At 47.7% G+C, this 72,089-nt stretch overlaps 3 protein-coding genes across 5 annotated transcripts in view; 2 read left to right on the top strand and 1 right to left on the bottom strand.

The window, feature by feature from the left end:
* The first annotated feature begins 36,538 nt into the window (after window positions 1-36,538).
* LOC125507776 (vacuolar fusion protein CCZ1 homolog) lies at window positions 36,539-48,540 on the top strand. Of its 3 annotated transcripts, none has more exons than XM_087525451.1 (10): window positions 36,539-36,806; window positions 36,866-37,055; window positions 37,721-37,814; window positions 38,509-38,692; window positions 38,873-38,982; window positions 43,018-43,113; window positions 43,225-43,686; window positions 43,857-44,012; window positions 46,982-47,211; window positions 48,029-48,540. In XM_087525451.1, exons 1-10 carry the CDS (start codon window positions 36,554-36,556, stop codon window positions 48,057-48,059), a joined length of 1,806 nt encoding a protein of 601 aa, XP_087381577.1. In that variant the 5' UTR covers window positions 36,539-36,553; the 3' UTR covers window positions 48,060-48,540. The 3 variants fall into 3 exon arrangements, 2 of the variants coding, with proteins under 2 accessions (XP_087381577.1, XP_048528232.2); XR_007282984.2 differs by having other exon boundaries at window positions 36,730-37,055; window positions 48,029-48,115; window positions 48,199-48,540; XM_048672275.2 differs by having other exon boundaries at window positions 36,730-37,055.
* Window positions 48,541-54,990: 6,450 nt separating this feature from the next.
* On the bottom strand, window positions 54,991-55,680 carry LOC125555589 (protein WIR1A-like). The gene is made up of 2 exons (XM_048718490.2): window positions 55,420-55,680; window positions 54,991-55,311 (listed from the first exon to the last, which is right to left on the bottom strand). The coding sequence occupies exons 1-2, from the start codon at window positions 55,586-55,588 to the stop codon at window positions 55,193-55,195; spliced, it is 288 nt and encodes a 95-aa protein (XP_048574447.1). The 5' UTR covers window positions 55,589-55,680; the 3' UTR covers window positions 54,991-55,192.
* Window positions 55,681-70,426: 14,746 nt separating this feature from the next.
* The window catches only part of LOC125507775 (uncharacterized), a 2,506-nt gene continuing 843 nt past the window's right edge, over window positions 70,427-72,089 (top strand). The window contains exon 1 of the mRNA XM_048672274.2: window positions 70,427-71,817. Coding sequence (XP_048528231.2) covers window positions 70,512-71,817 — 1,306 coding nt within the window. The 5' untranslated portion in view covers window positions 70,427-70,511. The remainder of the gene's footprint in view (window positions 71,818-72,089) is intronic.

Below are 72,089 nucleotides of genomic sequence, written 5' to 3'. Positions count from 1 at the left end.
ATTTCCCACTTATAAAACTCCCGAACCTTTCCGGTTATGCAATCAGGTGTTGAAGCATAATATCTCACCCAAAACTATCAAATCCTACATCCAGCTGTATCCATCCTTCAACACATAACCAAGAAACCTTCGGAAATCATCTACCTCAACCTTCGAAAAGCATCCGTTATACGAGTTATGGCAATACTCCCGAACTCCCGCCCCAGTACTGGGTGGCGTCAAGGTTATCTCACCAACAACTGCATAAAAGAGATTTTTTATGTCGGCGAAACTAATCTCAGGTATTCCAGAACTGCAACGATAAAATTGTGACGACAACACCTCGGAGCTCAACTCCCCGGGACACTGCCACAACCCCTAAAGACAGGAGGCACCAAGAACAATGTTCTCGTCACAAAACCATCAGAACGATTCCAAGATACCCGCGTGATCCTAAATTTTTTTTAGTGAAATTTGAGAAGAGAAGAGTCAAAACTCTACGTCAGGATGCCTTACCAGAGCGATGAAGGGACTGGGAAGTAAAAATAATTCCTAAACTCTCCGATATATAATTCCTAAATGACTCAAAACATTTTTCTAGACTCAACGACGGCTGCTAAAAATGATCAAGCAGTGGGGGCTCCTAAGGTCGGGGAAGGCTCTGATTACCAACTTGTAACACCCTCGATGCGGCTATATCTCCCACGTGTCGAAGCACGACTTAGAGGCATAACCGCATTGAAAGCAATGTCGCAAGTGAGGTAATCTTCACACAACCCATGTAATACATAAGGGAAAGAGATACATAGTTGGATTACAATCGCCACTTCACACAATACATGAATAAAGTATTACATCATCCAAATACAATCAGGGCCCGACTACGGAGCCAAAATAAAAGAAGACTACCCCAAATGCTACACAGATCCCTGATCGACCCCAACTGGGCTCCACTACTGATCAACTAGAACGAAACAACACAAAGGACAAGATCTTCATTGAGCTCCTCCTTGAGCTCGGTTGCGTCATCTGCACGGTTCAACGGCACCTGCAAGCTGGTTTTTTGGAAGTATCTGTGAGTCACGGGGACTCAACAATCTCACACCCTCGTGATCAAGACTATTTAAGCTTATAGGTAAGGTAAAGGTATGAGGTGGAGCTGCAGCAAGCGACTAGCATATATGGTGGCTAACATATTCGCAAAAGAGAGCGAGAAGAGAAGGCAAAAGCACGGTCGAACAACTATGATCAAGAAGTGATCCTAGAACAACCTACGTCAAGCATAACTCCAACACCGTGTTCACTTCCCGGACTCCGCCGAGAAGAGACCATCACGGTTACACACGCAGTTGATGTTTTTTATTTAAGGTCAACTTCAGGTTTTCTACAACCGGACATTAACAAATTCCCATCTGCCCATAACCGCGGGCACGGCTTTCGAAAGTTCATAACCCTACAGGGGTGTCCCAACTTAGCCCATCACAAGCTCTCACGGTCAATGAAGGATATTCCTTCTAGCGGGAAGACCCGATCAGACACGGAATCCCGGTTACAAGACATTTCGACAATGATAAAACAAGACCAGCAAAGCCACCCGAATGTGCCGACAAATCCCGATAGGAGCTGCACATATCTCTTTATCAGGGCACACCGGATTGTCCAAACTTCTGGTAGGCCAGCCCAGAGTTGCCCCTGGTGGCCACCGGCGGCTGACAAGGTGGACCAACACTCAGAGGAGCAGTGGCCCGGGGGTTTAAATAAAGATGACCCTTGAGCCGGCCGACTCAAGGGAAAGAAAAGGCTAGGTGGCGAATGGTAAAACCATTGTTGGGCCTTGCTGGAGGAGTTTTATTCAAGGCGAACTGTCAAGGGGTTCCCATTATACCCAACCGCGTAAGGAACGCAAAATCCGGGAACATAACACCGATATGACGGAAACTAGGGCGGCAAGAGTGGAACAAAACACCAGGCATAAGGCCGAGCCTTCCACCCTTTACCAAGTATATAGATGCATTAATTAAATAAGAGATATTGTGATATCCCAACAAGTAAACATGTTCCAACAAGGAACAACATCTCCATGTTCCAACAAGGAACAAACTTCAATCTTCACCTGCAACTAACAATGTTATAAGAGGGGCTGAGCAAAGCGTTAACATAGCCAAACAACGGTTTGCTAGGACAAGGTGGGTTAGAGGCTTGGTTCAACAATATGGGAGGCATGATAAGCAAGTGGTAGGTATCGCGGCATAGGCATAGCAAAAGAGCGAGCAACTAGCAAGCAAAGATAGAAGTGATTTCGAGGGTATGATCATCTTGCCTGAAATCCCGCAAGGAAGAAGAACGAGTCCATGAAGAAGACAAACGGACGTAGTCGAACGGTTCCTCACAACACGACGTTAACGGAACCAACCCGAAGAAACAACACCGGAAAGAAGCAAACACCATAGTAAACAACCATCAAATAAACATGGCATGATGCACAACCAAGAATGATGCATGTCCGGTTTAAATATGCATGGCATGGCGAAGTGCACAAACAACTCTACAAGTTAAGAGGAGCTCAATATGCAACGAGTTGCATATGGACGAAACACCACATCAAATATTTAGTTCTCTCTCGGTTAGATACTCAACAAAATTAAATGTTGGTTAACATGGCAAGAGGTGAAGCATAACAAAACTATACTATCTAAACAAATTAAATGAGGCCGGATATAACCAACAACAAATCCGGTAAATCTCCATATGCATTTATCAATTTGGTGCAACAACAATTTTAAACATTTAAATGTTATTATCATGATGCGAATGACATGAGCAAGTGTTATGCAATTTTTATTAAGAGTTGACATGAGCATTATGAAGCATTTGGTCGTCATGGCGGAACAAAAAGGGTGCCACGCCAACTACCACGGAAATGGTGCCACGACAACATTCTGGGTGATCCGACAACTCATTGAGATCTCGGTGCAAGAGAAAATGTGGATGAACGGATCATGCGAGGATGGAGGGGTGATCCCGGATACCGGGTTCCCCATGGGTCGACGGCATGGCAACCGAGGAGGAACGTGCAATGACAACTCGAACACGGTTCGAACATGAGCATCTCAAACATCGCAAGCATTCGTTACACGGACGTCGTCTCGGGTTATACCTTTGAAGTGTGCAAACGGGACGGTTCTCGATCGGTGCCAAGTAGAGGAAGTAGACGTTCTCGGGATGTTCGTAGTGGAAGTAGGGGTACATGACGACGGTAGAGGTACTCGTGATCTTGGCGGCGGTAGTCATTCACGTTCGTTTCGGAGAGGTACTTGATGACTCCAACGTCTTCGGGGCGACGGTAGTTGTACACGGTCCACGAGACATCGATCGTTCGGGGTCCGACTTGCGGGTCTTGCCGACATGAGGCGTTTTTGTGTAGACGAACTTGGCGCATCCGAAGAGTCACACTTGTCGTTGTGGGAACTTGGTGAATTCAAGGTTTTCGAGGGTCGTCGTGGTACTTGACGATATCCAGAACAATCTTGTGACTTGCCGGTCTCGACGAACCGTCAGGGTACTTTGTCTCGGGTTTTGGCGACGCTAGTGGAACTTGCGTCGGTCGTCGTGGTACTAGGGCCCTGATCTTGGCGTGATCCAAAAAGAAGACACGATGTTGGGGAAAGACCCGAAAGTGCTCCCGGGGTCAAACACAGGGTCATGCGCAGTGGTCGAGCTACCGCAGCTCGATGTAGGGGGCTGTCGTAGGGGAGGTCAAGGTCGCCGGAAACAGAGGCTGAGACGCGCCGGAGGTAGTGGTGCTCGCGGGTGTAGGGCGACCGGTGCTGGGGCTCCTGCTGGGCGCAGAGGACGCCGGGTGCGGGGCGCAGGTGCTCGAGGAGCTCCTCGCCTCGAGCGCTCGAGTGACAGGGACTCGGCGAGGAGGAGGCGCGATTGCGGCCTGGCGCTGCAGAGGGAGGCAGGAGGTGAGGCAAGGCACAGAGGCAAGAAGGTGCAGCAGCGACCAAGGTCTTGGCGAGGGGGTCGGGTGCGGGCTCTTGTGGCGCCATGGCTGCACATGCTCGAGGACGGAGCTGCAGGCACGAGCAGCCGAAGGAGGGCATCGGCGCGGGAGAAGAAGCAGGGCACGGCGCCATGGCGGAAGCAGCAGCGAGGGGATCGGGCGCTGCGCGGCAAGGGACGTGACGAGGCGATGGGGATCGGGCACTGGTACGAGGGGCTCCTCCCCTGTGGTGGCGCTGGATGAAGGGGATCGAGAGAATGGGGATCGAGGGGGATGGGGGAAAAGGCCTCGAGCGAAGGCCCCTGGCGGCGCTGGATGGAAAACGAAGGAAGGGAGCGATCGGGCTAGGGTTTGGAGGGGATCGGCCAGGCCTAGGGGGAGGGCGCCGGCTGGGCCTTGGGCCATCTCAAAGGAGGGAAAAAAATAGGAGGCCTAGCAGGCTGGATTAAATGAAAAGAAGGGAAAAAATGATTTTTCCTTTACTATTTACAGAAAGGAGATAGAAGCAAAATATTTATTTGGAGGGCCAAATAAATACAAGTTGAGTTGGAAACTGGCATGGAGATACTTTGACAAATTTCAAAGTGCCACAACTGGAATTGAAATATTTGGAGAAGGATCAAGGACTTAGAATATTTGGAAAAAATGAGAGAGATTTGAAATGCAAGTTTGTTTGGGTTGATCCCATACGAATGGAATATTTATTGTAGCTCCCTAATAATATTGGGAGACTTAGAATATGTTATAAAGAGAAATCACCATTGTGAATATCCCTTGATTTAAATAGATCAACGATCTATGCAATTTATTTAGTTGATTTAAGAAAAGAAATGACATGATGGCATGATGACATGATGCAATGCACATGATGCAAAGATGAAATGCAACGGACCAAACAAATCACACGACGAAACCCGGAAACCCTGGAAGGCATCTGAAGCTCCGGTCTTGGGGCATTACAATTACCAGATTGTGTTTCAGCATCAGAGATAGAAATATCATTTGGATTCTCAGGTGTTTCAGTAACAGGTTCACTAGAAGCATGCAAAGTCCTATCATTTTTCTTTTTCTTCCTTTTAGAAGGACTAGGTACATCTATATTATTTCTCTGAGAATCTTGCTCAATTCTCTTAGGGTGGCCTTCAGGATACAAAGGTTCCTGAGTCATTCTACCACCTCTAGTCATAACTCTAATAGCATTATCATCATCTTTACTATTCAATTCATTGAGCAAATCATTTTGAGCTTTAAGTACTTGTTCTACTTGAGTCGTAACCATAGAAGCATGTTTACTAATAAGGTTAAGTTCACCTTTGACATTAGCCATATAATCACCCAAGTGTTCAAGCATATTTGAATTGTATTTCAATTGTCTACCAAAATAAGCATTAAAATCCTCTTGCTTAGCCATAAATCTATCAAACTCATCTAAGCATGGGCTAGCAAACTTAGTAAATGGGATTTCAGCTTTATCATATCTATAGAGAGAATTTACCTTTACTACCTGTGTTGGGTTATCAAGACCATGAGTTTCTCCAATAGGTAAAGGATTAAGATCATATGTTTCTTCAACAGGCGGTAAATTAAGACCGTGTATTTCTTCAATAGAAGGTAAATTCTTAACATCTTCAGCTTTAATACCTTTTTCTTTCATAGATTTCTTTGCCTCTTGCATATCTTCAGGACTGAGAAATAGAATACCCCTCTTCTTCGGAGTTGGTTTAGGAATAGGCTCAGGAACTGGCTCCGGAGGTGTCCAATTATTTTCATTTGTCAACATATTATTCAATAGAATTTCAGCTTCATCTGGCGTTCTTTCCCTGAAAACAGAACCAGCACAACTATCCAGGTAATCTCTGGAAGCATCGGTTAGTCCATTATAAAAGATATCAAGTATTTCATTTTTCTTAAGAGGATGATCAGGCAAAGCATTAAGTAATTGGAGAAGCCTCCCCCAAGCTTGTGGGAGACTCTCTTCTTCAATTTGCACAAAATTATATATATCCCTCAAAGCAGCTTGTTTCTTATGAGCAGGGAAATATTTAGCAGAGAAGTAATAAATCATATTCTGGGGACTACGCACACAACCAGGATCAAGAGAATTAAACCATATCTCAGCATCACCCTTTAATGAGAACGGAAATATTTTAAGGATATAAAAGTAATGAGTTCTGATGCGGAGCATCCCAAGGTCACCCCCATGGACCTACCATCGTCTCACCAAGTGCCTACCGGGCCCATGACTCGATCACGTGCAAGAGCCCTTGAAACCGAGGTGACATCTCTCCTCTCACAATTCCACTCCGATGCGCATGAAGCATGGCTACTACCTCATATGGATACATTATGCATACTCAGGTACAATGGAGAATCTAAGGAGCAAGGAAAAGAAGAAGAGGAAGATGGACGAGAAGACGGAGAAGAAGAAGAGCTGCAGGAAAATTCCCAGCCACCGGACGACCGGCCGGGACCGGACGTCCGGCACCTGAAGCGTCAGCCGAGCTCCAGCCAGCGGACGTCCGGCCCGGACCGGACGACCGGTGCACCTGCACCCGAAGCGAACGAGCGGATGTCCGGTCCGGACCGGACGATCGGCGCACCAGCACCCGAGGAAACATCAGTGGAAGTCCGGAGCCTCCGGACGTCCGGCGCCCCCATCACAGAGCAGAACCAGCGGACGACCGGAGGACACCGGACGTCCGGCAGCTCCTAAGACACCGGACGACCGGTCCCCAGCAGACGTCCGGTACCTGGCTGCGTCCAGATTCGGGCCCGAGGCCCATGTACCCCTTCACTTCGCCACCTTTTGCACTTAGACTATAAATAGACCCCCCATTCATCCTAGCTAGGGTTAGCGTTGGTTTAGCTCATACTCAGAGATAGAGCTTCGCTCATCCTCATCGGATCTACTCCTCGTGAGAGACCGCGGCCTCTTCGGAGAAGATCCCTTTGGATTCAAGACCTCCTTGCGGAGAAGATCCTCTTATGGCTTCAAGACCTCCTCACGGAGAAGAACCGGTTACCGTGTATCGTCCCTAGTTGTCCGTGATTCGTGTATCGTTCTATGTACTCGAGGATCTAGCCCATGTGTGACTTATTCGTGTCGGTTTAGTGGTTTCCTCTTGTGTTTTCCTTCCGTTCATCCTCGTGTTCTTCGTGTTTCTCCCGGGATCCGCTCCTTTCATGAAAGATCGGGCGATTAGGGTCTCTACCCTACATCAAGTTCTCTCATCAGTAGTGAACATGGTGGCTATATCATTTAATTTAGTAAGATGTGCCACAACAGTTTCAGATTCATAGCCATGAAAAGGATCAGATTCAACCAAAGTAATTATATCAGGATCAACAGAGAATTCATAATCCTTATCAGTAACACAGATAAGTGAAGTAGCAAAAGCAGGGCCAGGTTTCATTCTAGCATTTAGAGATTGCTTGTTCCATTTAGCTAATAACCTCTTAAGTTTGTTTCTATCTTTGCAAGCAAAAATAGCTAAAGAAGCTTCTTGATCAAAAACATAACCCTCAGGAATAACAAGTTATTCTTCATCATCACTTTCATCAGTATTATCAGATTCAATATTTTCAATCTCTCTAGCCCTAGCAAGTTGTTCATCGAGAAAATCACCAAGTGGCACAGTAGTATCAAGCATAGAAGTAGTTTCATCATAAGTATCATGTATAGCAGAAGTAGCATCATCAATAACATGCGACATATCAGAACGAATAGCAGAAGCAATTTTAGGTGTCGCAAGCTTACTCAAAACAGAAGGTGAATCAAGTGCAGAGCTAGATGGCAGTTCCTTACCTCCCCTCGTAGTTGAGGGATAAATCTTTGTTTTTGGATCTCTCAAGTTCTTCATAATGATAAGCATATATATATCCCAAGTGACTCAAAGAATAGAGCTATGCTCCCCGGCAACGGCGCTAGAAAATAGTCTTGGTAACCCACAAGTATAGGGGATCGCAACAGTTTTCGAGGGTAAAGTATTCAACCCAATTTATTGATTCGACACAAGGGGGGCCAAAGAATACTCTCAAGTATTAGCAGCTGAGTTGTCAATTCAACCACACTTGGAAACTTAATATCTGCAGCAAAGTATTCAATAGCAAAGTAATATGATAGTAGTGGTGACGGTAACAAAAGGTAACAGTAGTAAAAGTAATGTTTTTGGTATTTTGTAGTGATGATAGCAATAGCAACGGAAAAGTAAATAAGCGAAGAACAATATATGGAAAGCTCGTAGGCAATGGATCGGTGATGGAGAATTATGCCGGATGCGGTTCATCATGTCACTACTAGGGAAAACCTTATACACAGAATCTTAGCAGCAGCGCGGCATAAAAACAGGCGCTGCTGCTAAGTAGTAGCAGCACGGCTACGGAAAGCTCGCTACTGGTGCAAACTTAGCAGTAGCGCGTGACGCTTAAACCGCGCTGCTACAAAAATCCACCGACAGTACACAACGACATAAGTTTACCAGTAGCGCGGCGCCAGGGAGCTCGCTGCTGCTAATGCCATAGTAGCAGCGCGCTTTTTTGTCACCTCGCTGCTGCTGATTTTGAAATTGTGCACAGGGTTGGCCCGTTTAGCAGTAGCGCGTGACAGGAAAGCGCGTTGTTGCTACGCTCTTAGCAGCGGCGCGCTTTCTCTCCCGCGCTACTGCTAAGACGCAGCACCCACCACCTTTTCCACCTCCCCCTCCCCATCTCCTCTCCTCCCTTTACCCTACCTCCCACATCCTTCCTCTCTCACTCTTCTTCTTCCTCAATACTTCTCCCCCCATTACTCTCCCTCTTCTACCTACCTTTCTCTCTCTTCATTACTCCTAGCTATAACTACACCACCTCCATTAATTCATCTCCTTTCTCTTTTTCCTCCCCCCTCCACTAGTTGAAGTTGTCTCCTCCCAAATTAGCAAGCTAGGTAGATGTAGCATTTAGTTAAGTGACCTATTTGCCCCCTAACTAGATCTTTCTTTGTCAAGAAGAGCTTTGTGCACTTTTGACCTCCCTACATCATCATCTCCACCGTGTGCTCGATCTCGAGATAGAGGTGTGATTAATATTTCATGCTTTTGCAAAATGGAAATATGTTTATGCATGTGTGTGTGATGTTTTTATGGAAATTGTGTGTGTGGCATGAGTTGACGCCAAATTGTGCATTTGAGTTGCCTATGTTGCCGAAATGTCGATTTATTTCCGTTTCGGCGAATTCCGGGCAAACTCTAGATCTATATATGTCCTATTTTTAAGGAAGGTCATGCTGAATTTTTGTATGACTTTGATGAATGCACGCATTTTTATAATCAATTTGTTTATTATTACCGTGCAGAGTTGATGATGGTCAGTGGAACGATGGTGGACAGGTGGTTGCGGTCGGCGGTGCAGGACATGAAGGAAAATAACCTGACAGAGGTTTTATGTCCGTGTCGAAAATGCAAAGGAATAGTTTGGCTTGACCCCCATGTCGATGGTTGTGTAGAAGCGCACCTGCTCATGACTGGTTTCATGGATGGCTATACTCGATGGATAACTGAAGATGAGGATGACGATGTTGAGGATGTCGACGGGGCAGGCAATGATGACACGGGGCAAGACGAACAGATGATCGATAATGGCGGCGGGGAAGAGGCCGGACATGGCGGCGGAGAAGGGGCCAGACATGGCGGCGGAGAGAACGACATGGACTCCATGCAGCAGAGTTCATCGGTACTAAGTTCAATCGTGCGGGACCCTCATGTTCAAGCATTGCTTCGCAAGGAGACGAGTACTGAGAGAGCTGCTTCTAGAGAGGAGGCTAAGCTGGAGCAACTGGTGGTAGACTCGAACACTCCATTGTATGATGGTTGCAATCCTGAGGTGACCCGCTTGAGTTTCACGCTCCAACTGCTGAAGACGAAGGCTAAAAACAAATGGACCGACACTAGCCTCAATGAGCATCTCAAGTACCTAAAGGATGTTCTTCCCGAGGGTAATCTATGTCCTAGTAGTGTTGATGAGGCCAAGAAGATCGTGTGCCCTCTTGATCTGCCACACGTTAGATGCCATGCATGCATCAACGATTGCATAATTTATCGGAAGGAGCATGCGGAAAAAACAAGTTGTCCGATGTGCAATGCTTCTCGATACAAGAAGGCCGGGAAGAAATGTCCCCAAAAAGTGGTATGGTACTTACCGATCACTCCCCGTCTCCAGAGGTATTTTGTAGATCCCAAGGAAGCAAAGCTAATGCGCTGGCACGCGGAGAGGAAGAAGCCCGACGATGGAGATGATACGAAGCTGAGACACGTCAAGGATGGAAGCCAGTGGAGAGCATTGAACAGCTTCTATCGGTATTTTGAATGTGATGCAAGGAACATCATGCTCGGCGCGTGTACCGATGGCATGAATCCGTTTGGCAACCAGAGCACCAACCATAGCACATGGCCCGTGTTTGTATGGATGTACAACCTCCCCCCTGGTTGTGCATGAAATCGAAGTACATTCACATGAGCATGCTTATTCAAGGGCCGAAACAACCAGGAAATAATATTAATTTGTATCTGGGGCTACTTCAGGAGGAGTTAGACACGTTATGGAAAACACCGGCCAAGACATGGGACGCCAGCAAAGGCGAGTATTTCAACATGAGAGCCGCGCTGATCACGACAGTGCACGGCTATCTTGGTTACGGATATGTGGCAGGCCAGGTGTGCCATGGATATTGCAGATGCACGCGGTGCATGGATGATACGACGTCTTAGCAGCTAACGTCAAGGAAAGATGGCGGGTCTGGGAAAATCGTGTACATGGGGCATCGAAGATGGCTCGAACAGGACGACCCGTGGAGAAACCGTGGAGATCTATTCAATGGTCACGCTGAGCATCAGGGACCTCCACGTAAGCGGAGCGGTGCCGAAATCGATGAGCTGTTGAAAAACTGGAAGGAGTGCCCCGCGCCGGGAAAGACGATGAGAAAGGCGTCGGAGCCGCTGCTGAAGGTATGGAAGACGAGGTCTGTGTTCTGGGACTTGGAGTACTGGCACAAACTCGATACACCTCATTGCCTTGATCAAATGCATATCTGTAAGAATGTCCTTGAGAGCTTGCTCGCAACACTGATGAACATGCCGGATAAGACCAAGGATGGGCCGAAGGCAAGAAAAGACTTGCAAGATTTGAAAATCAGGGAAGATCTGCACATGCCGCCCCGTAAAATGTCAGACGAGATAGAGACGGAGACAGAGGCACGGGAGAAGAAGGGCAAGAAAATAAAGAATGAGGATTATTGCCCCCCTTCTTGCTTCACCTTAAGTCAGGCTGAGATCAATCAATTCTTTAAGTGCCTTACCGGAGTCAAAGTTAGTTCCGGTTACTGTGGCAAGATAAGTAGATATCTAGACACGGACAAGAAAAGGTTCAGCGGGATGAAGTCTCATGACTGTCATGTGATGATGACGCAGATATTACCTGTTGCCCTTAGAGGGATAATGGACAAGCACGTCCGTGACACGCTTATTGGTCTCTGCAACTTTTTCGACGTCATCTCTCGAAATTCGATCAGTGTGAAGCAGCTCCGAAGGCTACAAGAAGAGATCGTTGTGATACTGAATGAGCTTGAGATGTACTTCCCGCCCGCATTCTTTGACGTGATGGTGCATCTGTGTGTCCATATTGTGGATGACATAATAGACCTAGGACCGTCATTCCTACACAACATGATGCCGTTTGAGAGGATGAATGGGATCATCAAAGGATTCGTTCGTAACATGTCCCGTCCGGATGGAAGCATCGTCCAGGGCTATTTGACACAAGAGTGCATCTCTTTCTGTGAGAATTTTCTATATGGCGCAGACCATCCGCCTGGTGTTAGTGTTGGTTTGCCCGTTAACAAGCACGATGGGAGGCTCGAAGGAGAAGGTTACTGCAATGGTCGCAGGGAACTGCACGTGGCATACTCAGATCGACGCAGCGACTTTGACAGAGCAAACTTGGTAGTGCTACAACACCTAGACGAGGTAGATCCTTTTGTGGCACTGCACAAAGAATATATAATGTAGGCATGTATTCCTATTTTGTATACACACTTAATTAGCCATTATTATGCATGGGTCCAATGATGTAATATATATATGTTCCTATTTTGTATACACACTTAGCCATTATTATGCAAGGGTCCAATGATGTAATATATATGTTCCTATTATGCTGAGGAAAAGAAAAAAGGGAAACTGGTTATAGCAGTAGCGCTTTAGTGAAAAAGAGCTACAGCTAGTCAAGGTAGCAGTAGCGGTTTCTGCAGAAAATCGCTATAGCTACTCGTAATAGTAGTAGTGCGTTTACTACTGCTACGTCCACTTAACCCAAAATTCTCCCTATCCCTGCTTCATCCTGCCTCGTTTCCCCCAAATCCCCACTCTCTCTTACTCGGCCCCGTCACACCGCCGCGCCCGCCCCCGACCTCGGCGCGCTCACCCCTGACCCCGGCGCGCTCGCCCCCGACCCCGCCACCCCCGACCCCGCCGCGCTCGCCCCCGACCCCGCCGCCCCTGACCCAGGCGCGCTCGCCCCCGGCGCCAGCGCTCGCCCCCGACCCGTCGGCCCTCGCCTCCCTCCTCTGCTTCCTCCCCTCCCAACCTCGGCCGTCGTCGGGCCTGCCTCCTCGCCCTGCACCCTCTGTAAACCACCCCCCCTCTCTCTCTGCTAGCTAGGGTTAATTTACTTAGGTTTTAGTTATGTTAATTAGGTTATCTATTTAGTTATGAATTTAGATAGGTTTCAAAATTTGCTGAATTTATATGCAAATTTGAACTGGACATGTGATTTGTGGATATGTCATGTTTTGGACATGTCATGTTTTGGTAAATGATCTGAGTTGCCTATGTTACGCCGGAATGTTGATTCATTTCCGTTCCGGTGAATTTCGGGCGCTCGATATGTCCATTTTTTAGCAAAGGTCATGCCGAAATTGTCCTCATGCCTTATCATCCAAAGTAAGTCAGTTTCGAACAACCCTTTCATACATTTCAATCATTCCTTCTCTCTCTATGGGGAATAATTTGAGGTGTCTTTTCCCCGCAGCAACGGGCGCGCCGTCCTTATCGTTCTTTATCCGCAAGTCTCCCACGCCGTGTATTTTGACCCTTCCAGAGACTACGAGAAAAAAGACTACACCCACATAATGAATATTCTAGATGATGCTCTCCAAGGCTTCAGCTTTAGAGGTGGCCACATGCAGATCAGGAAACAAAGGAACAAGAAGATGGGTTTCGCACATAAAACTAACTTCTCCTGCATCCAAGTCCCAAAACCAAGCAAGAAGGATGGATTCCACATCCTCCATCTCATGATTCAGTTCAACACGGATCACCAAAAGCTTCGCATGAGAAGCAGAAATGATGATCATATCCACAAGTGGCTAGAATCTCATGGAGAAGCGGATTATAAACTTAGAGATGACTTCTTTCGCATCCAAAGCGACATTGCGACGATCATCATGAAAGAAGTCGTCGATGAGAAGGGGATGTTCCACCATGGCCCTATATCGCGAGCTGACGTCCGAACTCGCATAGGCATGCAATGTCTAGACCTCACGCCATTCAAGAAGCTAGGGTCCATCCTCGATGATATGGAAGGATGGAACTTCTAGTGATTTATGATGCCGATGATGATGATATGTGTCGGTTGAACTTGTATACTATTTGTAGCGATGCAACTTTGTGATGTCCACGATCCCTGTCGAACTTGCGTAACGCTACTTTGTTAGTTTGCGTACGATGACCTGCGTACCTCTAGTTAATTAATTTGTGTACTGTATGTTGCATCTAGTTGCTAACCCTTTCTTTTTCGGTGTTCTCTAGTATATTTTGTTGCATATATATGATTGTACATCCTCTTCATGAACATGCATCTCTAACAGGTACCTAGTTTCTTGATGGCGAGATGGAACTGCTATGTCGTGTACAAAGGGAAGGTTCCGGGGGTGTACAACGAGTGGCATGAGTGTCAGGCGCAAGTGAATGGGTTCTTGGACACCAGCCATAAAGGCTTCAAAAGCAGACAAGAAGGAGAAGCTAGTTACTTGAGGTTCACGCTAGCGCGAGAGAGGACTCGTAACCGCCATCTCATGTATTGCATAGTTCCGCTCTCACTCATAGTGATAGCTCTTCTCGCGTATACCTTTGTTTAGATGGATGACGTTGTAGTTGCAAGTATTCGAGACTTGCATGTATCGCTATTTTCGAGATGATGACAAGATACCACTTTGTGTTGGATGATGATTATGACGAGACTATTTGTATGTATATGCTATGATTACATTTGTGGTCTCGCAGGCATTTGTATGTGTATCATGATGACATTTGTATGTGCTAAAGATTCTTCTATAAAGCCTGTTCAAATACAAAACAAATATGCCGAAAAAAACAAAAAACTACTAAAATTAGCAGTAGCGAGTGGAGAAAAGTTAGCAGCAGCGCGGTTGTAGCAGTAGCGCGCACAGGGGAAGCGCGCTATAGCTATTAGCAGCAGCGAGGTTCCTTTAAGAGCGCTGCTGCAACACTTGTGTAGCAGTAGCGCGGGTGGACCAGCGCTACTGCTATACGTTAGCTGTAGCGCCTTATTAGTAGCGCCGGCCCCCGCCCTACTAAAAGGCTGAAAACCCGCGCTGCTGCTAGGCTTTTCCCTAGTAGTGTGTAACAGTCATAACCTAGGGTGACACAGAACTAGCTCCAGTTCATTGATATAATGTAGGCATGTATTCCGAACATAGTCATACGTGCTTATGGAAAAGAACTTGCATGACATCTTTTGTCCTACCCTCCCGTGGCAGCGGGGTCCTTACGGAAACTAAGGGATATTAAGGCCTCCTTTTAATAGAGTACCGGAACAAAGCATTAACACATAGTGAATACATGAACTCCTCAAACTACGGTCATCACCGGTAAGTATCCCGAGTATTGTCACTTCGGGATTAACGGATCATAACACATAATAGGTGACTATAGGCTTGCAAGATAGGATCAAGAACTCTCATATATTGATGAAAACATAATAGGTTCATATCTGAAATCATGGCACTCGGGCCCTAGTGACAAGCATTAAGCATAGCAAAGTCATAGCAACATTAATATCAGAACATAGTGGATACTAGGGATCAAACCCTAACAAAACTAACTCGATTACATGATAAATCTCATCCAACCCATCACCGTCCAGCAAGCCTACGATGGAATTACTCAAGCACGATGGTGAGCATCATGAAATTGGTGATGGAGGATGGTTGATGATGACGATGGCGATGGATTCCCCTCTCCGGAGCCCCGAACGGACTCCAAATCAGCCCTCCCGAGAGGTTTTAGGGCTTGGTGGCGCCTCTGTATCGTAAAACGCGATGAATTCTTCTCTCTGATTTTTTTCTCCCCGAAACACAATATATAGAGTTGGAGTCGGAGAGGCACCAGGGGGCCCACGAGGTAGGGGGCGCGCCCCCACCCTCGTGGACAGGTGGTGGGCCCCCTGGCCTTCATCTTTTGCAGGTATTTTTTATATTTTCTAAAAATTTGCTCCGTGAAGTTTCAGGTCATTCCGAGAACGTTTGTTTCTGCACATAAATAACACCATGGTAATTCTGCTGAAAACAACGTCAGTCCGGGTTAGTTCCATTCAAATCATGCAAGTTAGAGTCCAAAACAAGGGAAAAAGTGTTTGGAAAAGTAGATACGACGGAGACGTATCAGTATCTTCCATGTTAGGCGGGTTATTCTCAAGAGGAGTGGACTTCGCTCCTCACTCACGAGAAAGTGGCTGGTCACCGGGATGCCCAGTCCCATGCTTTATGCAAATTAAATCAAAATAATTGCAAACAAAACTCCCCCTGGGACTCTTGTTAGTTGGAGGCACTCGTTGTTTCGAGCAAGCCATGGATTGATGCTTGTTGGTGGAGGGGGGGTATAAACTTTACCATTCTGTTTGGGAACCGCCTATAATGTGTGTAGCATGGAAGATATCGCCATCTCTTGGTTGTTATGTTGACAATGAAAGTATACCGCTCAAAATAGTATTCATCTCTATTTCAAAACCAAGCTCTGGCACCTCTACAAATCCCTGCTTCCCTCTGCAAAGGGCCTATCTATTACTTTTATGTTGAGTCATCATTCTCTTATTAAAAAGCACCAGTTGGAGAGCACCACTGTCATTTGCATTCATTACTGTTAGTTTACATTGAGTATGACTTGACTTGATCTCTTTTACCATGAATTACAATGTCTAGTCAATCCTTGATCTTTAAAGGTGCTCTGCATTTATGTTTTGCGGTCTCAGAAAGGGTTAGCGAGATACCATCTTGTTATATCATATTATGATTGTTTTGAGAAAGTGTTATCATTCGAGATTTATTATTATTGCTCGCTAGTTGATTATGCCATTTATATGAGTAAACATGAGACCTAAGCGTTATTGTGAATATGGTTAGTTTATAATCTTTGCTGAAAACTTGAATGCTGGCTTTACATATTTACAACAACAAGAGCAAACAGAGTTTGTAAAAGTTTTTCTTTATCACTTTTAGTTTGTCAACTGAATTGCTTGTGGACAAGCAAAGGCATAAGCTTGGGGCCGAGGAGTTGATACGTCTCTGTCGTATCTACTTTTCCAAACACTTTTGCCCTTGTTTTGGACTCTAACTTGCATGATTTGAATGGAACTAACCCGGACTGACGCTGTTTTCAGCAGAATTGCCATGGTGTTATTTATGTGCAGAAACAAAAGTTCTCGGAATGACCTGAAACTCCACGGAGCGTATTTTTGGAAATAATAAAAAATACTGGCAAAAGATCAAGGCCAGGGGGCCCACACCCTAGCCACGAGGGTGGGGGCGCACTTGCCCCCCTGGGCGTGCCCCCCTACCTCGTGGGCCCCCTGGAGCTCCTCCGACCTCAACTCCAACTCTATATATTCATGTTCGGAGAGAAAAAAAATCAAGGAGAAAGATTCATCGCGTTTTACGATACAAAGCTGCCGCCAAGCCCTAAACTCTCTCGGGAGGGCTGATCTGGAGTCCGTTCGGGGCTCCGGAGAGGGGAATCCGTCACCATCATCATCAGCAACCATCCTCCATCACCAATTTCATGATGCTCACCGCCGTGCGTGAGTAATTCCATCGTAGGCTTGCTGGACGGTGATGGGTTGGATGAGATTTATTATGTAATCGAGTTAGTTTTGTTAGGGTTTGATCCCTAGTATCCACTATGTTCTGAGATTGATGTTGCTATGACTTTGCTATGCTTAATGCTTGTCACTAGGGCCCGAGTGCCATGATTTCAGATCTGAATCTATTATGTTTTCATGAATATATGAGAGTTCTTGATCCTATCTTGCAAGTCTATAGTCACTTACTATGTGTTATAATCCGACAACCCTGAAGTGACAATAATCGGGACCACTCCCGGTGATGACCATAGTTTGAGGAGTTCATGTATTCACTATGTGTTAATACTTTGGTCCGGTACTCTATTAAAAGGAGGCCTTGATATCCCTTAGTTTCCGCTAGGACCCCGCTGCCACGGGAGGGTAGGACAAAAGATGGCATGCAAGTTCTTTTCCATAAGCACGTATGACTATATTCAGAATACATGCCTACATTACATTGATGAATTGGAGCTAGTTCTGTGTCACCCTAGGTTATGATTGTTACATGATGAACCACATCCGGCATAATTCTCCATCACCGATCCATTGCCTACGAGCTTTCCATATATTGTTCTTCGCTTATTTACTTTTCCGTTGCTATTGTTATCATCACTACAAAATACCAAAAACATTACTTTTGCTACCATTACCACTACTATCATATTACTTTTCTACTAAATAGTTTGCTGCAGATATTAAGTTTCCAGGTGTGGTTGAATTGACAACTCAGCTGCTAATACTTGAGAATATTCTTTGGCTCCCCTTGTGTCGAATCAATAAATTTGGGTTGAATACTCTACCCTCGAAAACTGTTGCGATCCCCTATACTTGTGGGTTATCATCGCCCGACTTCGCTTGTCGGGGCCATGCTCCCACCTGCCCCGCCCGCACGCCCGGCGGACGCCGCCCCGCCCGTCAGCTCACTGGTCCCCTCTGATGCCTCTACATTTTTTGCGTTCGTGCCTCCGATTGCTGCCACAATAGACTGTTGGAAATATGCCCTAGAGGCAATCATAAATTGGTTATTGTTATATTTCCTTGTTCATGATAATCGTTTATTATCCATGCTAGAATTGTATTGATAGGAAACTCAGATACATGTGTGGATACATAGACAACACCATGTCCCTAGTAAGCCTTTAGTTGACTAGCTCGTTGATCAATAGATGGTTGCGGTTTCCTGACCATGGACATTGGATGTCGTTGATAACGGGATCACATCATTAGGAGAATGATGTGATGGACAAGACCCAATCCTAAGCCTAGCACAAAGATCGTGTAGTTCGTATGCTAAAGCTTTTCTAAATGTCAAGTATCATTTCCTTAGACCATGAGATTGTGCAACTCCTGGATACCGTAGGAATACTTTGGGTGTGCCAAACGTCACAACGTAACTGGGTGGCTATAAAGGTACACTACAGGTATCTCCGAAAGTGTCTGTTGGGTTGGCACGAATCGAGACTGGGATTTGTCACTCCGTGTAAACGGAGAGGTATCTCTGGGCCCACTCGGTAGGACATCATCATAATGTGCACAATGTGACCAAGGAGTTGATCACGGGATGATGTGTTACGGAACGAGTAAAGAGACTTGCCCGTAACGAGATTGAACAAGGTATCGGGATACCGACGATCGAATCTTGGGCAAGTATCGTACCACTAGACAAAGGGAATTGTATACGGGATTGATCGAATCCTCGACATCGTGGTTCATCTGATGAGATCATCGTGGAACATGTGGGAACCAACATGGGTATCTAGATCCCGCTGTTGGTTATTAACCGAAGAACGTCTCGGTCATGTCTGCATGGTTCCCGAACCCGTAGGGTCTACACACTTAAGGTTTGATGACGCTAGGGTTATAAAGGAAGTTTGTATGTGGTTACCGAATGTTGTTCGGAGTCCCAGATGAGATCCCGGATGTCACGAGGAGTTCCGGAATGGTCCGGAGGTAAAGATTTATATATGGAAAGTCCTGTTTTGGTCACCGGAAAAGTTTCGGGTTTTATCGGTAACGTATCGGGACCACCGGGAGGGTCCCGGGGGTCCACCAAGTGGGGCCAAAAGCCCCAGAGGGCTGCATGGGCCAAGTGTGGGAGGGAACCAGCCCCAGGTGGGCTGGTGCCCCCCCCCCCCCCGCAAGGGCCCAAGGCGCCTAAGGGGAGGAAGGGGGCAAACCCTAAGGGCAGATGGGCCTTAGGGATCATACCTGGTGCGCCTCCCTCTCCCCTCCACCTGGCCGCCACCCAGATGGGATCTGGGGGCTGCCGCCACCCCTAGGGAGGGAACCCTAGGTGGGGGCGCAGCCCCTCCCCTTCCCCTATATATACTTGAGGTTTGGGCTGCCCAAGACACACGAGTTCCTCTCCTTCTTGGCGCAGCCCTACCCCTCTCCCTCCTCGTCTCTTGCGATGCTTGGCGAAGCCCTGCTGGAGTACCACGCTCCTCCACCACCACCACGCCGTTGTGCTGCTGCTGGATGGAGTCTTCCTCAACCTCTCCCTCTCTCCTTGCTGGATCAAGGCATGGGAGACGTCACCGGGATGTACGTGTGTTGAACGCGGAGGTGCCGTCTGTTCGGCACTAGGATCTCCGGTGATTTGGATCACGACGAGTACGAATCCTTCAACCCCGTTCTCTTGAACGCTTCCGCTTAGCGATCTACAAGGGTATGTAGATGCACTCTCCTTCCCCTCGTTGCTGGTTTCTCCATAGATAGATCTTGGTAACACGTACGAAAATTTTGAATTTCTGCTATGTTTCCCAACAGTGGTATCAGAGCTAGGTCTATTGCGTAGATTCTATGCACGAGTAGAACACAAAGTAGTTGTGGGCGTTGATTTTGTTCAATATGCTTACCGTTACTAGTCCAATCTTGTTTCGACGGTATTGTGGGATGAAGCGGCCCGGACCGACCTTACACGTACTCTTACGTGAGACAGGTTCCACCGACTGACATGCACTAGTTGCATAAGGTGGCTAGCGGGTGCCAGTCTCTCCCACTTTAGTCGGAACGGATTCGATGAAAAGGGTCCTTATGAAGGGTAAATAGCAATTGGCATATCACGTTGTGGTTTTGCGTAGGTAAGAAACGTTCTTGCTAGAAACCCATAGCAACCACGTAAAATAAGCAAACAACAATTAGAGGACGTCTAACTTGTTTTTGCAGGGTATGCCATGTGATGTGATATGGCCCAAAGGATGTGATGGATGATATATGTGATGTATGAGATTGATCATGTTCTTGTAATAGGAATCACGACTTGCATGTCGATGAGTATGACAACCGGCAGGAGCCATAGGAGTTATCTTTATTTATTGTATGACCTGCGTGTCATTGAACAACGCCATGTAATTACTTTACTTTATTGCTAACCGGTAGCCATAGTAGTAGAAGTAATAAGTTGGCGTGACAACTTCAAGAAGACACGATGATGGAGATCATGATGATGGAGATCATGGTGTCATGCCGGTGACAATGATGATCATGGAGCCCCGAAGATGCAGATCAAAAGGAGCAAAATGATATTGGCCATATCATGTCACTATTTGATTGCATGTGATGTTTATCATGTTTTACATCTTTTTTGCTTAGAACGATGGTAGTAAATAAGATGATCCCTCATAATAATTTCAAGAAAGTGTTTCCCCTAATTGTGCACCGTTGCGACAGTTCGTTGTTTCGAAGCACCACGTGATGATCGGGTGTGATAGATTCTTACGTTCGAATACAATGGGTGTTGACGAGCCTAGCATGTATAGACATGGCCTCGAAACACATGCAAAACACTTAGGTTGACTTGACAAGCCTAGCATGTACAGACATGGCCTCGGAACACAAGAGACCGAAAGGTCGAGCATGAGTCGTATGGTAGATACGATCAACATGAAGATGTTCACTGATGTTGACTAGTCCGTCTCACGTGATGATCGGACACGGCCTAGTTGACTCGGATCATGTAATCACTTAGATGACTAGAGGGATGTCTATCTGAGTGGGAGTTCATAAGATGAACTTAATTATCCTGAACATAGTCAAAAGGTCTTCGCAAATTATGTCGTGGCTCGCGCTTTAGTTCTACTGTTTAGATATGTTCCTAGAGAAAATTTAGTTGAAAGTTGATAGTAGCAATTATGCGGACTAGGTCTGTAAACTGAGGATTGTCCTCATTGCTTCATAGAAGGCTTATGTCCTTAATGCACCGCTCAGTGTGCTGAACCTCGAACGTCGTCTGTGGATGTTGCGAACATCTGACATACACATTTTGATAACTACGTGATAGTTCAGTTAAACGGTTTAGAGTTGAGGCACCGAAGACGTTTTGAAACGTTGCGAAACATATGAGATGTTTCGAGGGCTGAAATTGGGATTTCAGGCTCGTGCCCACGTCAAGAGGTATAAGACATCCGACGATTTTCTTAGCCTGCAAACTAAGGGAGAAAAGCTCAATTGTTGAGCTTGTGCTCAGATTGTCTGAGTACAACAATCATTTGAATCAAGTGGGAGTTGATCTTCCAGATGAGATAGTGATATTTCTCTGAAGTCATTACCACCAAGCTGCTAGAGCTTCGTGATGAACTATAATATATCAGGGACATATATGATGATCCTTGAGATATTCACGATGTTTGACACCACAAAAGTAGAAATCAAGAAGGAGCATCAATTGTTGATGGTTGGTGAAACCACTAGTTTCAAGAAGGGCAAGGGCAAGAAGGGATACTTCATGAAACGGCAATTCAGCTACTGCTCTAGTGAAGAAACCCAAGGTTGAACCCAAACCCGAGACTAAGTGCTTATGTAATAAGGGGAACAGCCACTGGAGCAGAATTACCCTAGATACTTGGTAGATGAGAAGGCTGGCAAGGTCGATAGAAGTATATTGGATATACATTGTGTTAATGTGTACTTTACTAGTACTCCTAGTAGCACCATGGTATTAGATACCGGTTCGGTTGCTAAATGTTAGTAAACTCGAAATAAAAGGCTGCAGAGTAAACGGAGACTAGCTAAAGGTGAGCTGGCAATATGTGTTGGAAGTTTTTCCAAGCTTGATGTGATCAAGCATCGCACGCTCCCTCTACCATCGAGATTGGTGTTTGCATTGAGCATAGACATGATTGGATTATGTCTATCGCAATACGGTTATTCATTTAAGGAGAATAATGGTTACTCTGTTTATTTGAATAATACCTTCAATGGTCTTGCACCCTAAAATGAATGGTTTATTGAATCTCGATCGTAGTGATACACATGTTCATGCCAAAAGGTATAAGATAGTAATGATAGTACCACCTACTTGTGGCACTGCCACGTAAGTCATATCGGTATAAAACACATGAAGAAGCTCCATGTTGATGGATCTTTGGGCTCACTCGTTTTGAAAAGTTTGAGACATGCGAACCATGTCTATTGGTGTATATGCATGAAGAAACTCCATGCAAATGGACCGTTTGGACTCACTTGATTTTGAATCACCTGAGACATGCAAATCATACCACATGGGCAAGATGACTGAAAGCCTCGTTTTCAGTAAAATGGAACTAGAAAGCAACTTGTTGGAAGTAATACATTTTGATGTGTGCAGTCCGATGAGTGCTGAGGCGTGTAGTGGATATCGTTATGTTCTTACTTCACAAATGATTTGAGTAGATGTTGAGTACATTTACTTGATGAATCACGAGTCTGAATTATTGAAAGGTTCAAGTAATTTCAAGGTGAAGTTGAAAGATCGTCGTGACAAGAGGATAAAATATCTATGATATGATCATAGAGATGAATATCTGAATTACGAGTTTGGCACAGAATTAAGATATTGTGGAAATTGTTTCACAACTAATACAGCCTGGAACACCATAGTGTGATGGTGTGTCCGAACATCATAACTGCACCCTATTGGATATGATGCATACCATGATGTCTCTTATCGAATTACCACAATAGTTTATGGGTTAGGCATTAGAGACAACCACATTCACTTTAAATAGGGCATCACGTAATTCCGATGAGATGACACCGTATGAACTATGGTTTAGAGAAACCTAAGCTGTCATTTTTTAAAAGTTTGGGGCTGCAACGCTTATGTGAAAAAGTTTCAAGCTGATAAGCTCGAACCCAATGTGGATAAATGCATCTTCATAGGACACCCAAAAACAGTTGGGTATACCTCCTGTCTCAGATCCAAAAGCAAAAAGGGATTGTTTCTAAAATCGGGTCCTTTCTCGAGGAAAAGTTTCTCTCGAAAGAATTGAGTGGGAGGATGGTGGAGACTTGATGAGGTTATTGAACCGTCTCTTCAACTAGTGTGTGGCAGGGCACATGGAGTTGTTCCTATGGCACCTACACCAATTGAAGTAGTATCTTATGATAGTGATCATGAAACTTCAGATCAAGTCACTACTAAACCTCGTAGGATGACAAGGATGCATACTACTTCAGAGTGGTACGTAATCCTGTCTTGGAAGTCATGTTGCTAGACAACAATGAACCTACAAGCTATGGAGAAGCAATGGTGGGCCCGGATTCCGATAAATGGCTCGAGGCCATAAAATCCGAGAGAGGATCCATGTATGAAAACAAAGTGTAGACTTTGGCAGAACGGCTCGATGGTCGTAAGGCTGTTGAGTACAAATGGATTTTAAAAGGAAGACGGACAAAGATGGTAAGTATCACCATTAAGAAAAGCTCGACTTGTCGTTAAGATTTTCCCGACAAGTTCAAGGAGTTGACTATGATGAGACTTTCTCACTCGTAGCGATGCTAAGAGTCTGTTGGAATTATATTAGCATTATTTATGAAATCTTGCAGATAGGATGTCAAACATTGTTTCCTCGACGATTTTCTTGAGGAAAGGTTGTATGTGATACAACCGGAAGGTTTTGTCAATCCTGAAAGATGCTAATAAGTATGCAAAGCTCCAGCAATCCTTCTAAGGGCTGGAGTAAGCATCTCGGAGTTGGAATGTATGCTTTGATGAGATGATCAAAGATTTTGGGTTTATAACAAGTTTATGAGAAACTTGTATTTCCAAAGAAGTGAGTGGGAGAACTATAGAATTTCTGATGAATATATGTTGTTGACATATTGTTGATCAGAAATGACGTAGGATTTCTGGAAAGCATATAGGGTTATTTGGAAAGTGTTTTTCAATGGAAAGCCTGGATTAAGCTACTTGAACATTGAGCATCAAGATCTATGAGGATAGATCAAAACGCTTAATGGTACTTTCAAATGAGCACATACCTTGACATGATCTTGAAGGTGTTCAAGGTGGATCAGTCAAGGAAGGAGTTCTTGCCTGAGTTGTAAGGTATGAAGTTAAGACTTAAAGCTCGACCACGGCAGAAGAAAGAGAAAGGACGAATGTCGTCCCCTATGCTTTTGTCATAGGCTCTATACGGTATGCCATGCTGAGTACCGCACCTGATGTGTGCCTTGCCACATGTCTGGCAAGAGGGTACAAAGGTAATCTAGGAGTAGATCACCAGATAGCGGTCTAAATTATCCTTAGAGGAATAAGGATATGTTTCTCGGTTATGGAGGTGATAAAGAGTTCGACGTAAAGAGTTATGTCGATGCAAGCTTAACACCTATCCAGATAGCTCTGAGTAGAGATACCGGATACGTATAATGGATCAACAATTTAGAATAGCTCCAAGTAGAACAGTTATTTGAAATGGCTCCAAATGTAGCGTGGTAGTTGCATCTACAAGATGACATAGAAATTTGCAAAGTACATACGGATCTGAATGTTGTAGACCCGTTGACTGAAACCTCTCTCACAAGCATAACATGATCAAACCCAGAACTCTTTGGGTGTTGGTCACATGGGGATGTGACCTTGAGTGTTAAACACATATCGATGTGAACTGGATTATTGACTCTAGTGCAAGTGGGAGACTGTTGGAAATATGCCCTAGAGGCAATAATAAATTGGTTATTGTTATATTTCCTTGTTCATGATAATCGTTTATTATCCATGCTAGAATTGTATTGATAGGAAACTCAGATACATGTGTGGATACATAGACAACACCATGTCCCTAGTAAGCCTTTAGTTGACTAGCTCGTTAATCAATAGATGGTTGCGGTTTCCTGACCATGGACATTGGATGTCGTTGATAACGGGATCACATCATTAGGAGAATGATGTGATGGACAAGACCCAATCCCAAGCCTAGCACAAAGATCGTGTAGTTCGTATGCTAAAGCTTTTCTAAATGTCAAGTATCATTTCCTTAGACCATGAGATTGTGCAACTCCCAAATACCGTAGGAATACTTTGGGTGTGCCAAACGTCACAACGTAACTGGGTGGCTATAAAGGTACACTACAGGTATCTCCGAAAGTGTCTGTTGGGTTGGCATGAATCGAGACTGGGATTTGTCACTCCGTGTAAACGGAGAGGTAACTCTGGGCCCACTTGGTAGGACATCATCATAATGTGCACAATGTGACCAAGGAGTTGATCACGGGATGATGTGTTATGGAACGAGTAAAGAGACTTGCCGGTAACGAGATTGAACAAGGTATCGGGATACCGACGATCGAATCTCGGGCAAGTATCGTACCACTAGACAAAGGGAATTGTATACGGGATTGATCGAATCCTCGACATCGTGGTTCATCCAATGAGATCATCATGGAACATGTGGGAACCAACATGGGTATCCAGATCCCGCTGTTGGTTATTGACCGGAGAACATCTCGGTCATGTCTGCATGGTTCCCGAACCCGTAGGGTCTACACACTTAAGGTTCGATGACGCTAGGGTTATAAAGGAAGTATGTATGTGGTTACCGAATGTTGTTCGGAGTCCCGGATGAGATCCCGGACGTCACGAGGAGTTCTGGAATGGTCCGGAGGTAAAGATTTATATATGGGAAGTCCTGTTTTGGTCACCGGAAAAGTTTCGGGTTTTATCGGTAACGTACCGGGACCACCGGGAGGGTCCCGGGGGTCCACCAAGTGGGGCCACAAGCCCCAGAGGGCTGCATGGGCCAAGTGTGGGAGGGAACCAGCCCCAGGTGGGCTGGTGCCCCCCCCCCCCCCCCGCAAGGGCCCAAGGCGCCTAAGGGGAGGAAGGGAGGCAAACCCTAAGGGCAGATGGGCCTTAGGGCCCATACCTGGTGCGCCTCCCTCTCCCCTCCACCTGGCCGCCACCCAGATGGGATCTGGGGGCTGCCGCCACCCCTAGGGAGGGAACCCTAGGTGGGGGCGCAGCCCCTCCCCTTCCCCTATATATACTTGAGGTTTGGGCTGCCCAAGACACACGAGTTCCTCTCCTTCTTGGCGCAGCCCTACCCCTCTCCCTCCTCGTCTCTTGCGATGCTTGGCGAAGCCCTGCTGGAGTACCACGCTCCTCCACCACCACCACGCCGTTGTGCTGCTGCTGGATGGAGTCTTCCTCAACCTCTCCCTCTCTCCTTGCTGGATCAAGGCATGGGAGACGTCACCGGGCTGTACGTGTGTTGAACGCGGAGGTGTCGTCCGTTCGGCACTAGGATCTCCGGTGATTTGGATCACGACAAGTACGACTCCTTCAACCCCGTTCTCTTGAACGCTTCCGCTTAGCGATCTACAAGGGTATGTAGATGCACTCTCCTTCCCCTCGTTGTTGGTTTCTCCATAGATAGATCTTGGTGACACGTAAGAAAATTTTGAATTTCTGCTACGTTTCCCAACACAGACCACCCCGCCTTCACCTTCACGGCGGGCGAATCATCACGTGCAACTGGTAAAGCCCCAATCTCTCCGTCTCCTAATCAACCCATTTCTTTAGCTACTGCTATGACTGTTCTGACCCACGCCACCATGGACGCAGACCTCCCTCTCCACGACTTCGACACCCACGAGTGCACCGTGTGCAAGGAGCGCCGCAAGACAGCCCGTGATCACTCCCGCTCCAAGGACAAGCTGCGCCGCAGCGCGCGCCTTGCTGGCAAGGAGGCCAAGTACTCCTCCATGCTCTCCAAGGCTGTTAAAGCCAAGGCCGCATGCCTCTCTGCTGCCGACGTGGGATCGGCCATCGATCGCGCCATCCACGACGCCCGCCTCGATGTCGCTGATGCTCCTCCCGCCTCCGCTGAAGATCTGGCCACCATTGCACTGCTCTGTGGTGCGGACGACGACCATGTTGACGCGATCCTTGAGGCTGAAGACTCAGCCCCCGGTGCTGACGACGCTCCATGATCAGCTCTCCATCTCTGCAATGCATGTCGGGATGGCCCACGATGCCGCCGCCAGTTGTCATTGTCATGCTCGTTCCTCGCGGTCCTCTGTACTTTTGGTCCCGTTTCCTCCGTAATCTAGGGCAGTTCCATAGTAGCGCGTCGTTGTACCTTTTGCTACTGTCATGTACCTATACTGCTATCTTAAACCTCTGGTGTACGCTCCATCTACATGAGTAATGCAACTTTCTCTATCTGTTCGTGGAATGTGCGTGGCCTGGGGGACGACGCAAAATGCTCGGACGTTCTCTCTGAACTCATGTCAATCAATACCCACATTGCTTTATTACAAGAGTCCAAACTCAATGCGCTCCCCGACCCAAAGTTACGATCCTTCATGCCTAGGCAGCTAGACCAAGTTTTTTCCCTACCTGTTGTCGGAACGGCGGGTGGCACCATCTCCGCCGTCAACTCTGCCTCCTTCCAAGTAATCTCCTTCAGCCACCTCACCTTCTTCTTGACCATGATTTTGCGATCCATGGCAACTGACCGTAACATAGCTATCACCAATATCTATGCCCCCTCCTCCCGCACCCTCAAACAATCCTTCTTCGATGAGCTACTTGCTATCTCACAACCAGACGGCTCTCCATGGTTACTTGTAGGAGATTTCAACCTACTCTGTTATCCCTCAGACAAAAATAATGATGCGTTTAGACAATCCGAAGCCAATGCTTTCAACCAAACGCTGGATGAACTCGCCCTCATTGAGCTGCCGCTTCTTGACCGCCAATACACTTGGCCCAACAATAGAGCATCACCCACCCTAGAACGTATCGACCGTTCTTTTTCAACCTAGCTTGGGCAGACACCTTCCGAAACTCCTCCCTCTCCTCTCTCACGCGCTTCACGTTCGATCACGTACCCCTCCTCATACATGTCACCACAACAATCCCGCGGACCAATTTCTTCAAATTTGAGCCTGGCTGGGCCAAGTGGCGGCCCTGCAGTAACATTATCAGCGCCATTTGGGCCCCTTCACGGCCTACCACCACCGCCAACTCTGCCACCACCCTCGCTTCTTTGCTCAAAAAGACTCGGGCCGGGCTAAAAAATGGGTTCGCTCTCGCACTCCCGCCCCCTCCACAAATCTCGATGTAAAACCACTATCGCCGCCCTCGATCATGCAGAGGAATCCATGCCTCTCTCCCCGCCCGAACTCCTCACTCGCAAAATCATCGTGTCCCTTCTCAAAAGCAATATCCAAGAAAAAAATGGAATATTGGAAGTGGCGTGCCAAAGTTTCTCGTGCAATCCACGGAGGTGAAAACTCAAAATTCTTCCACATGTCTGCCTCACAACGCCTTAGGAAAAACAAAATCTTCTCCCTCACACGCGATGGCACGGTTTACACCTCTCACCCCCACAAAGCAAAAATCCTACGAGATTTTTTCGTCTCACTCATAGGCTCTCCTGCCACGATGTCCTGGGATTTTCACTCATAGGCTCTCCTACCATGACATCCTGGGATTTTGACCTCAGTTCCATCCATCCTCAACCTGTTCCTGGCCTTCATGCCCTTGATGTTCCGTTCTCTGAGGACGAAATTAAGTTGGCCTTCTTCCAAATGAACCCCCAAGCTAGCCCTAGACCAGACGGTTTTGACCCCTTCTTCTACAGATCTTTCTGGCCCACTATAAAACATGCCATTCTACCCTTTTTCCAACAACTCCACCAAGGCACAGCCGACACAAAATGTTTAAATCATGCCCACATCGTCCTCCTCCCCAAGAACGCATCCCCCTCCTCACCCGATGCCTTCATACCGATCTCCCTACAAAACAGCCCCGTAAAAGATTTTGCTAAAGCCATCACCTCGTGCCTAAAACCTCTCATTCCTAGTCTAGTTCATGGCAACCAAACTGGGTTCATCACCGGTAGGAATATTGCCGAAAACTACGTCTTTGCGGCCGACCTAATCAACTCCTGCCACTCCCGCAAAAGGCTGACCATGGTTTTCAAACTCGACTTCAGGAAGGCTTTTGATTCTGTCGCCTGGCCTGCCCTTGACAGAATCTTGGTTGTCCGCGGCTTCTCGCATACTTTTCGCTCCTAGATCCAAAACATCCTCCACATAGGCAAAACTGCTATCCTCCTAAATGGCATCCCCAGCCACTGGATACAATGCAAGAAAGGCCTACGCCAGGGCGACCCTGCCTCTCCCTACCTATTCCTTATCGTCGCCGATCTTCTCCAGCAACTCATCATCCAAAACTCCGAGCCTGCCCTCCTCCACCACCCCATCTTTACCCACCTGCCTCCCACCATTCTCCAATACGCCGACGACACGCTCATCATCGCAGCCACCTCCCCCCTTGCAGCCACAGCTCTCAAAAAATCCTAAATAGCTTTGCACAAGCTACCGGCCTCACCATCAACTTCTCCAAAACCACCATGGCCACCCTTCACACAGATGAAACCCTAGCTGCTGACGCTGCTCTCGCCATGGGCTGCTCACGCGCCCCCTTCCCTCAAACTTACCTCGGAATCCCCTTTGATCCAACCAAGCCCCCTCCAATGCTTTCGCACCCTTGATTGCACGATCTCAGAAGCTACTGACTGGCTGGAGAGCAAAACTTCTAGACAAAGGCGATCGGCTCATCCTCATCTCCGCGGTCCTCGACTCCCTTCTTACCTACTTCATGTCTGTTTTCTGTATCCCAAAAAAGACCCTCAAAGTCATCGACTCCTTGAGGAGGTCTTTCTTCTGGGCTGGTGAAGATGCCTGCTCGGGTGCTCAGTGTATGATTGCGTGGAAAAATGTTTGTTCACCAAAAATTTGGTGGTCTAGGGCTCAAAAACCTACATGTCCAAAACAACGGCCTCCTAATGAAGTTTGCCACCAAAGCACTCTCCTTCGCACAATCACCTTGGCTAGACTGGCTAGATCTCCAACACCCAAACACCCTAGTTTCATCGGCCCCCAAACTTCCTTCTTGTGCTGCACGATCACCCAACAAATCCCAACCCTACAATCAATCTCCTTTGTACTCACAAACAGTGGCACACACACATACTTCTGGATGGACACCTGGCTCACACCAAAACCCCTAGCTACCACCTTACCGCACCTCTTCTTGCACTCCACCCTACAACTGGTTAAAGCGGCTAACATTTTCCGCTTCGGTATCGAAGCCAACCTCCGTAATCGTCTCTCTCTTACAGCAGAACAAGAGCTTGCTTCGCTTTTGGCTGTTTTGCGGGACTTCATGTCGTCGACTGAGGAAGATCAATGGTTCCTACTCTAGGGACATGACTTCTCCACCAAGCAGGCCTACGGCACGCTCATGACCAAGCCAGACACGGATTTCTTTGCCCCCCTCATTTGGGCACCAAGGCTCCTCGCAAAATCAAGATTTTTGCTTGGCTTCTTTTCAAAGATCGCCTCAACACCAGAGTGAACCTAGCTCACAAGCATATAATCACCTCTAATCTATGCCCCCGTTGTGCTGCGTCACCTGAGGACACCACTCATCTCTTCATCACATGTCCTCTTGCCAATCGGATATGGCAACGAGTAGGATTCCTGCCCGCCTCTAACGACCTCAACGAGCTCTAGGACACCTCGCTGCCTCAACATCTACCCAAGAATGTCTGGCCCTTCGTTCTCCTCACACTGCTTTGGAAGATTTGGGCCGCGTGAAATGACATGTTGTTTAGGTGCATTGATCAATGTTCTGTAATAACAACTAGAAACCTTATCTCTGACCTAGACCTTTGGTCACACCGTCTCGTCGATACGGGTGACAAGGAGGACGTCTTCTTGTGGTGTTCCTACCTCTCTGCATGTTGCACCATGCCTCTGTAATTCTGTACTAGCTGCTTCTGCAGCCGTTTGAGCAATATATTCAGGTGGGGAACTCCCCCCCGGTGATTCTAAAAAAAACAATGTCATTGACAACTTAAAATAGAATATATGTTTTTTAGTTTAAATGGGTTGTGTATTATCCAGTCATCTTGGCACGATCCGAGTTCAGAACATCACAAATACAATCCGGCGGGTACCTGATCCAAATTTTCACAACTTATCGGCACAACCCTCAGAAGAGATTTGATGCATTTGAGTGGATGAGGATAGAGTCTTAAGCCGAATGATTTAGATGAAAAACCAGATCGAAGAAGAAAAAACGAATGTGGAAGGTGAAGCACCAAAAACCAACGTGAGGCGGGAGGAAAAAACCAAATGTGGAGGGGTGGTGGTGGGAGGTAAGGCGAAACTAAACTAGTAAGGCAAAAAGTAACCGTGGATACCGGCATAATGGGGGACCCAGGCTTATACCGGTTTATTGGTCTTGCTATCTCCAAGGAGAAATGATATTTTTAAACATTGCATGTTCCTCGCCCAAAAGGGTGTTGGTTACTACTGTACTCGCCCAAATTGGTATCACTTATCAGTTTGCTTATTTGACAGACTATGAATATACGTTATGATCATTTCAAGGGAATCTTTGAATCAGAGGGTCGCAAATCTGATTGCTGTCAAATGGGCCGAGGTAATTCTTTCCTGCAGATATGTGATGGATAAACATGTAACAGTCCATTGTTTTACTGATTATGTTGTCCTCGGTGCTTCACATCTCAGAATTTGGAATGTAGCTGACATGATGGTATTACATTGTTTTACTATGAAAAACCCTTGAATAGTTATAAAGAAATACTCACTTTTCAATCCTGGTGCAACTATGACTGCATATTGTGATGTAACCATACAAGGAACAAACCACGACTCTAGATGAATCACTTGTGTGAGGTTCCGATTTGCCCGTCCAATTATATGGCTGGACCTGAAGCCTGGAAGGCCGTTAGTCGGGAAATGCCTATTGAGTTGCTTAGCTTATAATGTTATTAAGGATATAATCTACTTCATCTGGGCCGTTAGTCGGGAAATTTCCTCATGGCATGACAGTGTTTAGAGTCAAGATTAGTTTTGCAGAACCAATAATCTACTTCATCTTGGGGGTGGGGGGGGGGGGGGGGGGGTAGAGTATATAATGGTCCATATTGGCCATCTTTGGAGATTTGTTAGGATTTAATTAATAATGTTATTAAGGAGATAATCCTCTCTTGTGCAACTGCATGTTCACGACGGTTCCCTCGCTCCTCATCGAATGGACGCGCCCCTTCACTCGCGTCCCCTCCATTTGTATATAAGGATTGATCATCAATGAAATTGATACTTGTTGGATTCATTTACATCTCTCTCGTTTTTACTCGTATCATGTTATCAGCACATAGTCTCTACCGTGCGAGAAAGAAAAGGCCGAGAAGGTGGTTGACTTTCTGCATCACACGTGAAAGGGGGTGTTGAAGTGTATATGTAGATTGCCTAGCCCTTTTCATCAGGCCGGACTTTCAGTTGCGTTACCTAGTGCATGAAGCTTAACATGGTAACGGAGTTAAGGTCTTAAGTTCAAGTCCTGATTTTTACAATTTATTAAAAAATTATTGATAGCCCCTCTTTGTGTTCTTAATTCAGACTTTTGATTACGCTGGCTAGTGCATAAAACTTAACGACGTACGGCATGTGTGGTGGCGAGACTCCGGAAGGCGGCGACGCATGAGGTCTTGATAACAGCGGAGACAAACATGCATCGGCATGGATGCGTCCGTACAGAAGAAAAATCGATCAGGAGAAGGTATTTTTTGTCTTATTGGCATCAATCATGGATCTAATAATCGGTTCTTTATTTATGCATATGGAATCGTTTGTGAGCTTTGCGACAAGGATCGGTCGCTGCGTGGGCATGAACCAGAAGAATTCCTTAAGGAAGGAGGTGAAGTCTCCAGAGGTTACCAGCGGAGAGAAACTCACTCCAGCGCGGCGTCGCCACTGCCTGCACGGCGCCACGTCATGCAAGAATGTTGTGCGTAACGGTGTGGCGGAATTGCGCCATCGACAACGCGATGCGTGATAGCAAAGGTGCGGCTGGCGACTGCCCGACGGTCCGGCAAGGCGTGCCAGCCAAAACGGCCATGGCGGTTGGGGCTGTTAGCGAGGCGCTGGGTTGGACCTGCTAAAGGTAGGAAAGGCCTAAGCCCACGCCTGATGAGCCTGCCACAGGTACCTTCGGCATGCGCTGAAAGGCTCAGTAAACTAAGACAAAGGGGGGAGCTCCTATACCACCAGAAGCGCGCACCCTCGGCAGCGCACACCCTCGCGTCCCCCGCGCGCCCTCTTGGGCCGGCCCATGCACGGCGCGGGGCGCCCCATTTCCTTTTTCATTTTCGGTTTGTACTATTTTTTCATTTTTTTCTTATATATTAAAATAATTTCGGATTAGTTCTGAAATTAAAAACAGTTTGAATTGTGAATTTTCAAAAAAGTTTTTGGATTCAAAAAATATTTGCGATTCAAAGAATGAACATATTTTGAATTTTAATGAAAAAAATTTATGAGCATTCTTTAACAATGATGCACATTTTTTATATTTCATGAACAAATTTTGAACCCAACGAACATTGCTTGAATTTTATGAACAAAATTTGTATGCAAAAACCTTTTTTTGAAAAAAATGGATGAACAAATTTTGATTTGAATGAACATTTTCTCAAAATCTACGAACAAATTTGTAATTTGATGAACATTTTTGCAATTTGATAAATAAATTTTGATTTTTGATGAACATTTTTAAAATCCGACGAACAAAAGGTAAATTTGATGAACATTTTTTTAAAATTTTTGATTTTTTTTTACGTTGATGAACATTTTTTGAATTTGATGAACAAAAAACTGTTCACGAATTTAAAAAGAAAATTCGCAAAAAGTGAAACGTAAAAAAGTATATAATTTTTAAAAAAAACTGTTCGCAAATTGAAAACGAGAAATAAAAATAAAAAAGAAAACAAAATCACGACATAAAATATTTTTGTAAATAAAAAAAGAATAAAAATGAAATAGAAAACAGAAAAAGAAAAGAAAAAATGAAAGGAAAATAGAAAAAGGAACAAAAAAGAAAAAGGAAAAGGAAAAGGAAAAGGAACAAAAGAAAAACATAAAGAAGAAAAAAACCTAGAAAAAACCAGTTCAGGGAAGGTTCACTCGAGAGGGTATATGCTACCGCGCTAGGCAGCGATCTGCTCGTCGTATAGGGTTCGCCGGCAAAGGGGCGGCTGCTGTTTATGCGCCAATCTTGCATGAGATAAAGACCAGGAGGAACGAGTTCGATGACGTTACTTTCCGTCATGAAACTTGGGGGTCTAATAGTGAGGGTCATAGGTTAGCAAAGGTTGCATCAACTCTTGGCGTAGGCCGCCATGTGTGGCTAGGGAATGTACCCGATATCATTTGTATCCCTGACATTTTGAGTTTTGAATAAAAAATAAGGCAGAAGCCGATAAAATGAAAAAAAAAGAGAGGATGTGGCATGTGTGCCACTTGTTTGGGCTACACTAGTTTCGGCCCAGGACCAAATTTTGTCTTTCTCGTTTTTCTTTTTTGGTTTTAGCTTTTAGCTAAACAGTTTTTGTTCCAATGTGTTTTATAGCAATTTCTGATATATTAATGTATTATAAAGCACATTAATACATCGGCATACCTGATTAGGCAATTTGATTATTGCTATATGTTGATTTAATTTCCTAGAGAGTAAATTAATTGTGCATGATGATTTCATGCAGGACATGGTGAACATATCTAAGAGAGTGTTTTGCTTGGATTGTCATTGATAGCATCGAAATTCTGACTTGGGCTATGGATGTCAAGATTTACTTGACGCCCGAGATGAGCCCTATCGAGGGATCTGACGGGAATTCGCTTCGTCACCGGCCGGTTTCTTCCACCTCGCATGTAACGTGTTTGACAAAATTATTTGTTGAAGTAGGAGGTTTAGAGTGTGTTTGGTTTGGGAACGAAGTGGAACGGAATGTCATGATTCCATTCCACCAGAATGGGTCGGTTTCGTCTTTATGTTTGGTATGAGCAGTTCCGAGGAATGGAATGGTTACATCTTGGTGTTTGGTTTGAGAGATGGAATGTAATGGAATTGTTCATCTCATTTTATTACATGAATTAGATTCTGATAGATACCTAAACTGAATGTTGAACATTGGATTACATCGATTGTAATGAACAGATGTACTTCACCCACAAAAAAGAAAAAGATGTATTTGACGTTGCAGTACAGAAGAACACCCACGAAACACTTAATCTGAATACAGAACAGATGTACTTGACGCCGCAGTATATTGATCTAGAGTTCAGTGCCTGCAAAAACCACCACGGCGATTTGTCACTGCAAACCACATGCTCCTTGGTGCGGCGGCCAAAGATCCCCGACGGTGGCATCTTAATTAGATGCGTCCAGCCTCCAAGCCCGACTGAAGAATACGAGTGAGAGGGCTGCCCGGTCTCCATGCTCGGCTGAAGAAGATGATTGAGAGTGCCGCCCGACCTTCCTGCTCGGCGGGCGTGTCAGGTGCGCCCGCCTGGGACGTGGCCGGCGCGACGGCAAGCAGCGCCAACGTGAGGATGCGGCGGTGGCAAGTCATGGCCGCACACGGTCAGGCTGTCGGCGGCAGCACACGCAAAGATGCGGAGGGATCTGCGGCCCAGGGGAGGGGGAGACGCGGGGGTGGCCGGGGCTGCTACGAGCGCGACAGATGCTGCGGTGGCCATCCATGGCGGCGCGTTATGAGGCTGTTGGCGGCGGCGTGCGCAAGGTTGGGGAGGGAGATGTGGCGCCGTGAAGGGAAAGAAGAGAAGACGAGCGAGTCAATCGAGCGGTTCCCTGTCGTCCGCTTGATTCGGAGGTATCACTTGGTTCCGCATAAACAAGGAATATGCCATTCTGTGAAATCGATGGGTTCTCGTTCCTTCGACAAACTAAACACTAGAATGAGCTCTGGGGACGGAACCGACCCATTACATTCCACTTGATGACACCAACCGAACACACCCTTACATCATCAAATATACATCATCTATTGGAGTTGCACTTTTACATCACCAATCTACATCATCTGTTGGAGTTACCTTTTCTTTTATAGATATAAATGCATTTTTTAGAGATGTAAATTTTCACATCTTCGAATTTGCATCATCAATTGTACCTTCACAGGTGCCTGACGACCGGGTACTGTAGGTACACACTGTAGCTTGGTACTGTTCATGGCGACCTGCCCGTTGATTCTCGATCAGACGGTCCAGGGAGGGGGGCATGTCCGGTGACAGGCCATGTTCCTGGATCTCAATCCCAGAACGATCGAAGCTTTCTTCCCTCGTCTCTCGTTCTCTACCAGTCCACCCGCTCGATCCCGCGGACCGCTCGACCCCGCGGACCTAGGGTTCGCGCCGCCAGCCGGCGACCCGGCCACGTCCCGTTCCCCGGTGACCACGCCCCGTCCCGTCCGCCGCCGCCCCATCTCTTCCGCCGCCGCCTCGTCCCGTCGGCCGCCCCGCCCCGCCCCGTCCCGTCCGCCCGCAGGCTGTTTCAAAGTCCTAGATCCGCCACTGGAGCTGCCTGTCGCGCCGGCGGTTCTTCTGTAGTTTCTGTCAAGATGGGGCTGTCTTCGGCCGCGGAGATCGACGGGGCGCAGCTGTGCATCTTCGACCTGAGGAGAGGGCAGCAGGAGGGGCAGGAGCTTGACAAGATCCTCTTCTTCCACCCGGCTGACTGCCCCATCCTGCTCCAGCTCTCCGTCATTGGCCTCTGCGAAGGAATCATCACTTTCACAAGGTTTGCGTTTAATGTCGCTGCACGATTTCTCACAGTAACTGAAGATGTACATTTAGTTGTCCTTACCAGTTATCACTGCAGTTAAGTCCTGTTTTGGCAACATTGAAGATTGTTCTTGACCGTGTTGTTTGTTTACACTTCAATACTAATAGGTGCGGTCATAAGTACTACCATGCTGCTTCCAGACCATAATTGTGTGCATTTTTTCACTAAGCTTCTTGCTGTGGCAGATCGGTACCTATGAAATGAAAATTTACAGTTTGTGAATCTGTTGGCACGGCCTCCTGCTTAGATTTTTCAAGCAAGGACTTGCATATGATAGTTGCGCACCTTTCATTATGCGAGGGCCCAAGTATTGTTATAATTTAGTAACACTTCTTACTTTTTAAGCTAGTAACTTCTTTACAGTTACCCCTTTCATTGATAACATATTCATCTAGATCTCCGGAAAATCATAAACATCTATTAATAGAGACTAACATGGAGTCATAGAAGACCTGAAGATTATGGCACTTTGTAGGCAGCAATCTTTTTTGTTTGGTTGCTTTACATCCCCAAAAGTTCTGCAACCAATTATAATCCTTTATTGCTACTTCATTTCTTGCTTTGTTTTGCTATGTTCAGCCATTTCATCTTTCTGTGTTACTTCTTTGCGTTATGTGCAGAATATTTTCTCCAGAAGATGACTGTGAGGTGATAGAATCTGATAAACACTGCCATGTTTTTTACCAAGCTGAGCCAGATATTTGGATGGTTCTGGTAATAACTGTTCACTACATTATAGTTGCCATTTGGGTCCTGTAATCTTTGGTTGTGATGAAGTATGGCTTTACATTTAGTTGCTAGTTCAACGTTGTTTGAGCGAACTGCTTCCTTATCAATTATATATGCATCTCAACTAAATTGTTCCTTTTATCTACCAGTACGATGCAAAAGTTAATAATTAATTGTACAGCAATGAGGGCCTCTTTGATTCACAGGATTCCAAAAACACAGAAATATGAAAAATTCAGAATTGTACTGCCATGCCCATTTGAATCATACATGATGGCGTTTGCACAAAAGTTTGTTTGGTTGCAAGACAGGGAAAAACAAAGGATTCCTTGCCTATGAGATGTACAAAGTAATCCTTACGAAAAAATTCCTATAGGATTAAATCCCAACAATCAAACAATCCACATAGAAATATTCCTAGGGAGTATAATCCTCCAAAATTTATATAAGCCTTTAAATCAAAGGAGCCCTGCAAATGTAGACTAAACGTAGTTAAGCATTTTTGCATGTTCCAAAGTCTAATGCCAACATTTATGGTGGACAGTTGATTTTTGTTGATGAATACAGCACACACTTTTCCTTGCAAATTTGGACTTACATCCTTTGCACGTCAATAACTTGGATGATTATTTCCTTTCTTTACTGCTCAAATTGCTAACGTGCGATTTAATATTTTTAGGTGGTGCAGAAAATTAAGGACAATGAATCAACTTTGCGCTTTGGTGCATTGCAAGGAATACTAAAAGAATCTCATTCACTTTTCGCAATGTTTCATGGACCAATTCGAACTTTACTTGACAGACAACCAAGTGCTGAATTTGCCCGCGGTCACCTCCACACATTTATCACAGATTATTTGAGCGGTAGGTTTGTTTTTCCATTATGGTATGTTTAGCATAAATGCTTTGAATTTATATGTGGTATTGAATGAGCGATAGGATGAATAGAGTTGAACCCTTATCTAAAAGAAACTATGAAGGTATTTGTGAATTTATTAGCTAAACTAATTCCATCTTTATCTGCTACTGTATGTCCTGGAGCAGATTTTAGTGTTGGCAAAAAGCTACAACTGCCAACCTACCGTGATAGCCTAACGGAGCGGGGAACAGTCCAAATGCTAACAGTCTCACGAGAAGTGGCACTTGAAGTTCAGGTAGGTTGTATAGTTATGAAATCTAATGTGTTTGTCTTTTCGTTAAAGCAGTACCATCTCAACTGTATTTTTCAGTAGATCTGATTTTTGTCTCCTACTCCCTCAGTACTTTGTAAGTTGAAATCAGTTTGCACGATGCTAAGCCCCCTATTTAGCCTTTTTTTGGTATGGAAAAAAGGGGCATGCTTGTTGCATGCAATTCGGAACTGCTCCACAGACGACAAGTGCAACCGATTTTCGCACGACCATGAAATTGAGCGGCTGTTGCCCTTTAAGTCGACTGCATGTGCGGCTGGATTTACATCGTCGTGCATGAATCGTCCGTCTGTTGTCGTCCATATAGCATGATTCCATGCAATTTGCTGCCCATATTATATTGTTAGTCTGATTTGCAAACCTCAAGTCAGGGTATGAGGCCACTATTGAGGATTCTAGGATAGATTGTGCACCGTCTACTAAGCAGTAAGCACCTATATCTGACATTAATGGGTATCCAGTCCGGTGGCAAGGCACGGCTGCACGGGTTACTGGTTAGTGTTCACTAGTCACAACTTGGATTAACTCAACGGAATTAACTTTTATCTGTAGTCAGACTTGCTTTTCTTTGGTGAAATCTTATCATGTTCCATATTTCAAAAATTGTTTTACTGAAAAGCTAACCTAGTGTTCTTTCATACTTCATAGATTATTTTTTTCTCAAAAACACACCTAAGTGCGCATCTTTGTATATTAGAAGAAAGCGTCAAGAAGACGCAAAGAACAGCAGGGGCTCAAAGAGCCAAAAAATGAATGACAGAAAATGCAGAGACTGAACTGTGGCGAGAGTTCAGGAGGTTGTGCATGAAGCGGCAATTGCCCGAGTTCTTTCGCAACGGCGAACACAAAGGATGGAGCCAACCAGGTCAGTGCAGCCAGGGTTGGCAGCATTGAACAAGCAATCATTGCGGCGCTTCCATAAACGCCGAAGGTTCAGGATAATCAGAGATTTGCCCCCTTCATCATGCCAGCTCTGGCGCGTTTGGCAGCCGTGTCGAACCATGCATAGAAAATGTCATCGGGCCTGTGGATTAAGATGCTGTAGCGTACATGCGGACAGCACATCATGCTACACTTCTCTGAAGAAGGCGCAGCTGGTGAACATGTGGGAGATGGACTTGTTGGCTTGATCACAAAGCGGGTAGAGGTGTTGGTTGGGCAAGCCCTGCCGCTTGAGATGATCAGCCGTCCAGCAGTGGCCTGCCGCTGCTAGCCAGGCAAAGATCTTACACTTGTTAAGTGCCCAAGCCTCCCGGTATGCCGCCATAGTGGGTATTGACTAGATCCCTCGGACAAGAGATTGTAGGCAGATTTTGCAGAGAAAATCCAGGTGAAGGTATCATCTCCATCAATGACCATTGTTTGGGTATTCATTATTTCTGCTGATGGAGAAACTCAATGACCCCTTGCACGTTTGAAACCGCAGTAATGTCGTGAATCCACCTCTGATCCATCAAAGCTGCGCACAGAGTGCACCTTCAAAGCTCTAGGATTGACCGCCACAAGCACTGCGGGCGCAAAGATCACTGATGGATTACCATCGATCCAGTGATCCGTCCGGAATTTAGCATGCCGGGCCTCGCCAAGAATGACCTTCGTAGCTGCATGAACCATGCTCGCAATTTTGCGATTTATCTTTAGAGGAAAAATTGCCCATGGCCTGGTGGGATCGACGCGGCGCAACCAAGGCCAGCTGGCCCTCAATGCGCAACACATCTTCATGATGTCCTTGATGCGTAACCTGCCTAGTTTGATGGGCCGGCAAACATCACGCCATGCCACCAAGCAGTTGACACCATTGGAATCCCGTTGGCCACCCCAGAAAAAAGATTGTTGTTGTCCCACAATGGCCTCATGCACCCGCTTCGGCAGCTCGGTGGCCAACATCGTGTGAATGGGCGCGGCAGTGAGGACAACCTTAATAAGAATTAGGCGGCCACCCTTCGGAATCATGCTCGCGGCAATGCACGAGCTTATTGTCCAGCTTGTCTGAATGGGCTGAAAATCAGTCCAACATAGCTTCCAAATGGGCAGAGGTATGCCTAAGTAGTAGATAGCAAAATCCTTGATTGGGCTAGCTAAATTGACGGTGTTACGGCCCAGGGGTGCCTGGTTGTTGGCCCAAGTAGGCTGGCCCAAGGCCGGTTTCTGCCTGGGCCATCATGCCAACCCATCGACCCTGTAGAAGAAAGATTCGAGTGTTAAGCTTCATGTACTAGCCAACGCAACCAAAAGTCCGGACTGTATGAGAGGGCTGGACAGTATACTCCAACATTCTCCCTCATGTCTATGCTCCTTTGGAGTTAAGACGTGGGGAGCGGAAGCGGGGCAGACCGCAACTATTTATTGCATTTACTGGGTTTTGAACCTTGAACCTCTAGGTTGCAAGTTGTATGCACCTAACCAGTTCACCTATCAGTCCGAACTTATGGAAAGGGCTAGGTAATCCACATGTACACTTCAACACCCCCTCTCATGTGTGACGTGGGAAGTCAACACGTGAATAGACTCAATGGTATGGCTCAAGAGGCCTATACGTGGGCATAGAGGGGGGCATCAACAATTTTTGGATAAATTGTAGAAGTCAGGACTTGAACTCAAGACCTTGGGCCCTGATACCATGTATACCATGTTAAGCTTCATGCACTAGCCAACGCAACCAAAGTTCCGAACTGATGGAAAGGGCTAGACAATCCACATATACACTTGAACACCCCCTCACGTGTGACGCGGGAAGTCAACACGTGAATAGACTTAGAGGTATGGCTTACGAGGCGTATACGCGAACACAGAGGGGGGCAGCAACAAATTTTGGATAAAGTGCGAAAGTCAGGACTTGAACTCAAGACCTTAGGCCCTGGTAACCATGGTAAGCTTCATGCACTGGCCAACACAACCAGAAGTCAAAACTATGAGATCGAGAAGCCATGCCGTTCAAGACAACGAAGCCAGATCTGCGGAGGACTCCCCTCCACTGACATAGCCGACTAGGATCATGTAACCCTAGGAACCCTGGTAACTTATGTAAGCCGGGACCGAGCTGGTCGATAGACAACATACAATCCCTGGATAATACCTTGTACTTTGTACACCCCAATCGCAATATACAACATGAGCAGGAGTAGGGTTGTACCTCATAAGGAGGGCCTGAACTTGGGTAAATCTATCTCCTGTTTCTCCTCCGATATACTCACCTTGCCGGGATACCCTAATGGAGGGCTCTACTACTCAGCCTCTCCGCAACGGATGGGAGTTGTTGGACTTTTCAGATACTGGTATGCAGGTCAGGCGTCTCGCGAAACACCTAAGTAAGTTGCCATATGATTGTGTAGTCGTCTTGACGTGCCCGGAGGAAAATCACGGCATCATCAGCATATAGCGATGCTCGTCTGGCACCTTAGCGGCCATGGAGCTCCGCAAGCAAACCATTGTTGGTAGCGGCATCGACCAAACGATGGAGAACCCCCATGGCTATGACGCATACCATCAGCGACAAATGGTCGCCTTGGTGAATGCCTCGGTGATGTTGGACTTCCTCTCCTGCCACGTCGTTGACAAGAACACAGGAGTTCGAAGTAGACCAAAGAAGGCAGAGCAAGTCACCCGAGGCCAATATGCATGAGAAGGTTGAGCAGAAACAACCAAGAGATTGTGTTGAAGGCACACAGTGTTCAGCTTCACCAAAACAGAGGGAATATTTCATAGATTATGTTCTACGCAATTAGCTAAAATATCTCATATAGTATTATTTTTGGATCTGTGAAAAATGGTTTGTTTCATTTTAGGCTGGTAGGACAGGGGAAGTCGTTCTTGATAAGTATGCTGCAACCTTCCTTTGTTTTTATTTTTCTTTGGAACCAATCCAAATACCACATTACACTTTTAGATTAATCTGCAGAAGTAATGTATACATGTTTTGTGTTGCTGTATTATCTAGAATCATTTTGATTGTAATAGTTCCATCCATCTGTTTCAACCATTGATGTTTTAGTATTTCAGTCACTCACCACAGTTCTTGGGTCATGTCTTCGAAACGTAATCTGCCAATCAATTGTATTATTTGAGGACCTCTTGGTGTCTACCACACTTCCCATGGTATGATCCCCTGCAATCATTACTTCTGTTGGATTTTCCTTTTCCTTTTCTGATTCATGGCATGTGGTTTGCCTGTTGTTAAAGATTCTAAGTTCTTTGTTACTGTTTCAGGATGATACATTGAACCTATACACTTACGCAATCCTGCGGTTGACTCCTAGTGCTTTATCTTCCAACGGGAATTCATGGTCCTATTTGCGGAAAGGGGGTTATGTTAATGCTGACACCACTTTAAGTTCGGCAAATGGAGCAGCTTCAGCAGAAAGGTACAATAGTCGATCTCGCGACACTTCTCCTGGTGGACAAAATCAGATGCACCATAATTTCAGGCCTCTTCAGCGTGAGAAATTATCCAAGGGAAAAGATGGTTTTGTTGCTGCTGACTTTGTAACTACAGAAATTAGTGGTGCTGTACCATTGAATCCAATACTGTGGTTCCATCAGGCAGAGGAGCGCATGTATTTATGTGTTTATCAGCATAAGAACCTTACTATCTTGCTAGTGATTCCAGCTTCCTCACTGATAAATGGAGAAGAGGGTATTGCTCATGTGAAGAGGCATCTTCTTGAAAATGTGTGTGCTCTTTGCATAATTTTCTTCCTTTTTTTAGTTTCCTGATTCAGGATTGACCTAAATACTTGCTTGTGTACAAAATATTGGCATGCCCTTCTTGGTACTGTTTATGATGAATATTTGCACATCATGAAAGCATGTTCAATAATTTTAATTTGATAAAATTGCAGGCCTCCCAGAACATTGTCACTGTTGAACAAAAATTATCACGAGGATGGGGAGGAGAAAATGCCTATCATGTCGGTGGATACCGTTATATACTCTCTGATCCAAACAGAAAAGTATCAAGAGCCTCCCCACCTGGGAAAGTCATCACCCTGTCAAAGGTTTGTTCATTGGCATTGAGTAAATAGCTGAATACTAGTTCATTATTTTGTTGATCATTCATTTGTTGGGGAAAACATGTTAATTTCTCTACACTGATAAGCAACAAGCTGTGGAGATTGGGACCACATATGGTCAGAGGGCCCCAGCCCTGGCCACACCACCCTTGGTCCAGCCCAAAGTGGCTAGGATTCCTCTACTGTCCTTTACTGCAATTAGGGGCGGAGTCCAGATTAGAATCCGTTTCAGAGTCCAAATTGTATTTCCTTTGAGTCGGCTTGACAGCCAAGCTATTCCGCCTATATAGTGGGCTTCTCCCATGATCAGTGAAAGCATCAGAATTCAGAGTATTACTATCTATTAGGCCTAGAGTAAGTAGAGTTTGTTCCATCTGGTATCTGTGTCATCTACGATGGTGGACGATGACAAAGTTGATGGCGGCAGAATCAACCTTGTGCTCAAGGAGCTAGCGACCTAGCTGAAGGAGGTGGTGGCGCAACGGACCACCGATCATGCCTTCATGGTGGACCTCGTCCAGCGTGTCGATGCCGTGGAGCAGCGCCCCAGCGTTCCACCACCTTACGCCCTGGCCGACCCTGGAGCATGGGCGCTTAACTTCACTGAGTCGCGTGTGGTTTTTCAGCCGACAGCCAGCGGCGTCTCCTCCACGCCAGCCCATGCCTCCACTGCCCTCGCCACCACCACCCCACTCTCTTGAGTGTCTGCACATTCCCCCACCGTCGTCACTATCCTACTTTCCGGCCTCCCCAGCTCTTCAGTTCTTCCCACAGCAAATTGGCGCTCCACTACCCCATCAACCATCATCACCAACCCCTTGTTTACCCTCTGTTCAGCTCAGCTTTCCACCATGCATCTCCGCCATCACCGCCCTACCAACAGCCACCCGCCAACCCTTGTCAGCCACATCCTCAACCACTACAGACCTACCCCACATATGGTGCCTCACAATACCTCACGTCAGTTCCCCCTCCCCCCCCCCCCCCCCCCCTCCCTCTCTCTCATACCAACACCTTGGTTCCGGCTCAGGTGTCCCATGCATCCACAAGCTTGACTTTCCAACTTAAGATGGTTGCATCGATCCTCTGGGTTGGCTTCATTGGTGTGAGCAATTCTTTCGGGGTTAATGCACGGAGGATAACAAGGTGTGGACAGCGGCATACCACTTAGTCGACAATGGTCAGTTCTGGTACCTCTAGTTTGAGTGCGATCTTGGCATTCCCTCATGGCAGCAGTTCAAGGAGGTGTGTCACCTTCAATTTGGGCCGTCTGCATGTGTCACTCCCCTGGGCGAGTTTGCTTGGCTTCCGTCTCACCTCCACCGTTGCAGACTACACCAGCAGATTTATGGTGATGCTGTGCAGGACCAGCGAGCCATTAAGCTCAGGCTGTTCAGCCAATAGCGTTTCCTGTACACAGCCGTGCTCCTGGAGGTCCTCAACGTTGTTGTCGAGCTTCAGCAACTGGTGGTCCTCCACACGGCAGTCTCCCTCGCTAAGGCATATGAACAACACTATTTGTCCCAACACCGATGCCCTCGACACATCTCGTTTGATGGCTTGGGCGTGTGGGCTGACCTCGCTGCCTGCTGCACGGCGCGCCACAAGGCATACCTGCGGCAGCTGCTGCCCTTACATCGGCTCCTTGTGCTACACGCCGCCTCACGCCCACCGAGATGGTAGAACACCGCCCGTCAGGGCCTCTGCTACAACTGCGACGAATAGTACGTCCCAGGTCATTGGTGCACATGCTTGTTCTTCATCGAGCTTGAGGACTTTGCGCCCCAAGATGCACCTCTGGAGGATGAACCAGAGACACCACACATCTTGCTTCACGCTATCACTGGGCTCTGGAATATCCGCGTGACTGACACCATACAACTGCGCGTCACCATCGACACTCGTACCTTCATTGCCTTACTGGACACAGATCCGGCACACAGTTTCATCGACTCAACCGCGCTTGATGCCCTCGTCCTAACTCCAGAGTCTCGTAACAGGGACAAACTCGCTAGCGTCGGCCTATATCGTGGATTGACTGCTTCTGGATCCACGATCGACTGCTTCGTGCTTCCACTTGGCGACTTTGACTGGCTTTATTCCCTCAGATTAATTTGTGGGATTTCAATTGCCACAACGTAACTGTTGTCATTGCCGGCTCCAAGTCACATGGACCGAACTGGCGCCGCCAGCCTTGCTTGTTGTCTGCACGATCATGAGCGAAGTCTCTGGCCTCACGGGTGACATGCTCGACGAGTTTGCTGACCTCTTCACCACTCTGACCATGCTGCCTCCAGTGCGCTCTCGTGACCACTGCATCTGGCTTCTACCCGACACCATGCCCGGTGCCGTACGGCCATGCCCCTACGTGCAACATCCTTGTGCAGTTGGTTGGGGCTTCTGAAGATGATGCAACACGGGAGCTGTCGGATGAGTTCATTTGCTCGTTTCAGCTCGAGGACGAGCTGTTTGTGGAGGCAGGGAGAGATGTTATGTGGGGAACCACATATGGTTGGAGGGCCCTAGTACTGGCTGCACCACCCTCTGGTCCAGCCCAAAGTTGTTAGGATTCGTTTACTGCTACAGTTTATTTATTAGGTTCAGATTCGTATTAGGTGCACAGTCCAGATTAGAATCCGTTTCAGAGTCCAGATTGTATTTCTTTGAGTTGGCTTGTCAGCCAAGCTATTCGTCCTATATATTGGGCTTCTCCCACGATCAATAAAGCACCAGAATTCAGAGTACTATCTATTAGGCCTAGAGTAATTAGAGTTAGCTCCAGCTACATTTCTGCATATTAGTAGGTGCGAACTTGCTTATTTTTTCAAGGTTGTCTGGTCTTTTTTATATAAACAGTAGGGTAAAAACCCCACTGCAAATTTTATAAATCAAATAACAAGATAACGGTTTCTCTTATCATATTTGTTGAATTGCCTTTATATGAATGTTTGCAGGATTCTCTACTTGCCCTCAACAGGCTAAGAGGAGAAATAGATCTAGAGAAGTCAAGAGCTAAGAGGAGTGACCCTACCCATGACAAGGATTATGAAGTATGCATCAGAGCGAAAAATAATGCATGGATTATTGCTAAAATTTCCCGAGGAAAAGAACTCTATATGGCTATAGAGAAGGGTGGCGAAACACTTCTCTATGCATCTACAGCTGTTGAGAAATTTAGCAACAGGTAACTTTTTGCTATGTGGTGCCAAATTTCAATACGTATTTACAGTGACCATGTTAAGAAATTTAGCAGCAGGTAACTTTTTGCTATGTGGTGCCAAATTTCAATACGTATTTACAGTGACCATGTTAAGAAATTTAGCAACAGGTAACTTGTTGCTATGCATCTCTGATTGGGATAAGGAATAGTGTACATGCTCTGTTGAGCAGCTATTCGAATTAAAGTTGTGACTAAGAAGTACTACCTATATTCCTAAATGTAAGACGTTTTGGCAGTTTAAAAAATATAAGATGTTTTGGCAGTTTAATTTCTTATATTTAGGAACAGAGGGTGTAGTATATTGCAAGATTTGCACTGGCAGTTAGAAAATTTGGTTGATTATTGTGCTGTCGTGCCTGATGAAATCATGAAAGAATATGCTCCTATTTTATGCCCCAAAATAGATCTGCTGTTTTCTTTCTAAATACTTTTGTTTGAGCAGACTGTCAAGCCTTAACTTCTACTAGTACCTCTGCTTCTAAATGTAAGACGTTTTGACAGTTTAAATTGAACTGCCAAAGCGTCTTATATTTAGGAGCAGAGGGTGTATTTGAATGGTACTAGTGGAATTCGTTTTGTTTTTTTATCATGACGATGATATCTTAGTTAGGGCAGAAAGCCAGAAACATATCTTACCTGACCTGGCTGATCATGCCCTCTACTGTAATTCCATGGCACTTCACCTGAGTTGGTATTTTCCTATTACCATGTGGCATATATAGCATGATAGAGCTTAAACTGCATTTAACCTTGTTGTCATTTGCTTTCCTACTGCTCCCAGGTACTGCGAGGGAGCATTCTCTACAGACTAAAACCACCAGCACCGGCACCAGCATGATTCCCACGATCCAGTCCAGCACTGCACATGGTTGTCGACTGGATCACTCCCTAATGTGTGTAATTGATGTCGATCGATCTCATGCAATAACTGGATTCATGTCGGTTGTACAGCTGCCATTTGGAATAAAATAATGCAGAGGAGGAACCAGCATGTTCTGCCTTCAGGTTCTGCGGCCTTTTGGGGTACGGTACAGTACTTGGGAACATTCTCATTTCTATCTGATGTTAAAAAAGAGAGACCATTTCGATCTGTAAATGCTGACGGAGGACTGCTAACTCGTACTATATGTATTACGGGCCAGTTCTTTTGGGGCTTGTACTAGATGGCTTAACTTGGAAATTAAGTCTCCTTCAGAAAAAGAAAAGAAAACTTGGAAATTAAGGCCAAGCTTGAAAGAACTTGTTTTTTTTTTAAGGTTAAAAGAAAGAACTTATTTTTGGGTTTGGGCTTAACTTACGACCGCTCCCTCTTCACATTGGAAAAAAGTTAGTGGCGGTTAAAGCTGTTTTTTTCCAGCGGATGAGCCCCTTGGGTTTTTGTTAGCCTGCGGTTCTGTGCCAAATGTCCATTTCCGCGGAAATACAGGAATCAATACAAATTGAATGCATAGTACGTGGGCACATACACTATTAAAGGATATCGTCTCACCTTTTCCATTGATGGGTTTGTTGTTTTCATTGTTATTCGGTCAATCATATATAGTTTTATTCCTAATTCCTATTTCGGAAGAAGATAGATGCATCAGCCGGCTGATCTGTTCTTTAGATCGGCTGGTGACCCGGCCGTACAATCATTGCAACAAATTCGTTGTTGCAATCCTCTGTTGCAGAAGCATCCCTGACTTGTGGCCCATTGCAAAAAAAAAAAACCATTTTCTTCATTGCAAAAAGATTGTTGTTGGAAACCTTCGTTGCAACATGACCTCTGCTACTGCAGAAGCATCTTTGCCTCGCGGCCTGTTGCAAAAAGCATCTCCGGCTTCTGGATGTGTTTGTCGCAATTACAACAACACTCTGTTGCAAAAAGCATCTTCACTCGTTGATCTAAAGCTGACGCCATCAGGGACCTCCGGCGTCGGTTGCATTGGCTGGCGAGCTCACCAGAGAAGCACGCCATCGCATCCCTTTCTCTTTCCTCCCCTCCTTCACCTCTCCCTCATCCTCTTTGATGGTGGCGTGCAACATTACGATGCGCGGGGCGGCCAAGGGAAATGTGGTATGGTAGGAGCGTGGCGCCGCCTTGATTCAGTGGCGACATCAACACCACCAGGACGAAAGGGAAAGGATGTATTCAGATGGGAGAGATGAGCTCAGCCGTCTCGCAAGGAAAGATGACTGGCCGAGAGCAATCAACAAAGAGATAAGGAGAGAGTGGTGCGCGGGTCACAGGGACACGTGGAGCACAAAGGAGGCGGTGGACGCGCGACTGTTTTTTAGTCTGTTGATGAAGACTACTCTGTTTTCCGTAGAAGAAACTCTTCAACAGTAACATATGTGTTTGAATTCCTTTTCATGCACGTATGACATACAAGCATCATGATCATCTGTTAGTGGATCCGGATATCCAGCGAACGTTAGATCTTTTGGGCAATGAATGCTTTTCATGGCAATGAGCATGGCAATTTCATGGTAAAGAATAAACATAGGCGGATTTCTCATACTCGTCAACTAAACTTGCCATTTTTGGCAAACACAACTTATCATAAAAAAACATTTGATTTGCTATGCCTAAAAATTTGACGTCAGATTTTTAGCCTTTCCATCAGTGGAATGTATAACTGGTAAATCCATCTCTCTCCGTGATGTGTAGTGTAATATTCAATTAAAGCCAATCAGAGAAGATTTCCTCCAAAAAAGCCAATCAGAGAAGGAAAAAGGGAATTATAATAAGTTTTTTAGAAAGACCATCATGGCTAGCTTTATACTAAAATAAAAAAAAGCTTACATCGCCCATGAGCTTAGCAACCAGCCAATCCTATTAGACGCAAGTGAACAAATCATGCATGCATTAGATGGAGGACGTTCTCAATGGAAACTACCACTAGTAAGTAGTAACCTAATCCGGCAAAAAAAAAAAGAAACTACCACTAGTACAAGAGATTGCCAGCCGGCGACGTGCATGCCTCTGTCTCCCTGCGTTTTCGGTAATCCCATCACTAATCTATATCTATATTATTAAAAAAAGCTCAAAGAGCCGGATCTAATTAATCTCGGCCATCAAATCATGTCAATCTAACGACCTAGACTGTTTCAATGTCAAGCACTCAACATATTTAGCATGTAGTTAATTTCATGCCAAATATAATGCTAATCATATAATAACATGCAAATAATATTCTACTTAATATATGCATGCATTTACTATACTTCCAAATTAACGTGCATTGCACGTACATATTGACTAGTTTCGATCAAAAAATCTATTTGTTCTCATGGCGGCGGCGGCGGCCAACCTTCCTCCAGATCTCCTAGACCTTGTTGTCGCCGAACTCGTTTACCCAGGCGACCGCACCCGTGCCCGTGCCGTGTGCTGTTCATGGCACGCCGCTGTGCGACGCCATGGCCCCTAGGCGGCCAAGCTACCATGGATCGTCTTCCCTGATGGCGAATTCATCACTCCCACGAATGGCAGCAGATGGGAATGCCCTGACTCCGTCCCCGACAATGCACGATGCTGTGGCTCCGACAACGAGTGGCTATTCCTTGGCATCTACGAGCGGACCCTCATCTACGTCCGTAGGGGTGGAATTCGAGCCGAGTCGAGGCAGCTCGACTCGACTCGCTAAAGCTCGTTTCATTAATGAGCTAGCTCGACTCGACTCGTTACTATAACGAGCTTAAATTCAAGATTGGCTTGACTCATATAACTAGCGAGCTGACTCGTTTAGCTTGTTAAGCTCGTTAAAGATATGAACATTAGACCTTACAAATACGATAAAAAGATTAATTGATAATTTAGCATGTGCATATGTGGTCTTGTACGTGTGAGTCTCCTGGGTGGCTCGGCCTTGGGCGGCTGGGCCTTATGTAAAGCCCTAAAAAACATTGATTTTTTTACTACCCCTAAAAAACATTGATTTTTTTACCGAGCTTAACTTGGTATGTAAACGATCTTAAACTAAAGCTCGGCTCGACTCGTTATTCTTCGAGTTCGAGTCGATTCGAGCCGAGTCACGAGCTACTCGTTTTTTTTCCAGCCCTATACGCCCGAAAAGATGAAGTAGAAACTTACTACTTTCACAACTATGTCTTGCACAATATTTTCTCTCTCGAGTATGTGTCTCTCACCGAGCTTGACGCGGTCGTCCACCGCGCCTACCACATCCTCAAGTTCCGGATCCGGCCCACCACCCATGACATCATGGCCGTCATCACCACCAACGAGGACCATCCGCTCATCGTGATTCTACCCGGAAAGGGTGTGTGGCTGCCAGAACCACGAGCAGAACCATATATTTATATCGTTGACATTGCCTTCTCTGGAGACAAACTCTATGGCATCACTAAGGCCGAGGACCTCATCCCCTTTGATCTAGGGTTGGATGAGGATGGGAGGCCGATGGTTACCATTGGAAGGCGTGTGGTTCGGCAACCACTCGATTACTTTGATTATGATTGGTGGCCTACTTCTGATTCTGATGACGATGATAGAGACAATGATGATGACGATGACGATGTTGTGGGGGAGGAGGAAGATGGCGTAGTTATTGACGTGGTTGCAAATGATGAGGATGATGGCGAAGACGAGAAGATAGAGGTGGCGGTGGATGTGAAAACTGGGGCTGATTATGGGGTGGTCGATGATTTTGATCAAGACCAGCAAACAATGGCAGATGATGATGACGATGGTGAAAAGAACTACAATTATCTGAACTGCACACATTATGACCACAATAATGAAATCAATAGTTGGCACCTAGTCCAGTCATGCGATCGAGGAGCTGTTCATGGTGATGACACACACGCGTATACTTCCGGATTATACCATGTCCACTCGCCAGGTTGATGTATTTATGGCAGATGTTAACACACACAAATGGATACCAATGGCTAATGGCCTTGGAGGCGGTCAAGCACTCTTCATCAGTGCAGACTACTCCAAGTTTGTTTACGCACCTTGTGGAGATGTCGAAGAGGATGCCATTTATCTTCTCGAGTCAGGCGAGGTCTTCAATATGAAGACTCACAATGCTAGCCGGACAAGATTTTGTGAGCGTTGTTACTTCGGAGAAGATGGAATGTGGCTCTTCCCCCCGGAATTGGTGCTTTAACGGTGCATGAGCATTACACAACAGTTTTTTAAAATGTCAATGATGCATTTATAGTGGATAACAATATGTTTCTATCTTTTTTACATGGTTGAGTTGTCACGTCGAAATTTGCTTTCCTTTGTTTGTGACTATATATAGGACAAATAGGGCAGCGGCCGTTTATTTATAGGGTTCCGACATCATGGAACCTAGCTTTAGCCTTTCTGTAAGCTTGATTGCCAAACGGTTGTGCACAGGACCTCTGCACTGTATCAATGTACTCCATTACTCGTGCTTAGATCCTTGAGCATGGCCGTTCGATAGGTTCTTCATTTGTGCATCGATGATAAGTTATTACTTATTAACTCAAATCACTAGACTAAAACTCTTTCCTGAGAGATATGTTGGATTTATGCCAAATCGATTTTTTGACAGGATTATATTTCTATTTGTTTTGTATGAAGTTTCTTTTTTAAAAAGGAGGATTACCCCCGGTCTCTACATCAAGTGATTCACACAACATTTTATTAATCAAAGTAGCAACGAAGTACATAGTTCAGCACAAGTTCGCAAGCAAACTCAAACCAAAAGGAATAAAATGCCACAACCATTGTATGAAGTTCAAGCGAACTGGTTGTAAAAAAAGTGAAATACGTCTACGACTATTGAATTCGATCTGGGCAACTTCTTCCATGCGGTGTTGGTGATTAGTGAGTACCTCCGAATGACGAGGGGCGACTAGGCGATGCCTACTATCTGGCCAACAAGGTGTGAGACCTTATGGCTCCCCATGATGAACCTGTTTCCAAGTATGGGGACTAAACCATCAATGATTTTGTAATTTTTGCTCATATTAAAAATGCGACAAGACCTAACAGAATCAGCTTCAGAAGCTGATTGTTCTCGTTGACTTCTTCGATCCATGTCACTGCCAGCATCAACGTGAAGTCATGACATAAAGACATAGGGAGTGGGCCTTTTTGTGTGACTTTTTCACTTGCTCAGGTTGTTATCGGATATGGCATAGTGATAGGGTAGAGGAGGAAGCAGATGGTAGTGGAGTAGGGAGAGGAAGCATGTGGCAGCGGAGGCGAAGGGTAACACCGGAGCGGGTTAATGGATAGGCATGGGCGAACACGTTAAAGATAAGGAGTGAGGGCGTGTTTTCAATGATCCACAAGAGATAGATTGAAGCGCACCACGCCATGTAAGCATTTCATTAAATTTTATGAAACTTCAAAAGTCAACTAGTTCCATCATCCTACATATACTTGAGAAAAGTATGGATTAAGCTTAGGGATCATGACACACCCAAAACATATCTATTTTCTCTGGATTTAGTTACATTTTCCCTCGTAATGTGATTACTTACAAGGACTAATCCACTAATAGCTATATGAAACCATAAAATTACAATTGCCTCCCTATTTTCAAGAGAAAAAGGGGGGAAATGGAAGTCATATGGAAATTAGGACATCGAACCAAGCTAGAACCAGAAGGGACAAGCCCAGATTGGGAGATGAGTCCATGATTACCAAGCCAGGAGTGCATGTTGTGCTCCAAGTACCGCCGATCACGGGAGTAGGCCGTGGCCCGGTCCCTCGTCAGAAGAGGAGGCAGTGGCCCTAGCTATCTGCGACGCTACCTCATTTGATCCATGGGCAACATGACCGAGGGACAAGGGGAGCACTCGCGACTGGTGGGAAATCGTTTGACCCACAAACGTGTGTCAAATGTGGGGATGAAGCGAGCACGTGCAACTGATGGGAGAGGAGACCACGGTTATCGTGAGGTCCGGTCTACACGTATGCGACCCATCTAAGATAGGGCTGCAAGAAAAGCTCGAGAATTGTGAGCTGCCTGAGATCGACTTGTTTTTTTTTGGCTTGATTCGAGATCAACTCGAAAAGAAACGAGCTGAGGTTGAACACTTTATGAAGCTTGACCGAGAAACGAGCCGATCTTGAGCCAATATTGACTCGCTCGATTTTAGCTCGATAGCTCGACATAATATCATTATGTTAAATGGTGATCATATATTAAATGGCAATAAGATAATTTGATACCATATATGATGTCCATGTTTTTTCTTCATTTTATTTATCAGCAAACATGGAAGCTTAGTAAGTGCAGAGCTAATTATGGCGCGTGGTCGACTATGTGTTAAATATCTTGTTGTTTTTGACAAAAGTTCCCAGCATATGCACCTTCGTTTTCTTGTTTTTCGTCCATGAAGACCACCATTTATTGCAGTTGGCCCAAGATCTAGTTGGAATATTCTTGTTTTTCTCCTTATCTATTTGGAATACTTGCCATAAATTTATAATTTTTATCGTCTCATTTAGTTCGAAACTAGCTCGAGATCGACTCAAGATCATTACAAGCTGAGCACGAGTCGTGTTCTACAGCTCAATCATGAGCTTCACTCAGTTTGAGATCGCCCGAATTTTAATATGAGTTGAGCTGAGCCAACTCCAGCTCGCTCAAACTCGACTCGTTTGCAGCCCTAATCTAAGGGGTGAGGCTAGTCCAACTCTACCGCAAATTGAATTTACTCACTATCCAGCGATGCATGTCTGTAAATTCCGAACCAAACTTAATTTTATCTTCACAAAAATTGGCCATGCATTCACATGAAAATCCAGACATGCAATAATCCAGTTTTATTCGAGTCCAAGTAGGTACAAGTACATCACGATACGGCATTGCTGGTGTGTATAAGGTGCTGTATGGCAGTAAAGAACTTGTGCTGAAGAGGCGTGCATGCATATAGTATATGCATCTAGGTCGCCGTATATCGATCTATCCTTGCCTCCTTGCATTATTTTGACAGATGGGTGCGTGCACGGGTGTATCTAGGGCTGGCCACCCGCCGGTGGTACATCACGACACCCGTAAATCGTGCGGCACCCACGGCCGCCGGTGTAGGGTTTACCAGGCGGCGACGGGAAAGCAGGGTGGTTAGGGTCTGTGCCTGGACGGGTATTCAGCAGATCATTATAACTAGTTAACCAATCGTAGAAATGTCGAGGAAATGAAGGAACACGTTTTGAAGGGAATCAACTGGACACTGTCGACTGACCTACTACAGCGGCGTCGTGGCCGGCGGCTCCGACGCAGACGGAGCTGTTCATAATGACCGCCGCGACGACGACGAAGAGCGCGATCTGCTGGAGCATCGTGGGACGACGGCGGCCGGCAGCTCTGCTGCCCAGGGACGCCATGTTGATGATCGGAGCTTGGAGGGCCATGTTGATGAGAGGCAGCTAGCTTTGTATTGTACGTCCTGCTGTGATGCTTGCTGGTCGAAGAAGGCACGTTTGTATTTATAGACCGTTTTGCCTAGGAGAGAGAGATCTATTCCCTCCGTTCCGAATTACTTGTCTCAGATATAAATGTATCTAGATGTATTTTAGTTCTAGATACATTCATTTATATAAAAACAGTGCTATTCAGACGACACTACTTGGACGATTTGCAGCCGATGATTAAATCCAGCCGAGCAATCTTTTTCATGGCCGAGCATCAGCCGCGTGTGTGGAGCAGTTTCGTTTCTACAACGATTAATTTGGAACGGAGGGAGTATTAACCTTGCGTATCTTTGGTATGACCGAATTTCTACGGTTAGTGAAGGCTGGTGAGTGGCGACACCTTTGACCGGCGAGAAGACATGCAGTCGAATAGTCGGTCGACGACCGACGAGGAGTCTTCGGTCCGTCGCCGTCTTGCATGCAAGAGAAGATTCTCTTCTCCATTTTTCTCAGGTTTGTCAACAAGGCCCCACGTCGTCGCTCTTGTCTTGTCAGCCCTCTGCTTACTTGTCTGTAAACTCACAATTAGTGTTACATCTACGATACAGTTTCACGAAATTATTGTTAACAATTACTGTACTCCGTAGGTGGCATCCACAAGTGTAGAAATTAGTGGGACATTGTCCGTAAGTAAATTCGGTAGGTGGCATCCAAAAGTGTAGAAATTATTGCCGACGAGTATGAAGTATGAACAAGGCTGTAATCACAGGAGAGGCTCACACCACACGCTCTATTACTCAGGTAAGGGAGAATTCTGTACAGCCTCAAGAAAAAGCACAAAAAACAGAGAGGAAGAAGAGAGTTGGTGTATCAGCTTGTGCCTTCTTTGCTGCTCCATGGTCTTTGCGTTGCTGCCACTTCTTCAATGCTCGTCTTGTTACAATCCTCCCCTTGTAAAGCAGGTTAGGGTATCTCCAACCACGATCTTCAAACCACTCTTAACCCTTCGGGCCATGCAGTTTGGACGTGTTTTGTTATCTACCGTGGGCTTGTATCGGTCCGTCGAATGGTTAAGATGTCCTTATCCCGCAAATTGGAAAATAAACTAGGGGGCTTTACAGGCGTCTGGACCGTTGTCACACCCAATTCTGACTATCCTGGCCCACCAAAACCTCCTCTCCCGCGCCCATGCGCATTCCCACCCGAAGTCGGTTGCCCGCATTCATGCTGGCCTAGAGCGGACGCGGTCACTCACTAGAGCTGGCACTGAAACCCCCCAACCGTGAGCGTTGCCCGTTGCGCACGTCTTCTCTCCGCATTACTCCGGCGCCCCGAGCGCCACACGTCCATTCCTGTGCCGGCCGGCATTAAATACCTCTCCACCTGACTCCTTGCATCCGCCCGCTATATAGACGTGGCCAGGCGCCAGGCTATAACCACACCTCCCCTCCCCTTTCCATCTCCTCCTTGTACAACACCATCCATGGCCTCCGGCGAGTAGAAGGAGTTCTCTGGCATTGTAGCGGTCTGGGTTGCCCGACAAGCCAGCCCGATACAGGATGGCTTGCCGGCAAACCCTTCGGATCCAGCACCATCGGCATCTCCATCCCCTCATTGCACGTTAAGGCTGGCCAACACCTGTCTCTCGGCAAATCCGTTGTGAGTAATGGAGGCACCATGTCAGGCGGGTGGGGAAAGAAGCCATGTTTGCGGAGGCCGACACATTTGCGGCCATTGCGGGCAGCTAGAAAAATTAGATCATAGGATCCCGCTGATGCTTGGGTCCCACGAAGGCCACCGCCACCGCGTCGCCAGGTTGCACAATCGGCAACTTGCCTTATTCGTGGGGGTGTAGGCCACGTCGACTGTCTTCCCCGCCCCAAAACAAACTCTGGTGTGTGCTGCGTGGTGGCGGAGGAAGGGTGTTCTTTCCCTCTCGCGGAAGAATATCCCTTCGGTGCTCACTATAGTCCGATGAGCTAGCTGCCGGACATAGGGAAGACATGTCGTGGGAGTGGAGATCTGTCTTGACTGTCATTAGACTAGTTTTATCCTAGTCTAGTATAGTTTAGTTAACATATGTTTGAAATGTAAATATTTTCGTCTCGTTTGCATGAAAATCATCTGATTTGCATAATTCGTCCGGTCTGTTGAAATGCATTTTGAAATGCATGCGGATCTCTTTGGATGGGCAGCTCCCACAAAGCTTCCTGGTTTGCTTTTGGTTTGCAAAAAGCGGATGCCCGGGCTGGTCCGTGGACAGATGTAGGATGCCGTTGGATGACAAACTCGGTCCGAACGCTCGATGCGAACACTTGTGTGCGATTTGAAGGTCCGCTTTGAAGATGCCCTAAGCGTCAGATAAATATAAAATAAAACTAGGCAGTCTATTCGCCCGTCATCTTTCTCTTCTTTCTTTTCTCAAACAAACATATTGTTAGAAGTAATGGACTTAACTCATGTACAAATCTGAAATTCCTAAAGATTACTCATGTGATGATTTGAAAGTTGGGCAGACGGTTTCTAAAGATTACTCGTCTGTGATAACTCATCACATCACATACGATCGTGTGGAGAGAATTGTGTGCTCTACTTGACACACACTTTAATTAAAACTGTGTGTGATCTTTTTTTTAGAACGAAGACGCTAGAAGCGTCCGGCTTTAAATTAATAAAGCCCACATCAAGGCAGTGTAACAACATAGGACAACCGAAACCGAGCACGGAGGCACCGACCATACGACCAAGGTATCTAGAGAGTTCAGACGACCAAAAGAGGCTCTAGCGGGCATATTACATGGCCAATGGCCAGAACATGGAGCACGCAGGCTCACTCGAGCGACAAAAGGATCACTTCATGAAGTAGAAGTGACAGCTGGCTCCCTTGCCAAAACATAGACCTGACGAAGATGATCTTGAGCTTGCTTCAGCTTCTCAGCATCCTTGCGCTTCGCCCACGGACTCCACTACCGCAGGAACATGTTGCATTTGTAAATTAATTTAGCAGGGTGGGTTGGGAAGATCCCCTCGATCGCTAATTTGTTCCTAGTGAGCCAAATTGCCCAGAACAGCGCACCGAAAACGCTCCAAAGCACTCGATTGTTGCTTCCTCAAGCGGAATCAAGAATAGCCGCCAGATCCGAGGACGACCTCGGGTCCCAAGCTGTGTTAGCCGCAGACCGGACCGCACTCCAGGCAAAACGAGCTAATGGGCAATGGAAGAAAACGTGATTCGCGTCTTCGGGCGAACTATAGATTGCACACAAACCAGTCGACGAGCCATTTCTTTTGGCAACAGTTGCCGCAGTGGGAAGACTGTTCCGAAACAGCTGCCAAAAGAAGACCTTGATATTTAGTAGTAGGCGTGATTTCCAGAGGCCCGTAGGCACCTGGATGGACGGCCCTGACACAGTTTGCGGTAGAGAGACTTGACCGAAAACTTGCCAGACGGGGTGAGAGCCCACGTCACCGATTCCGCAGACGTCGACAGCGTCACCTGGTTGACGAGCGTAAGCAGTGTCGTGAGATGCACTTGCTCCTGTCCGGTAAGCTCGCGGTGGAAGTGGATCACCGGGGGGACGAGGCTAGGGCCGTGGCCACCGATACCTCCGGGTTGACAGCCAAGGCATATAGTTTTTGGAATGCCGACCATAAAGGTTGGGTACCGATCCAATGATCAAGCCAGAAGCGGGCCGAGCGGCCGTTTCCAATGGAAAACTTGGCCCCCATAGCAAAAGCCGGCCGTATCGCCTGGAGATCATTCCAGAAAGGAGAACCCCTCGTGGCACCTTCGAAGAAATTCCCATTTGGGAAATATTTTGCTCGCAAAATGTCAACCCATGAACCCGTCGCCCCCAGGGACAGTTTCCAAATCCACTTGCACATGAGTGCAACGTTGAGAATTCTAGTATTCGTGATCCCGAGACCTCCCAGGTCTTTGGGGTGGCATACCAAGGCCCATTTGACCATGTGATATTTACGTTTAGGCCCCGATCCTTCCCAAAAGAAGCGAGACCGAGGCGTGTCCATCTTGGCGTGGACTCCTTCAGCCAAGAGGAAAAGGCCCATTGCAAAATGTGGCAGCGAGGACAGGCTAGAGTTCGTGAGCACCAATCTCGCTACAGAGGATAGGAACTTCCCCCTCCACGGACAGACCCGCCCGCCCACTTTGGTCCATAACGGAGCCCACCCATCGATCATGACGCGCTTGGCGTCTAGTGGGAGGCCTAAGTATGTGAACGGAAGTTTGCCAACTTTGTAGTTGAGCAGGTCCGCTATACGTCTGCCCTCCTCCGCGTCCAAACCCATGGGCAGCACTTCGCACTTGTGGAAGTTAATTTTGAGCCCAGACATGAGTTCAAAACTTAGCAGCAGGGCTTTGACCGTAGCCACACTATGGAGGTCAGGTTGAAACAACAGTAGCGTATCGTCGGCATACTGCAAATGAGATATCCCCCTGGGATGAGGTGTCCCAACTGTTGGGGAATGTAGTAATTTCAAAAAATTTCCTACGCACACGCAAGATCATGGTGATGCATAGCAACGAGAGGGGAGAGTGTGATCTACGTACCCTTGTAGATCGACAACGGAAGCGTTTGGTTGATGTAGTCGTACGTCTCCACGGCCCGACCGATCAAGCACCGAAACTACGGCACCTCCGAGTTCTAGCACACGTTCAGCTCGATGACGATCCCGGACTCCGATCCAGCAAAGTGTCGGGGAAGAGTTCCGTCAGCACGACGACGTGGTGACGATCTTGATGTACTACTGTCGCAGGGCTTCGCCTAAGCACCGCTACAATATTATCGAGGACTATGGTGGCAGGGGGCGCCGCACACGGCTAAGAATATGATCACGTGGATCAACTTGTGTGTCTATGGGGTGCCCCCTGCCCCCGTATATAAAGGAGTGGAGGAGGGGAGGGCCGGCCCTCTCTATGGCGCGCCCTAGGGGAGTCCTACTCCCACCGGGAGTAGGATTCCCCCTTTCCTAGTCCAACTAGGAGTCCTTCCATGTAGTAGGAGTAGGAAACAAGGAAGAGGCGCAGCCCCTCCCCCTAGTCCAATTCGGACTAGGCCTTGGGGGGGCGCGTGGCCTGCCCTAGGCAGCCCCTCTCTCTTTCCCGTATGGCCCAATAAGGCCCAATACTTCTCCCGGCGAATTCCTGTAACTCTCCGGTACTCCGAAAAATACTCGAATCACTCGGAACCTTTCCGATGTCCGAATATAGTCGTCCAATATATCGATTTTTACGTCTCGACCATTTCGAGACTCCTCGTCATGTCCCCGATCTCATCCGGGACTCCGAACTCCTTCGGTACATCAAAACTCATAAACTCATAATATAACTGTCATCGAAACCTTAAGCGTGCGGACCCTACGGGTTCGAGAACAATGTAGACATGACCGAGACACGTCTCCGGTCAATAACCAATAGCGGAACCTGGATGCTCATATTGGCTCCTACATATTCTACGAAGATCTTTTATCAGTCAGATCGCATAACAACATACGTTGTTCCCTTTGTCATCGGTATGTTACTTGCCCGAGATTCGATCGTCGGTATCCAATATCTAGTTCAATCTCGTTACCGGCAAGTCTCTTTACTCGTTCCGTAATACATCATCCCGCAACTAACTCAATAGTTGCAATGCTTGCAAGGCTTAAGTGATGTGCATTACCGAGAGGGCCCAGAGATACCTCTTCGACAATCGGAGTGACAAATCCTAATCTCGAAATACGCCAACCCAACATGTACCTTTGGAGACACCTGTAGAGCTCCTTTATAATCACCCAGTTACGTTGTGACGTTTGGTAGCACACAAAGTGTTCCTCCGGCAAACGGGAGTTGCATAATCTCATAGTCATAGGAACATGTATAAGTCATGAAGAAAGCAATAGCAACATACTAAACGATCGGGTGCTAAGCTAACGGAATGGGTCATGTCAATCAGATCATTCATCTAATGATGTGATCCCGTTAATCAAATAACAACTCTTTGTCCATGGTTAGGAAACATAACCATCTTTGATTAACGAGCTAGTCAAGTAGAGGCATACTAGTGACACTCTGTTTGTCTATGTATTCACACATGTATTATGTTTCCGGTTAATACAATTCTAGCATGAATAATAAACATTTATCATGAAATAAGGAAATAAATAATAACTTTATTATTGCCTCTAGGGCATATTTCCTTCACCAACACCCCTTTGATGTGACCTGCCTCCGTGGCTTTACGCAACATGGCCGCTAGCGCGTCCACGACAAAGTTGAACAAGATCGGGGACATAGGGTCGCCCTGACGCAACCCACGCTTGTTCCTGAAGAAGTGACCAACTTCTCCGTTAACCGAGGCAGCAGTTTGGCCCCCCGAGACCAGTTGCATGAATCGGTGCACCCAAACAGGCGCAAAACCACGGCTGATGAGCACCTGGCGAAGGAAATCCCAGTTGACTCGATCGTACGCCTTTTCAAAATCTAGTTTAAGGAGGATAGCTGGTTCATGCGTACGTTTTAGCTGATGTAGGGTCTCTTGTAGGGCTAACGGACCCTCCAAAATGTGGCGACCACGGATAAAAGCGGATTGCGTTCGACTAATTGTTCGGTGAGCGATCGGAGAGAGCCGCGTGGCACACGCTTTAGCACAAATTTTAAAGGGAACGTTAATGAGAGCAATGGGTCTGAACTGACGGATGTTGTCCGCCCCGGCCACTTTAGGGATCAGCGATAGAACGTCGTAGTTGAGCCTAGCTATGTCCACGAGGCCACGCATGAAACAATTGCAAACTTCAAAAATTGGTACACGCAGCAGCGGCCAAAAGTGCTTGAACATCGCCACTGGCCACCCGTCAGGGCCCGGTGCCGTGTCTGTTTTCATGCTATGGAGCGCGTCGTCAATTTCTTTAGGGAGGAACGCGAGTCCCAACTCGTCATTCTCGCACTCATGGACCATTTGATATGGAAGCCAAACATCACCTCTCAAGCAAGCGTGTTGGGCTTCGTTGGTCCCCATCAGACTTATGTAAAAATCGTAAATGTGCTTGGATATCTCAGCTTGCGTCAGTAGAAGCCCCTGCTCTGACTGTAGCCTGAGAATCGAGCATTTCCGACGCCTACCGTTAGCATACGCGTGGAAATATTTAGTGTTCGCGTCCCCTTTGAGCGTCCACTTGAGGCCGCCTCGGCGCCTCCAATATTCCTCCTCGGAACGAAGCAACGCCTCGACTTGCCCCTCCAGGGCATATCGATGGGACCACTCTTGCTCAGAGAAATGTGTCGAGTCCGCTTGGGAGTCTAGCAGCGCGATTTCGCTGACAAGGTTCGCCCTAAGCACCTTGTCATCGCGCCCCTGGTTGGCGCCCCAGCCTTTAAGGCATGCCCGTAGGTGCCCCCCTACCGCAGTCCAAAACTCTATTGGGCCGCGCTATTGACCAGTGAGATGTACACATTGCCACCATCTCTCCATAAAAGATGGTGTCGAAATCTGGTACCTCAAACCACGCGGTTTCAAAGAAAAATCGCGGGCTACGCCTGATCCTATCATCCCCTGAGGATAGAATAAGGGGCACGTGATCCGAGCCGATTCTTGTTTTAGCAAGGAGCGAGCAGAGCGGGAACACCATTTCCCAGTCCGGAGACATGAAGACACGGTCCAAAATGGATCGCACCGGGGCTAGTTGCTTGTTAGTCCAGGTATATCTAGCCCCAGTTCTGGCCACTTCCCTAAGTGCCATCGACGCAATAGCGTTGTTAAACATGGACACCCTAGCCCAGTTAATGTTATCATTATTCTTATCATCACCCAAGCGAATCAGGTTGAAATCACCACCCACCATCAGGGGGATCTGGGCAGCCAAGACCGCAAGCACTTTAGCTTCGAGTTCTCCCAAGAACTCGGCCGAGCGCGAATGGTCGGCTGGTCCATAAACTTGCACAATCACCAACCCGCGGAGCGACGCACGCACACGGATATTGGCCGCAATGAAGAAGGTACCAACCACCCAGGTCAGAACCTCGTAAGTGGCAGCGCAGAAACCAAGCAACATGCCACCGGAGTGGCCATTTGCCGGACTGTGATGCCAGGCGAAGCGCTCAAGAGGATCTACAGAAAGGATATCTTGGTGTCGGAACTCCGCTTTGATCGTTTCCTGGAGCCCAACAATATCTACTGCTTGTTTCCTAATGTATTCTCTAACCTGGGTACGCCGACCCGCGTGGACAAAGCCACGGATGTTCCACAGGAGCGCTCGCATCTAAATGACGCGATTGCGTAGACGAACCCCCCTTGAGGTGATCGCCTTGGCCACACGCCTCACCTTGCCACAAAAAGGTGGGGGGGGGATACCACAACCCCTGTTGTGGGATCCCCATCGGGCCGGATCGCTAGCGTGTCCGAGGGCTCAGCCTCCACTGCTAAACGATCTGCGTGTTGAGCAGCCGCCGCTGCAAGCGCCGCCTGCGCAATTTCCTTAGCACGAATCAACGAGATCAGCTCACTCGGCCCGCCCTCGCCTATCGCCTAGACCCCACTCTCCTCTAGAACCTCGCTCAAATGGTCATCTGAGAATGAATCTAGAATCGTAAATCGGGGCATTGGGTTACTTGAGGTTTCCAGGTTCTTCTGAGCTTGGAGGAGCTAGGCGCACTGTAGAGATGGGAGATTTCCCTTGGCGCCCTTGGAACGAGCACTGACCCGCACCGGGGCCACCTGCCCCTCCACCACAGTCTTGGAGCGCTTGCCCTTCGGGATGGACGCCGTCTTGGATGTCTCCTCCGTGATCGGGACGGGGACGGGGACGGGCACCGCCAGGGCCATCACCGTCTGGCGAGGCGTCGCCGGGGCCCCCAGGTGATCCTCCGCACGACCCGCTCTGCGCTGACCTTGCGCACCGCCACCTTCTTGAGTTGCTTCACCACGCCAGGCTTGTTGCTGCTGCGACCGCCTTGGGATGGGGAGCGGGAGGAGAGAGGAAGCGGCAGGGAGTCGACGGAGACGGCGATCGGGGTGCGCACGACTTCAGGCAGAGGCGACTCCATCTGGTCCACGGTGGCTGCCGTCACCATCCGCATGGAGGGGGAAGTCATCGACCCCAGGTTGGAACCGTACTGGTTCGGGATCGACAACTCCATCCCCGTGGACCTCCCCTCATGAGATTGCTCTTGCATGCTCGGCTGCACGCGATTCGCCGCCCCGCCCTTGTCGGTGAGGCCTAGCTTCTCCCAAGCCGCCGTGTCGATGGAGTCGTCTTCCATACTTGCATCTGGATCCTTATCGCCGTCCCGCCCCGGCCCGTCGAGGTCGTTGTCATGGTTGGCAGGTGGCGGGTGTGGGGACGGCAGGGCCGGGGCCGCGAGAGGCTCCGCAGGGAGCCCAGGGTCAACAGAGATGTTGAAGCCTTCGCCGTTGAACCAGATCTGGACCGCGCTCTTGATCTTGCGAGGATTGCGGCATGCGAACCGCATACGAACCGGCCCCGGGTAGACCAGCGACTCCTCGTCGACCAGCAGGGGTCTGCCCAGCATCGTGGTGGTCTCCATGAGCCGATTAGAGCGCCGCTGCTTAGGTGGCACGCCGCCCAGCTTGACCCAAACCTCTGGCATCTCCATCCCCATGGGCGCGTCGAGGACAACATCGCGGATGTCGACCATGAGGTTGTTGAGGGAGAGGTAAAGCATGGCCATCCGGAGCATAGCTGGATCTGGAAACACCACCAAGAACGCGCCGCCATCGAGGGAGGAGATATGCCAATCCCACGAGCCCTCAAATAGGTGCGGTAGCTCAACCTCCAGGATCGCCTTCGAGAGCACTCTGGATGGCGCCGAGAGCACCGCAGTGTTGGCCCCCAGCAGGATCTGAGGTTCGTCCCCCAACTCTTCTGGATACTGAAGGCAGAAAAAACCTTCGCCGAAGATGGCGTGTCCCATGGTTTGGAGAAGCAGGGGCTTGCCGCGCGTCGGGCATTGAGCCGAGGTGTGGCCCTCCTTGGTGCAGACCACACAGAGCGGCTTGAAAGTGCACAGGTTCTGGAAATGCCCCGTACGGCCGCAATTGAAACACTCCGGGCCATCAGCTTCTTCGATCGGGGGTCGGCTCTTCCTCCGTGCCCTTGGATGAGGACGACACCTCAGATCTGGGTGGGAGGGGCGTCTTGGAGGCCACCGCCCCCGCAGGCTTGGATTTCTGCTTCTTCGCAAACGGGTCACCGCCGCGGTCGTCGCCCTGGGCCGCCTGCTGCCCCTTGCGCTTGAGCTCGAGGCCGCGCTTCTTGTACTCCTCTTTCTTCTTCTTTTTGCGTTCCTGCTCCTTGAGCCACCATGCGGGCGGCGGCCCCCAACCACCCTCGGCTTCGGCACGGTCCGCCCCCTGCGCCATGGATCCCTGGCGCCTCGCGCGGTCGCGGTCCCGCGGCGGCTCCATGGGCGGCTTGTCCATCCTACGATCTTGCTTGGAGCCCATCGCCACCACTTCTGCGAACGAACGCACTAGAGGGGAAGGAGGGGGAGTGGGAGTGAGGAAACAAGCGGAGTGGCCGAAATGCCGCACCTCCGATTTGGAGGCTGGAAACCCTAATGAGATGTCTAGGGTTCCACGGGGCAGCCAGAGCCACTTATATGGCTGGGCGCGGCCGGTAGTGGGCTGGGCTGGCACCAGTGGGGTGGACTGGACCTTGGGTCCCGAAACATCCAGCTGATGCGAAGACACCTCCTGGGTTTGGGCCGCCGCTGGGGTCAGCCCATGAGGGAGGCCGCAGCCCGCCCGAGCAGACTGGCCCACGGAAGGCCCCACTGGCTCGCCCCAACCCTAGGATGCAGAGCATCAGGCTCTGCCCGCGCCGCCGCCGCCGCGGGGACAACCAGCGCTGGCCAGAGCTGGCCGTGGTCAGGAAGCAGGAGCAGGCCAGCATGCGCGGCGTCGGGCCTCCCGCGGCCCTCCCGCACCGGGGTCGCACGGGGCAGTGAGCCAGTCACACCAGCCTGCCGCCGTGGCCCTCGGCTGTCGGGCGCAAAAGCACGCCGACGCCCGGCCTTGGAGGAGCCCCCGAGCTCCTCCGCCTGCGACACGAAGTCGCCCAGCGAGCACGTCGGTCGGCCTCGCACCGCCGCCTCCTCACACATAGAGCCTGCCTCGTCGTCATCCAATACCTCGTCCGCCAGCGCCCAGAAACGACTCCCTGCCCATCTGCCCGCGGCCAGGGACAGAGCGCCCTGCCACCGGGCCGCCGTCAAGGTCGCCATTGAAAGATCGTGGATGTCGCCTAGAGGGTGGGGGGGTGAATAGGCGTTTTAAAATAATTACGGTTTAGGCTTGAACAAATGGGAATAAACCTAGCGGTTAATTTGTCAAGCACAAAACCTAAAACAACTAGGCTCACCTATGTGCACCAACAACTTATGCTAAGCAAGATAAGCAACTATGTGATAGCAAGATATATGACAAAGAACAATATGGCTATCACAAAGTAAAGTGCATAAGTAAAGGGCTCGGGTAAGAGATAACCGAGGCACGCGGAGACGACGATGTATCCCGAAGTTCACACCCTTGCGGATGCTAATCTCCGTTTGGAGCGGTGTGGAGGCACAATGCTCCCCAAGAAGCCACTAGGGTCACCGTAATCTCCTCACGCCCTCGCACAATGCAAGATGCCGTGATTCCACTAAGGGACCCTTGAGGGCGGTTACCGAACCCGTACAAATGGCAACCCTTGGGGGCGGTTACCGAACCCGTACACTTTGGCAACCCTTGGGGGCGGTCACCGGAACCCGTCAAATTGCTCGGGGCGATCTCCACAACCTAATTGGACACCCCGACGCTTCCCCGAAGCTTTACACCACAATGATTGAGCTCCGAACACCACAAAGGTTGGGGTTAACTTCCCAATGACACCACGAAACTTCATCACAATGGAACATGGCTCCGAGGTGACCTCAACCATCTAGGGCACCCAAGCACCCAAGAGGAACAAGCTCAAGGGTACCAAGCACCCAAGAGTAATAAGCTTCTCAACTTGTAACTTCCACGTATCACCATGGAGAACTCAAACCGATGCACCAAATGCAATAGCAAGGGCACACAGAGTGCCCAAGTCCTTCTCTCCCAAATCCCACCAAAGCAACAAATGCTAGGGAGGAAAATGAGAGAAAGCACGAAGAAGAGAACACGAAGAACTCTAAGATCTAGATCCAAGGGGTTCCCCTCACATAGAGGAGAAAGTGATTGGTGGAAACATGGATCTAGATCTCCTCTCTCTTTTCCCTCAAGAACTAGCAAGAATCATTGGAGGGATTGAGAGTTAGCAAGCTCGAAGAAGTTCAACAATGGGGGAATAACACGAGCTAAAGAGATAAGGTTCATTGGGGAAAAAGACCCCCTTTTATAGGAGGGGGAAAATCCAACCGTTAAGAGCTCAGCCCGCACACGAGCGGTACTACTGCTCAGGCGGAAGAAATAGGGAAAAGGAGCAACAAAACATGAACCTTGGGGCGGTAGTACCGCATATAAGCGGTACTACCGCTCACCCCAGCGGTACTACCGCTGGAGGAGCAGAACACGGGACCAAAAGAGGCAGGCAGAGCAGAGTATGGCGGCAGTGAAGCAGAAACGGTACTACCGCCCGACCGGAGTGGTACTACCGCTTAGGCGGTACTACCGTGCCTTATTGCTGTGCAACTGCTGCTAAACCCGACACGAAAAGAGTAGGACCCAAAAGCGGTACTACGGCTGAGAGCTTCAAGCGGTACTACCGCTGGGACCAGACAAAAACCACACTCAAGAAAACAAGAACTGCCATAACTTCTGCATATGAGCTCCGAATTGAGCAAAACTCAAGCTTGTTGGAAACAAGATGACGAGTAGCATCAAAACAGCGGCTGGTTATAGTAAGAAGAGGCAGGGGAGGTATGCTTAACAAATGGAGGAGGGAGACCTCCAACAGAGAAGAACGAGCATAACCTCCAACATCGAAAACGTCATAGAAGATGCATGTGAACTCCGTTTTCGATGAACTCGAGCTTGTCATCAAGATGACCATAAGCTCTAAGACTCACAAATAGAACCAAACAAGAACCAAGAAAGATGATGCAAGGATGCAATGGTTTGAGCTCTCTACGAACGATACGATCAAGCTACTCATCGAGAGCCCCCCTTGATAGTACGGCAATCGATCATATAACCCGGTCTCCCAACTACCGCCATGAGACCGGTAAAATAGAAAACCTATCAAGGGCAAACCTTTGTCTTGCACATAGTCCACTTGAGCTAGATGATGTCGATCTTGACTCCCTCAAGTTGGACCACCTTTCTTGATTGCGTTGGTTTGGTGAAAACTAGTAGATTGCTCCCCCATACTCCACTATGGGTGAGCAACTCTTCCGCACATCTTCACAAGTCCATTGTCACCACAATGGACGGCAAGCTTCAAGCACTTGATCTCTTCATGATGCATCACTTGGACTTGCACACGGCAACCTAACCCCACACAGAACTCTCACGAAGACCATGGGTTAGTACACAAAGCGTAATGGACAATGCTTACCATACCATGGGATCACTTGATCCCTCTCGGTACATCTTCTACGCTTTGTGGGTTGATCTACTTGATTCACTCTTTGACTTAGTCTTGATCAACCTCTCACAAGACCAATCTTTGGATAATTCCTTGAATAGCACATTGGTCGACACTAACTCTCCTTGAAACCAACACATGTACTCCAAGAAAAGACTATGGACAAAACCTTCAAATATAACTCAAGGCAACCATTAGTCCATAGAGATTGTCATCAATTACCAAAACCAAACATGGGGGCACCGCATGTTCTTTCAGCCGTGTTCCCCCCGCCCCCTGGGACCAGAACGAGCTCGTCATAGCCACCGGAGACGAGGGTAGCCGTGGATTCACCGCCGCCATCGCCAAGAGCGCCCGCGGCACCTGACCGTACAGGAGCCGTTGGCATCTTCGTGACTCTCTAAGATGGCACAATCTGTAGGCTCATCGTGGGAGACCGTTTCGTCATCTGTGTGTGATCCTAAGGATCATTGTTCGCGATTTTGTCACATGGATCGTGTATGATGTGACTTGCTTCATCTAGATGAACAACATCATCTGTCGTTTGACCAACATACTTAGAAGGATAGCCACAAGAGCATCAACTTATATATTTCCATTAATAGAAACAATTAGGATTCAGCCGAAATCAGAAAATCAAAAGGGCCTGGAATTAAGATCACATTATATCTTCTAGAGTTGCCTGAAGATGTAAGATCAAGGAAATAGAGCCAGGAGGGTAAGAAAGCAAAGTCCAGGTAACCAAATGGGTAAAGGACCAGGTGCATCAACTGTAGATAATAGCGAGGAAGTATGACATAGGGAATACCATACTAGTCTAGTCCTTCTTCTTGGATGCACCTGCGCCATCATCTTGGAGAGGACGATTGGCAGTGATCGTCGTCGCCTTCGTTCTTCTCCTCGTCCTTTCTATTCTCCTTCTGCTCCTCACCGTCGTTGTCTTCATCATGGTTCTCTGGGTGCTCCTCGGTAATGGAGCCTCGCCGCCGCCGTCAGCTCTGCGGGCAAGCCCGTCGACAGCGAGGGAAGGGCGCACGATTTGGACGCCGTCCGAGACACGGAGGACTGATGGGAGGCTTCCAACAACTGATGCCACTTGAGCAAATGGGAGACTTGCGGTCTATGTTTTCAAATTTGAAATTGATAAGAGGGTTTAAACAGTTCAAATTTCAAATTGAGTCGCAGCCCATGCGCACGCAAATACGCAATCTTTTGCTTTTGCCAGGCTCAGGCAGGCCCGTGGTCTACCGCTGTGCGCTGCCAGGAGTCTACAGGAGACTAGGACTAGCCCATCACCCGGTCCAACGGACCACACCACGCTCTGCCCTGCTGCGAGGACACCACCCACTCCAACGCCATGTCATTCCGCCGCCTCGTAGCCCGCTCCCTCTCCACCGCCGACCTCTCTGGCCGCCTCCGCTCCCTCTCCCCCGCCGTCGCTGTCCCAGGCCGCTCCCTCTCCACGGCCGACCTCGCCGGCCGCCTCCGCCGCTCCCTCTCCACCGCCGCCGCGCACCCGCCATGGGCAATCATCCACGACACGTCGGAGGTCGACCGGTCGTCGTCGGCCCCGGGCGCGCGCTTCCGCCCCGTGGATCCTCCGGGCGTCTCCCGCATCTTCGCCCCAGCGCACCTCATCGATCCCACGGAACGCCCGAACGCGGGCAGCAGCAGCGACGTCCTCCAATACCTTGACGGCAACGTCCTCCAGCTCCTCTTCGGCAACGTCGGCGCCGCCAGCGGCGACGGCCACCTGCTGCTCAGCTACCACGACCTCCGGGCGGAGGGCCCTTGCACCCGCTGGGACCTGGCCGAGGACCCCCAAGTCCACCGCTTCGTCTGCAACCCCCTCACCGGCCAGATGCTCCGCCTGCCCGACATCGGCGGCTCCAGGAGGAACTACGCCCTCCACAACATGGGCCTCCTCACCCACGCCGACGGAGGGCTCGGGTGCGGGCCGCCCGACAGGTTCGCCGTTGCCGACTTCGTCCTCAATGGCGCCGCCATCTTGCGGTTTCTCTCTGAGGAAGGGAAGTGGAAGGCGGTACGGCCGGTCCATGGCAACCCATCGCTCCCGCGCCCGATGGAGATGAACCAGGAGACGGTTGCCTTCGGCGGCCGCCTGTGGTGGGTCGACCTCACCTTGGGTGCCGTCTCCGTGGACCCCTTCGCCGACCGGCCGGAGATCCGCTTCGTCGAGCTGCCCAGCGGCAGCGTGCTGCCCGCGCCTGCACGTGTGGACGAAGCAGACCCCTGCAAGGTCGAGGAACGGGGGCTGCTCATTATGGAGGTCACCAATCGCCGGCGCATCGGCGTGAGCGAGGGGAGGCTGCGCTACGCCGAGGTGACTCCCGGCGGGCCATTTCTGCTCAGCTCATATGCGCTCGACGACGACGAGGGCACCGGCTGGAAGCTGGAGCACCAGGTGGCGCTCAGGCGGGCGTTGGCGGACGGAGGCTACTCGGCACAGGCGGCGCCGCAGATCGCCGTCCTTGACCCCGTCGACGCCAACATCATTTACCTCAAGGTCGGCAAGGACGTCGTCGTGGTGGACATGCATAACGGGAATGTGATTGGGGGCTGTCGGCTTCAAGGAGAGTACATTTCTCTTGTACCATGCGTGCTTCCACCATGGCTTGGATCAAGCCGGATCCCCGCCGAAGGTACCTACCAATCTTCTCTTACGTTTCGGTTTTGCATTTGTTGGTGCATTGCTTCAGATGTTCAGTGCTAGCTTGGGGAGAATTTTATAGTAATGTGGGTGGAAACATACAAATGGATGAATTTTGTGATTCGTAACAATGTTGTGAGCGTGTTGTAGATGGTGGTGACGAATTGACATTGTCAGTAAGAATGTAAGATCCAAACATGAATTGGAATCAGAGACTAGGATTGGTGCTATCGATCTAGCTAGACCGACTTGATGTTTGGGTGT

This window comes from Triticum urartu, chromosome 5A (assembly GCF_056163025.1).
Source record: "Triticum urartu cultivar PI428250 chromosome 5A, HENAU_Tu73, whole genome shotgun sequence".
In the NCBI taxonomy this organism is placed as follows: domain Eukaryota; kingdom Viridiplantae; phylum Streptophyta; class Magnoliopsida; order Poales; family Poaceae; genus Triticum; species Triticum urartu.
Note: the sequence above shows the minus strand (reverse complement) of the source record. Positions and strands in the feature narration are given on the sequence as shown.

Bases quoted from the DNA above. Each gene is read 5' to 3' on its own strand.
- LOC125507776 (XM_087525451.1), top strand. From the start codon at position 36,554: ATGTTCCTGGATCTCAATCCCAGAACGATCGAAGCTTTCTTCCCTCGT. The intron at 37,815-38,508 runs GTAATAACTGTT...TAATATTTTTAG, and splicing joins CAGATATTTGGATGGTTCTG to GTGGTGCAGAAAATTAAGGA. The intron at 38,983-43,017 runs GTAGGTTGTATA...TTAGTATTTCAG, and splicing joins AAGTGGCACTTGAAGTTCAG to TCACTCACCACAGTTCTTGG.
- LOC125555589 (XM_048718490.2), bottom strand. From the start codon at position 55,588: ATGGCCCTCCAAGCTCCGATCATCAACATGGCGTCCCTGGGCAGCAGA. The intron at 55,312-55,419 runs GTCAGTCGACAG...ATACCCGTCCAG, and splicing joins CCACGACGCCGCTGTAGTAG to GCACAGACCCTAACCACCCT.